This window comes from Mixophyes fleayi, chromosome 11 (genome assembly GCF_038048845.1).
Source record: "Mixophyes fleayi isolate aMixFle1 chromosome 11, aMixFle1.hap1, whole genome shotgun sequence".
NCBI classification, from domain to species: domain Eukaryota; kingdom Metazoa; phylum Chordata; class Amphibia; order Anura; family Limnodynastidae; genus Mixophyes; species Mixophyes fleayi.
In genome coordinates, this window is record NC_134412.1 from 5029053 (window position 1) to 5101141 (window position 72089).

The window sequence follows — 72089 nt, forward strand, 5'->3', positions numbered from 1 at the left end:
CCCCAGATACTCACTCAATCCCGAGTTACTGCTATGGAGCACACCGTACCCTTTGCCTCCGCAACCAGGATTCTCCTAATCACCCGTCTTCGGTCGTCCAGGTCCACTGGCACTCTGTCACTATGCAGGGCTCTGGCCACAGCCCGAGCCCCTGGCTGTTAAGCCGACCCTGTCCTGGGGCTCAGGACTTTAGGTGCCCTTCCAGACAGATGGAGGGGTTCTGTAAACCGTCCAGTACTTTACCACTTACCTACCAAGGGAACAAGTGTCCCCTGCACTACTGTGGGACCTAGTGTCCTGCTAGACCTGAGCCTACTGCCCCGCTAACCATCAGGGACCTTCTGTCCCTCTAACCACAAGGACCCAATGTCCTTGTACACTACAGTGCAGAGAGTAGACAACTATGATTGTATGGAGAGAAAAAAAAATGTAATTTTATTTTTACTTTTTAATGTTTTGTCATTAATAACTATACTAGGTGACAGTAATAACTATACTAGGTGACATTAATAACTATACTAGGTGACAGTAATAACTATACCAGGTGACAGTAATAACTATACTAGGTGACAGTAATAACTATACTAGGTGACATTAATAACTATACTAGGTGACAGTAATAACTATACTAGGTGACATTATTAACTATAACAGGTGACATTAATAATTATACTAGGTGACATTAATAATTATACCAGGTGACATTTATTTAAAAAAAAATTCACTGCATCGCTTTATATCCCACACATGTGTTGGACGTATCCTGCAGTGTTTTGTCTGATAGAGCAGAGCGGACCTAGACCCGTATTCATCAACATATACAGGGTCAGATTAAGGGCCACATGGGCCTGGGGCTGAAAACTATAAAGGGCCTATTGCTAATCCAGCCCTGAGGGGGCAAAGTGTAAGGAGAGGAGGGCACAGTAAGATGAGGAGGGGGCACAGTGTGATGAGGAGGGGCCACAGGGAGATGAGGAGGGGCCACAGTGAGATGAGGAGGGGGCACAGTGTGATGAGGAGGGGGCACAGTGTGATGAGGAAGGGGCACAGTGTGATGAGGAGGGGGCACAGTGAGATGAGGGGGGACACCGCGTGATGAGGAGGGGACACAGTGTGATGAGAAGAGGGCACAGTGTGAGGAGAGGGGGCACAGTGTGAAGAGACGAGGGCACAGTGTGATAAGGAGGCGGCACAGTGAAGGAGGGGGACACAGTGGGATGAGTGGGCACAGTGTGAAGAGAGGAGGGCACAGTAAGTTGAGGAGGGGGCCCAGTGTGTTGAGAAGAGGGCACAGTGAGATGAGGAGGGGGCACAGTGTGATGAGGAGGGGGCACAGTGTGATGAGGAAGTGGCACAGTGTGATGAGGAGGGGGCACAGTGAGATGAGGGGGGACACCGCGTGATGAGGAGGGGACACAGTGTGATGAGAAGAGGGCACAGTGTGAGGAGAGGGGGCACAGTGTGAAGAGACGAGGGCACAGTGTGATAAGGAGGCGGCACAGTGAAGGTGGGGGACACAGTGGGATGAGAGGAGGGCACAGTAAGTTGAGGACGGGGCCCAGTGTGATGAGAAGAGGGCACAGTGTGATAAGGAGGGGGCACAATGATATGAGCAGAGGGCACAGTGAGATGAGGAGATGGCACAGTGTGATGAGAAGGGGGCACAGTGTGATGAGGAGGGGGCACAGTAAGATGAGGAGGGGGCACAGTGTGATGAGGAGGGGGCACAGTGTGATGACGAGGGGGCACAGTGAGATGAGGAGGGGGCACAGTGTGATGAGGAGGGGGCACAGTGTGATGAGGAAGGGGCACAGTGTGATGAGGAGGGGGCACAGTGAGATGAGGGGGGACACCGCGTGATGAGGAGGGGACACAGTGTGATGAGAAGAGGGCACAGTGTGAGGAGAGGGGGCACAGTGTGAAGAGACGAGGGCACAGTGTGATAAGGAGGCGGCACAGTGAAGGAGGGGGACACAGTGGGATGAGCGGGCACAGTGTGAAGAGAGGAGGGCACAGTAAGTTGAGGACGGGGCCCAGTGTGATGAGAAGAGGACACAGTGTGATAAGGAGGGGGCACAATGATATGAGCAGAGGGCACAGTGAGATGAGGAGATGGCACAGTGTGATGAGAAGGGGGCACAGTGTGATGAGAAGAGGGCACAGTGAGATGAGGAGGGGGCACATTGAAGGAGGAGGCACAGGGAGATGAGGAGGGGGCACAGTGAAGGAGGGGGCACAGTGCGATGATGAAGGGGCAGTGTGATAAAGGTGACGCCATGGCACAGTGTGATGAGGAGGGGGCACAGTGTGATGAGGAAGGCAATACAGAGGTAAGTAAAAGAGTGGAGGAACGCAGAGAGGCACAGGGGGATGAAGAAAGGGGGGAGATAAAAGGCACAGGGGGGTAAAGAAGGGGAGGGATAAAAGGCACAGGGTGATGGAGACGGGGGGAGGAGGGAGATAAAAGGCACAGGGTGATGAAGAAAGAGGAGGGGAGATTAAAGCCACAGGGGGATAAAGAAAGGGGGGGAGTGCGATATGCCTGGCGAAATAGAAAGAGGTGGGGAGAAGAGACACAGGGGGCACAAAGATTAAGGTTGTGGGATGATAAGGAGGAGGGGCATAGCAAGTGGACATACAATGGAAAAGGCTATGAGACAAGTGGTGGGGGGCAAATAATGAGCATGGATAATGAGGACTCCCCTCTTTCAAATAAGGGTTCCCCTGAGTCTGTATGTCAGTAAGTCTGTAGGCCAACAAACACATGATTGGTTGCTATGGACAACACCAACTTTTACCTTTGCACCACTTAATGTCCCCAGTGTTTTTAAATTCTAAGCTAAATCTTCTCATCTCTGCCTTTTTATTGGTTGTTCAAATTCTTCCAAAAGTCACTTAAGGTCACATTGACTTGCCGATCATTAATGGGTGCATAGTCGGAGACCATGACTGTGCCATAACTCTCCCCTACAGAACATGGCACATGCAACTGTTAGACTGGGCAAAGGCACCATGTGGCACTTCAGGTGGTGTGGAACTACAAGTTCCAGCATACCAGTAGTCCTCAACAGCTGGAGCGGCACAAGCTGCTTGCCTTTGGTCTGGAATCAACCCCAAATTTTATTTTCACAAACTAGGGAAAATAATAATAGATTAAAACACTAAATTAATATGGTGGGGTCGAGATATGTTCTTCTATTCTTGCCTAGTCCAGCTTGGGAAAATGGTTGTGCTGTTTTTTCCAGTCCAGTCATCTTTATCCTGTGGTATCAGTGTCCAAGGATGAGTCCTCGCTCCAGAGTACCTTGTGTCCTTAGGTTCTCATTCTTGTAGATAGTGGCCCAATTTAAATCCTTAAAATTAGATGACGATAGCAGAAACGCATTTCGCTGCTAACCTGCAGTTTCCTCATTTCATTGGAGAGGAATAAGGAGATTATGAAGCAATGCTCTCTGATGAACCCGGTGTATGATCAGATAACCAGAAGGTGAACCAAGTGTCATGACCTCTACAGGTGAAATCACCTGGGATGGTGGAATACAGTAGGTTGAGGCTGGGAAACAGAACAAGGCACAGGATCTACAATAGGATAAGGAGCCAGGATAGTCTAAACAAAGCAGACATAGTCCATTGTCTCTAAAGTAGACGAGTCACTGATGTATAATCCAATTAGCAGGATCTAGGGCAAGTACACAAACCGGACATATAACTGGATGCCTAGGCTCAGGATACTAAGGACATAAAATATACTCAGGATATGGATAAGTTGTCTAAGCAGCTGCAGACAATGCAATGTACTAATCCTGCATGAGGCAGGGAGTATAAACACCTGGGAACAGGAGCAAAGAAACATTAAATTGATATACAAAATAATGAATTCCAGACACTCTGTCTCCACCTACTGGCCAGATGATAGACTGCAAGCTCTCAATATCAAAGTGCTGCCACCTAGAGGCAGCCACAAAAAAAACAAAGCACCCAGTGGCCAATACCTGAAACGTAATGTTCGGGGAAACACAAACAAACATGAACAAGAATGCTCCGCCAAACGCCCTGGTTTCACTTCCTGCTAATAGCAGCTATGGCTGCTATATGAGGGATCAGTAGACCACAGGAGGGGGGTCAATACAGGATGTATCTCTTGCATTCGTGTAATATTCCTCTACCACCCCTTGACCTCCCTAGGTTACCCTATTACCACCCTCTACACAGCTAACACAAGACAACAACCCTCTGACATCTCAGTCACACAACATAGTTGTGTGACTGATCACACAGCCCACTAAATACTCACAGAGTTAGGAGTCAATAAATGCAGTTTGTGGACTGTTCCTGGTTTGAGTGACACACACATATATATATATATATACACACACACTATAAGGACAAAAGTATTCGGACGCTTGACCATCACACCAACAGGGACTGTAATGACATTGTATTCACATACACATATTTTAATATGGAGTTGGTCCCCCTTTTGCAGTGATAACAGCTTCCACTCTTCTTGGAAGGCTTTCCACAAGATGTTGGGGTGTATCTGTGGGAATTTGTGCCCATTCATCCTGTAGAGCATTTATGAGGTCAGGCACTGATGTTGGACGAGAAGTTCTGGCTCACAATCTGCGTTCCAGTTCATCCGAAAGGTGTTTGATGGGGTTGAGGTCAGGGCTCTGTGCGGGCCAGTCAAGTTCTTCCACACCGAACTCATCAAACCAGGTCTTTGTAGTCCTTGCTTTGTGCACTGGGGCACAGTCATGTTGGAATTGAAAAGGGCCCCAAACTGTTGCCACAAAGTTGGAAGCATAGAATTGTCCAAAATGACTTGTTATGCTGAAGCATTAAGATTGCCCTTCACTGGAGATAAGGGGCCTAGTCCAAACCCTGAAAAACTGCCCTATACCATGTCACTCACCGGACCGTGAGTGCCTCTTCCCGGACATTTAGGAACCGTGGCCGTCCACCATCCTGAGGGTCTGCGCATGCGCAGCCCTTTTCTATACTTCAGTGTATACCCCTTTAACTTAATTGGCAGATCAGGCAACCTCCCTATATTAAGCACCTGTGGTCACTACCACGTGGCCTGATCTTGGAGTCTCATTCCCCATGAGTCTCTGAAGGTGTTCCTGTGTTTCCTTGTTTATTCAGCCCTGCTGATTCCTGTGGTTTCCAAACCACTTCTACCTCTGTGGTTTCCAAACCACTTCTGCTACTGTGGTTCCCATACCACTTCTACCATCTACTGTATCATCGTGACTGTGAGCTGATTCCTATCCGCTGCCTCCGTGCACTACAGTCTTCTAATCACTTCAACTCTACCATGTATCATTGGGACTGTTAGCTGATGCCTATCCGCTGCCTCCGTGCATTACAGGCTTCAACCACATCCACTCACCTGTTCATGATTGTGACTGCCAGCTGATTCCTATCCGCTGCCTCCGTGCACTACAGTCTTCAACCTGCAACTCGTCTGTGTTTCATCATCGTGACTGCTAGCTGATTCCTACCCGCTGCCTCCGTGCACTACAGTCTTCAACCTGCAACCCGTCTGTGTTTCATCGTGACTGTTTAGCTGATTCCTATCCGCTGCCTCTGTGCGCTTCAGTCTTTAGTCCTTGTCTACTCTACCGTGTTTCCTTGAGTCTGCTGCCACTATTGCTACCCGCTACTCTCCGTGATCATCTGTTCCAGTTCAACTCTGCTCCGGTGTCCCATCGTTACTGCACCTGCTGGTTGCTATTGGTTACCTCCGTGTTCCCGCAGAGACCCGCTGCTGTTACTTCTCAGCGCTACTCATCCATCTACTGCTGATCCGCTCTCCACGCCTTCCTGTGTTCCCTGCTGGTCTACCTACCTGTGCGCTGCACCTGCTAGACCCCTGCTTCACCCATCCAGGGACTTGTATCCTGCTGGCCTCCTGCCCTTCAGGTATCTCTGCACTCCTGTCTGACTGCCTTCTCCTGAACCACGGTATGCATACTTCCCATTGACTGTGCTGTGTATTGCATACCTTGCTGGACTGTGTTGGTTCTCCTCTGGAGTGTACTATCCGCTGAGTCTATTGCCATCATTGACTGTGTTGGTTCTCCTCTGGAGTGTACTATCTGCTGACTCTACTGCCATCATTGACTGTGTTATCTCATGCCGGATTACTTCAAGAGACTTTCTATATTGGCAGTGTTGTTCAGTCATTTATACATTTATATTGTGCATATTACTGTGGATCAAAGTCAAGGTGCCCGTGTATATATTGTGTTGCAGTCTCTCCCCGTGCACCTCCTCACATATATATTCAGTAGTACAACTTGCTAGTAGCAGACCACTGACTCCTGTTTACAGTTTCACCTGTTCCAGTATCCTCTCACATAGCAGTGGTACAACTTGCTACCGCAGACCACTGACTACCTGGATACCTCCTCTTGGATTCCATTCCTTCACTCAGACAGCGGTACAACTTGCTACCCGCAGACCGCTGACGCTCATCACCTCCTTGTTTCTGTTGGACATTCCTCCTCACTATAGCAGTGGTACAACTTGCTATCGCAGACCACTGACTACCTTCACGTGTCCTTGTCCATACAGTTCCTTGTGTATCATTACCTCATTATTACCAGTGTTGCTAGTCATAGACTTTCCTGAGCATCTCATCGGTCATCATTTCATGTTCCGTGATCACCCAGCTACCAGAGTACCCTATTACCATCTACATTGCTCTGGTAAGCCTACCATCTGGTGATCCCTGGGTAAAGACTCCTAGTGCCCGTGACAGTAAGATCAGGCCATGACAGACCCAGATGTGGAACCTACCGCCAAAGAGATGTTGCAATATCTGGTTACCCGTATGGAACAACAAGATGTTCGTCAACAACAGTTGCTGCAATGTTATCAGACTTTAGTCGCCCAAGTAACTTCTGTGCCAAAGGTAGCAGCCACTGTTGATCCTTCCGTGTCCTCATCTTCTTCCCCTGTGCCATCCCAGGTGTCTACGGCTTCCACGCTACACCTGCCTACTCCGTCAAAATATGATGGAGACCCCAAAACCTGTAGGGGTTTTCTTACTCAATGCTCAGTTCATTTTGAGCTCCAACCTCAAAATTTTTCTACCCATCGTTCCAGAGTGGCCTATCTTATTTCATTGTTTTCAGGACAAGCCCTGGCTTGGGCTTCCCCTCTGTGGGAAAGAAACGATCCATTGTTACAGGATAGTGCCGAATTTATTTCCACGTTCCGAAGTGTATTCGATGAACCAGGTCGTGTTATTTCCGCTGCATCCAGCATTCTCCGTCTTCGCCAAGGATCTCGCACGGTGGCTCAGTACGTCATTCAATTTAGGATCTTAGCCTCTGAACTTCAGTGGAACACTGAAGCATTAATTGCCGCCTTCTGGCAGGGGCTTTCCGATAAAATTAAAAACGCACTGACTTCACAAGAACTACCCTCCTCTTTAGAAGATTTGATCTCTCTTTGCCATCGTGTAGACCTGAGGTTTCGTGAAAGAGAACCTGAGAAATCAACTTCGGTTAAAACACCTCTTCTCTCAAATCCTCAATTTCACCCAGCTTCATCTCCGGTGATACCCATGGAGATAGGTCGCTCCAAATTAACTTTAGAGGAGAGGGACCGAAGAATAAAGAATAGACTTTGTATCTATTGTGCCGATTCTACGCATATGCTCAATTCTTGTCCCAGGAAATGCCGGGCTCTAACCAATACTGGGGAGATAAGGTTAGGGTTCCTGGAGTCCTCTCCATCTTCCATGAAATCTAAAGTCTGCGCCTTTGATGTTACGATTTCCTGTGCTACCAAAGCCTTTGAGTCACAGGCATTGATTGATTCCGGAGCAGCAGGAAATTTCATTTCCAAATCATTAGTGAATCAATGGTCCCTACCAGTGATTACTTTGAAAACACCGATTACTGTGACTGCTATGGATGGATCACGTCTCATCAATGGTCTCATCACCCAGAGTACGTCTCCAGTAACGCTTCAGATTGGTGGGCTACACCATGAAGAGATTTCGTTTTTAATTCTTCCTGTTACGACATGTCCGATTGTCTTAGGCCTTCCATGGCTTCAGTGTCACTCTCCCCAGATTGACTGGCGCACTTCTCAAGTTACATCTTGGGGAGCTGAATGTCATCATCGTTGTCTCTCTCAAGTGGGTTCATTCAAAAGACAGCATTCGTCTATTCCACCAGGTCCTCCTCCACAGGATCCTTCATCTACGGATCTCTGTGATAAGGTTCAGTCTGAACGCCTTCCTCCTCATCGGGCGTTCGTGACGTCATCGGACGTTGAAGATGGATCTCAGGAGTCATCTTCAAAAAGTCAAGTGCTGGTGGTTCACGGTCACCATCCGTCTTTTCCAGAATTTCCTGCCCTCCCGCCCACCCAAGTTCCTGCGGTGGAGACTGCTTGTCAGACCTTTAAAAATATCGGGTCTCAGGTCAAAACCTGTTTAAAGAAGACATCTATCAAATATAAATCTTTCGCAGATAAGAAGAGGCGGGCTATTCCACCACAAAAAATTGGAGATCGTGTCTGGTTATCCACAAAAAATATTCGTTTGAAGGTCCCATCTATGAAATTCGCCCCTCGTTTTATTGGTCCATATAGGATCATTCAAGTTATCAATCCAGTATGTGTGAAACTCCTTCTTCCTAAGAGTCTTCGGATTTCTAATGCCTTCCATGTATCTTTGCTCAAACCTCTTATTATCAACCGTTTTTCAACTCCTCCCTCAGCTCCGCAGCCAGTTCAAGTTCATCAGGAGGAGGATTTTGAGATTACCGAGGTACTAGATGCAAAAATTTCGCGAGGAGTCCTCCACTTCCTCGTTCATTGGAAGGGCTTTGGTCCTGAGGAGCGCTCTTGGATCAAAGCTGAAGATCTTAATGCTCCTGCCCTTTTGAAGAAGTTTTACTCCAAAAATCCGGACAAGCCCGGTTCCAGGCGTTCTGTGCCCACCTTTAAAAGGGGGGGTACTGTCACTCACCGGACCGTGAGTGCCTCTTCCCGGACATTTAGGAACCGTGGCCGTCCACCATCCTGAGGGTCTGCGCATGCGCAGCCCTTTTCTATACTTCAGTGTATACCCCTTTAACTTAATTGGCAGATCAGGCAACCTCCCTATATTAAGCACCTGTGGTCACTACCACGTGGCCTGATCTTGGAGTCTCATTCCCCATGAGTCTCTGAAGGTGTTCCTGTGTTTCCTTGTTTATTCAGCCCTGCTGATTCCTGTGGTTTCCAAACCACTTCTACCTCTGTGGTTTCCAAACCACTTCTGCTACTGTGGTTCCCATACCACTTCTACCATCTACTGTATCATCGTGACTGTGAGCTGATTCCTATCCGCTGCCTCCGTGCACTACAGTCTTCTAATCACTTCAACTCTACCATGTATCATTGGGACTGTTAGCTGATGCCTATCCGCTGCCTCCGTGCATTACAGGCTTCAACCACATCCACTCACCTGTTCATGATTGTGACTGCCAGCTGATTCCTATCCGCTGCCTCCGTGCACTACAGTCTTCAACCTGCAACTCGTCTGTGTTTCATCATCGTGACTGCTAGCTGATTCCTACCCGCTGCCTCCGTGCACTACAGTCTTCAACCTGCAACCCGTCTGTGTTTCATCGTGACTGTTTAGCTGATTCCTATCCGCTGCCTCTGTGCGCTTCAGTCTTTAGTCCTTGTCTACTCTACCGTGTTTCCTTGAGTCTGCTGCCACTATTGCTACCCGCTACTCTCCGTGATCATCTGTTCCAGTTCAACTCTGCTCCGGTGTCCCATCGTTACTGCACCTGCTGGTTGCTATTGGTTACCTCCGTGTTCCCGCAGAGACCCGCTGCTGTTACTTCTCAGCGCTACTCATCCATCTACTGCTGATCCGCTCTCCACGCCTTCCTGTGTTCCCTGCTGGTCTACCTACCTGTGCGCTGCACCTGCTAGACCCCTGCTTCACCCATCCAGGGACTTGTATCCTGCTGGCCTCCTGCCCTTCAGGTATCTCTGCACTCCTGTCTGACTGCCTTCTCCTGAACCACGGTATGCATACTTCCCATTGACTGTGCTGTGTATTGCATACCTTGCTGGACTGTGTTGGTTCTCCTCTGGAGTGTACTATCCGCTGAGTCTATTGCCATCATTGACTGTGTTGGTTCTCCTCTGGAGTGTACTATCTGCTGACTCTACTGCCATCATTGACTGTGTTATCTCATGCCGGATTACTTCAAGAGACTTTCTATATTGGCAGTGTTGTTCAGTCATTTATACATTTATATTGTGCATATTACTGTGGATCAAAGTCAAGGTGCCCGTGTATATATTGTGTTGCAGTCTCTCCCCGTGCACCTCCTCACATATATATTCAGTAGTACAACTTGCTAGTAGCAGACCACTGACTCCTGTTTACAGTTTCACCTGTTCCAGTATCCTCTCACATAGCAGTGGTACAACTTGCTACCGCAGACCACTGACTACCTGGATACCTCCTCTTGGATTCCATTCCTTCACTCAGACAGCGGTACAACTTGCTACCCGCAGACCGCTGACGCTCATCACCTCCTTGTTTCTGTTGGACATTCCTCCTCACTATAGCAGTGGTACAACTTGCTATCGCAGACCACTGACTACCTTCACGTGTCCTTGTCCATACAGTTCCTTGTGTATCATTACCTCATTATTACCAGTGTTGCTAGTCATAGACTTTCCTGAGCATCTCATCGGTCATCATTTCATGTTCCGTGATCACCCAGCTACCAGAGTACCCTATTACCATCTACATTGCTCTGGTAAGCCTACCATCTGGTGATCCCTGGGTAAAGACTCCTAGTGCCCGTGACATACCATTATCCCTCCTCCACCAAACTTCACAGTTGGCATAATGCAGTCAGGCAGGTAACGTTCTCCTGGCATCCACCAAACCGAGACTCGCCCATCTGACTGCCAGACAAGCGTGATTCTCACTCCACAGAACACGTTTCCACTGTTCCACAGACCAGTGTTAGTGTGCTTTACACCACTCCATCCGACGCTTGGCATTGGTCTTGGTGATGTGAGGCTTGCATGCAGCTGCTCGCCCATGGAAACCCATCCATTAAGCTCCTGCCGCACAGTTTTTGTGCTTACATTAATGCTGGTGGAAGTTCGGAACTCTTCAGCGATGGAATCAGCAGAGGGTTGGCGACTTTTACGCACCATGCGCCTTAGCAGTCATTGGCTGAGTTGCTGATGTAGAGGCAGGAGATTATATAAAGCAGGATATTGCCTGTAAATGTTCAAGCACACCAGCACATGGAACAGAAAACAAAATATTTATTGCAAATTAGTCCATGTGACAAGAATAAGTGGAAAAGGCCTACAGCAGCCGCTTTCTATCCACGTAAGGTCTTCATCAATCCCTCTTTGTGTAATTGGGACTGCATCTACTTGCAGCATCTGTTCACTTGAAACATTGTTTTGTAACAAGCAGAGTTTAAATGTCAATCTTATATTTATTAAACATTGTCAAGGAATGCAGTGATAGCTAGAAAGGTTTATATTTTCTTTTCATTCCTCCAGATTTGGTCTCATAGGAATCCATGTGAATAAAGACACAAGAAGCCAGTATCAGTACATGTGACAAAACAACAGTCTAAGAGGTAACCTCCTACGTACGGGATCTGTGTCAGCTTTACAAAGAGAGGTCTCTCCAGCTTGTACCACTCCTGTACTAGGTAGAGATGGTCTCCTTTTGGCTCCCGCTGTTGTACAATATGAAAACCTGTGTTTGTACCGTTTTCCCACATTCCCTCTGAACCTCTATCTAGTGGGACTTGTAACCAACGCGTTTCGTCTAAATCTAGTAGACTTCATCAGGAATATGTTTAAAGTGCACACTTATAAATTTGTTGTTAATTATATTAAGTTATCATTTATAAACATCTATTATACACATTGCAAACAATGTCTACATTTCCATTTACATAAATTGTAACAATTGCAAAATCAATTATAACATTATATCATTTGCAATTAATTGTATACATTACACACAATAAGTATATAATATACAATACAGCTGAGAAAGAGGGGGGTGATTCCAATATTAAGGTGTAATGTTGGCTGTGGGATATAGATGAATTGAATACATTATATCAAATCTATTTCTGTAGGTTATAGATGAAATAGTAAAATAAATGAAAGTAAATATCTTGGTGGTAAAAAATTTAAATCAGTCATTTAAAAAAAGATCCCAGATGAAGTCTATATGAAGACCACTAGATGATAATAATTATACCTGACATTTTGTCTTCTCTTTGGAAATTCTAAATGTACCGTCACCCCCTCGCCAGTGATATTTAAGTAATTTTACAGATGGGTCTTTATTGTGTTTCTTTAAAAAGTAACTATTGACCCTGTAGGTGTCTTCTTGTTTTTGATATGTTCTGTAATTCTTGTTTTCAATGTTCTTGTGGTCTGACCGATATCTTATTACCCAGATGGACATTACAGATGGTAAATCACCTGGTCTGTGTCACAGGCTATTCTGCCAGTAATCAATAATAAGTATTTTGCAGGTTTTCGACTACTTACATGTGTATAACCTACTGATTGTCAGATGTAGGTGTACAGTGAGTTTCCACAGCAAATTGCCAATATGTTCTCAGCCTTCTAATCCATTCCTTTCACTGTGGTATCTCTACCACAGTAAGCCCTCCCTACCATTTAAGCTAAAGAGAACCAATGGAGAGCAACCATGAACAGTGACCCCACCCCGTGCAGCGATAGCTAATTGCGGTCATGTGACCACTAATTACTGAAGCACCTGCCTGCCAAGCTGCCGGGACGGAAGAGGAAGTATCAGCTGCCACACACGGAGGACGCAGCGTCACGGCTTCAAGCAACAGCTGCGATGAAGAATCAGTGTGAGCCATTGTGAGCAGAGTGGGGTCTCATAAAACGTACAAATTGATTAAAATCTATGTAATTGATGTTTATGAATAATCAACTAATATAATTAACAGCAGATTTATAATCAGCTTGCAGGCCATGCACTTTAAACATATCCCTTATGAAGTGTACTAGTTTTAGACGAAACGCGTTGAGTGAAAAGACCCACATTGATACAGAGAATGAGAGAAAACCATTACAAACATAGGGGCACATTTATCAATATTCACATAAAGTGAAAAGTAGTTTTCAATCCTTATCGCAATGATAAGGATTGAACTACTTCTCACATTTATGTACAGTCCTGCACAGAAACAGCAGTTCCGAAAAACTGCTGTTTCAGTGATAAAAAAAATCATACTTACCCCCCTCTTCGGAAGCGCTGTCTCCGGGTCTTCTCTTCACTCTTCAATTGCGCATGTCCAGTGCCAAGAACTGGACATGCGCACACAGATCCCCTCTCTGTCTCTGCAACGATAGTTGCAGAGTGAGAGCGCTGAGTGACAGGGAGGGATCATGTGATCCCTCCACACATGCGCTGTCCAGCTCTGCTCTTCGGAGCAGAGCTGACAGCATTAGATTTCTTCCATTCCGATGATGTACGCCAGCTTCAGCTGCTGGTGTACATTAACATGACAAGTTCCCGAAAAAAATGTTTTTTCGGGACTTGTTAGATTGCGGCCAGGAGCAGTCACCATTCTGTTGAATGGTGACTGCTGCCAAAAACGAAGAGGAATGCAAAGCAGCAGATATCCATGATATCTGCTGCGATGCACCCTTAATAAATTTGCGGAGGACAGGAGAACACCTTAATGACCCGTTAAAAACACTATCGTGCTTTATTAAATATGCCCCATAGACTTTCAGATTGTGCAACAGTGGGACATGAAGGAAAACCATCTCTCCCTATCACAGGAGTGGTACAAGCCGCGGACACTGCTGCCACAAAACTCACACAGATATCGGAGCCCACGCGTACGTAATTTTCAGCTTAATCTTCGCCTGGTGTTCTCCGCATGCACCGATACTGGTTCCTTCTGTCTTTCCTCACATGCATTCCTAGGAGAAAAATTCTGCAGGAAAATATGAGGATTTAATTCCTTCTTTGCCTACAACAGACTTCACTACAAACGTGTCCTTTAGCTGTGGATACATTCATTTAGGATGATCCATGAAACATAAGGTTGACATTTAAACTCTGTTTGTTACAAGTGATGTTGCAAGTAAAGTGATACAGCGAGAGGTAGTCACCGTGACACAAGGATATGATTGGATAGACGCAGCGGTATTCAAGAATAACATTGTCTCAATTGACACAGGACGGTAACATGAGACTGTGACTTCTGCACAATTACTTGATTATATATTTATAGAAACAAACCAGTCTTTCATGGAGTATATTTTTTAATTATGTCATATTTGTTTTATTATACTAGTGTGCTGCAGACACATTTATTGGTATCTTTTTTCTCAAATAGCTTTTCCCTGATTATTTTTAATGTACTTTAATATATGAATTATACATATATTGCACAATAGTCTAGATTCTGGTCTGCAGCATTAATTTATACCCCAAACACTTTAAACACTTTGCGCCTCATTTAGACTCGGATGCGTTCTGAGACCGAAACGTACATGTAAAAAATTCTGTGACACAAATTGTGGACTAACGTGTGTATGTTCAGGTATTTAAAGCGCGATGTGAAATTTAATATGCAGCAGTGTTTCTGCGTCGGGCGTACGAATGCGCACACTTACGCTAAACGATATATACCAGATATCACATTACCATATCCGCACACAATATAATGTACCGAAGTGTCAGATATAATTCAGGTGACTATAGATATAAGTGAGTCACATTTTCCTTATTAAGTATAAGGAGACAAAAACACACTGCATCCACATCTGGCATCTGGCATCTGGCATTTTTCCCTTTATAAATGAAATTGAAATTTTGTTTATTGCAGCAGTTCAAACAGAAATGACAAATAGACTAGATAGTGTTGCTTTGATCATTATCATCATCATCATCATTATCATCATCATCGAGTATCTTTACGCAAGGTCTCCAGTACCTACAAAAGACAAAGCTCCGAAGAAGCTTGATATATCTGAATGTCTCTGTAAAGAAACGGGCATGGTGTATGGAACCAGTGTTACAACCCCTTAATCTACTCCATACCTGAACTGCACTTTTTAGCCATGTTGTTATCAGGAAGTATTAGTGATGCAACTATAACATCTCCTTGGAAAAGTACTTCCGGAGTTGAGTGAATTAAGCTACCATTGTTATTTCCTGTTTGCTCCCTATTATCCACTAGTGAGCTCTACAGACAGCCAGGAGCCAGACCCAGCAGGGGTCACCTGAGGGAGGACACCTGGGGAGGTAGCTGGATAGTGTAAGCAGCCCACCAATCGAGACCTTTTGCAACTCCCCTGGACAGGCAGATCCCAAGGTGGGATTAGGATGTGATAAAAGAGGCTACCCTGGGAAGCTGGACGTGTGACTGACTTTGGCCCAGAGGTGACGCTCTGCCAGAGATGTGCTGTGGAACCTATTTCACTAGATTTATTTGAACTGATTTCCTCACTTGTTAGACCTGCTATCGTTAAGGGACCGTGCTGTATTTAATCCTGTTCTGCAGAATAAATCATCCTTCCATTTTTCCTCTAATACCGTTTCTGAGTGATTTGGGAACCACGTATCTTCACAGTCCCGCTTTCCCTTCTCTGCTCCCAACTATACATCTTAAGATCTTTTAGTCTTTCCGGGTAAGTTTTGTGCTGTAGGCCATGCACCATTGTACTTGCCCTTCTTTGTACAGTCTGTAATGTATTTATACCCTTCTGGAGATATGGCCTCCAGAACAGAACACAGTATTCTAGATGAGGCCGTACCAATGACCTATACAGTGGCATTATTACTTCTTTCTTTCTGCTACTGATTCCTCTCCCTATGCAACCAGCATCTGACTTGTCTTCCTCATTGCTTTGTTACATTACTTACCTGGCTTTATGTCACCAGAAATAGTGACTCCTAGATCCCTTTCCTCCTCAGTAGTTTCCATGATAGTGCCGTTAACACTATATTTATTTATTAGATTATTTTTTAGATCCGTGTTTATGCCATAAAAGGCCATAATCTCACTAAATAAGTCCCTTTGAGTCTGAGAAGAACTGAAGTTTAGTTTAAAGAGACTAAAGTGGCAGGAAGTGACTACACTGTAGTGAGCAGGGGTAACTCATAAAGAAGCTTGTAAGGTTGTCTGTACAGCCTATCCCTGGAATTAATCGCTGTTGATTAAAGCTATCAGCACATGACCTATTTCCAGTGCTACAGTATCAAACAATTCTGCATACACATTATTTTTTATTGCAATGTATATTTTTGTATCTTTCTCCTAATTAAAGCCTCTCACCAGATCCATCCCCACAGTCTACTTGCTTATGAGTAAATAAGAGTCATCGTTCGGTGGGAGCTCAGTGATCGCTGATGATTGTAGATATGGGTCTGGGGTAGACACATGGCTTGTGTTGGATGGTGCATTTGAGTGGGTGGAGGCTGTTAGATCCCTGATTGACGTCACTAGCCTGAGGTCATCGAGGACTGATGTACACACGGTAATGGTCCATCGTTTACTAGGTAAATCAGAGCATAGTGGAGGTAACGGGTCTCTGAGGATGGTGGAGGAGAATTTGAATACACCGGAATTCAGATTAAAGGTTCATCTGTAGAATTTGGTCTCCAGGAGGTTTGGTTTGGATGCCCCCTCTATCATCATCATCACCTTTTATTTATATAATGTCACTAATCCCGCAGCGCTCATTCACATCAGTCCCTGCCCCATTGGGGCTTACAGTCTAAATCCCCTACAACATACACACAGACAGAGAGAGATACTAGGGTCAATTTCATAGCAGCCAATTAAACTACCAGTATGTTTTTGGAGTGTGGGAGGAAACCGGAGCACCCGGAGGAAACCCACGCAAACACGGGGAGATCATACAAACTCCACACAGATAAGGCCAATCTTCAAGCTCGGTTAATCCTTATACAATAAAGCTGGTCATTGAAGTGAGTTGACTTCCACATAACATGTTAAAGTGACAGATACGTAATTTGTGATCTGCTTCCTAAGCTTTCCGATTGGCTTTTTCACAAACCAAAAGGAAAATACGGGTGGTCGTGGAACGTGTCCTCTAGTCCCTTTGGCGATACCCCATTCTGCTCACGTAGGAGGTAATTAACACAACACATCGGAGTGGATGAGGTTTGTGTGGGCATTTTGCGGAATAAGATTATTGAAATGAGATAATAGGGTGCACAGGGGTATTTTTAGGGGTGTCCTTTGCTGTACGGACCGGGCACTGCCATTTGCACGCCAGAAAGACTCTTGATTTGTGCACCAGCCCTTGAGCTCATCTGATGTAACACTGAAGTGTTGCAAATGACGAGCGCTGTCTACCATGGTGATATGTTAAGAAGAAATCTACCCTACAGGTCCATGTTTGTGCAGTTGTGTAAGAGTTGGGGAATTATTTTTATGGATTCCTTTGCTTCAAAGCCAAAATCTGCCACGCCCATATGTCTCAAACTCTGTGGCTTCCTTAAAAGTCACCCATTGCTTCCCCTGGTGCCAACTGTGTGCAACGGGTAATAACGGCTGATGCCCACAAGATCTCTTACCATAATGATGGACAGACAGAAGACGGCACCGGAGAGCGTCTTCCTGGCACTAGACAAGGCCCAGTTTTGCAATTAGGGTACGTTGCCAACTGTCGATAAATTTACTAACAATCAATAATAATGTAGTGAAATTTTGCACTATCATTAAGAAAAAAACTATTTAAAAAAAAAAAATCAGCTGTCTTATATACTGTGTACTGAAAATCCTGCTTCTTTTCTATGTGTTGACTATAGTCACCATTAGAGTATTTGCATATAACATAACAATGTATCACTAAAAATACCATCATGTCATGTCTAAGGAATATAATTCATTTTCTAACTTAAAATAATTTGGTGTCTACAGAAAAATAAAACTTCTACAGTCAAATTGTTTAATAACAAACATTAGAAATACAGAGATCGCAGCTTTGGATGAATTTATCTTTTACAAAACATATGAATCACAGAGTTATAATTGGATATAGAGCAATAAGAGGTTTTGCAGATCGTGGAATGTGATGGGATCTCAGACGGAAGAATACAGGGAGGTGTTTGGGTATTATAAATCATCCATTATAATAATGTGTCTGAACAGCAACTCCGAATAAAGCTAATGTGATGATGACGTACAGGATCCAGATAAGATGCCCAGCGATACCCAGCCCCAGAGCCACCATGTTCAGCGTGAACGCCATGTGGGAGTCACTCGCTGCCGCTGTCATGTCGCCGCGCCTCGTGGATTCCTGCGTCTAAGGTGAAATCAAATTATAGAGATGTCATTGACCAATCAGAAAAGTTTCTGAAGACAAATCTGTAACAATAGAACATTAAATTCTGACCAGATTCAATAGTCGAGCTGTCTCAGCACCTAGATCAGAGATCTGTCTAAGCCAAGGTGCCAAGGTTCACTCAACAGGTCATGTATTCAGGATTTCCACTGTGTGCCATAACCATGATTGAAGACAAAATCTGATCTATGTTGGTACAGGCTGTATTAACGTTGTTATATGTTTGATCGAACTATCCTGTGTAGATTGTAAGCTTTGTGTACACGAGGATATAAACTCAGGTGTAGTCAGTATTATTTTTGTTTTAGTGTTGTTTTTTTTAGATAAGGGGTACACAAACATCTTTTGTTCTTTTTCCAGCACCAACTCCATCCATAGGAGGAGATAGAAGCCATTTGAAGGGGCAGCAATAAAACTTAACTTGCTTAAACAATTATATACATACAATTTACTACAGGAATGGACCAACTTATTTGCAGATAAGCCCTACTGCTCATCGTTGTTAAAAGTGCGCAGAGCCTCTTAGAGGCGATACATCCGCCTTGTAGTAGGTGTGGTCAAATCACATAGGACGTACGCCATGCCCCTCCCCTGAAACACATTGCTCCTGATTCATCCAGACACGTACCCGCCGAGTTTGAGCATATTGTTTGCAAAATCTAAGTGCGCATACCCAGAACCGGAACATATACGCCAGTAAGCGCAGCCATGTCTCCTCTATCTTCGTACACAAAGGACACTTACTACAGCTAACGATTTTGGGAAAAGAACGGGGCAGGAAGAAGCTTTTTGCTGTAGTCAATGTACAGTAAGGATGTGCCAAGCTTGAGTGCACATAGCAGCGTCCGAATCCAGATCTGATCGTCTCAAAGTTACTTGTTTTTCTGCCGTATCTCTTGCTCCAGCTACAGGGTTAGTCTAAGTCCTGATTACTAGTGATGACGGCTGTGTGTGCAGCTATAACATGTGTTTGCAATCACAAGCAACTGTAACAATGTATTTTATATGCTTCCTTGTGTCATCCTTATTGAGTATTCTAGCCCTGCATGGAAATAAAGCACTATAATACTGATATGCAGCCTTTCTATTATGTCGCTGTGCTGAATACTGTTAAATTATAGATATGTTGATTTTACAAATAGGCAAGAAATTTTCCCTTTTAAAAACAAGTGACTTTTGTTTGCTTATAATTTGTATGTCTTATTGTATAAACAAGTTCTCACGGCCTGAGTATGTCATATCAGATGCGCTATGTTTAGTTGGTTAGATTAAAAAAGTACATATTGTATTGTTTTTAAATAATAAAAATACTTTATAAAAACAAATACATTTTATGTTCAGTAGACATTAAGAACAACCTAATAAATGTATTTGATGAACCCCCCCCCCCCCTCCACACTTTTTAACTGTTTTATCATTAATGACAATATTATTAACAGGTGACATTAATTCAATATTTTTTTTGGTGCGTTCTTTTGCAAATGTATAATCCACATAGGTATTGGGGGCCTGATTCATTAAGAAAAGTTAAGCAAAAAATTGAGTGATTTTCTTACATAAGTTTTCTGGACAAAACCATGTTGCAATGCAAGGGGTGCAAATTAGTTTATTATTTTGCACATAAGTAAAATACTGACTAATTTTTTCATGTAGCACACAAATACTTGATAGCTTATTTATACACTGAAATTTAAAGTTGATCTAGGACATGCCCGACCCCAACTATAAATCTGTCATCACATTTTAAATTTATTTCCCCCTCCAATGCCTTTGCCTTACTTTCTTACTTATGCTTAACTTTCCTTAGTGAATCAGGACTTGGACGTATCCTGCGGTGTGTTGGGTACTAGAGCAGATCTACACCCGAATTAATCAGCGCACGTATCTTGAGAACCGCTCCTTGCTGAATTCGGAGTACGCAGAGCCGATTTACGCGCGTTTTAAAACAAAAGCAGATTGAGCTCGGAATGTAACAGCAGAAACCGGTAACAAACATTAAACATTAAACAAGAGGCTGTGGTTTGAGAGACGCTGGTATTTGTTCATGAATGTACTAGTGTGCCCTCTTAAATCCCTATTTGTACACTACTCTACAGACCGAGTATAGATTATTACAGTTGCTCCTGATTACAAACACATGTTCTAGCTGTATACACAGCCGTCACCACTAGTAATCAGCACTTACACCCGACCTGTAGCTGGTACAAGTGGTACAACTGAAAATGATGTACCTTAGAGATGCCCAAAGCTTGGATCAGAAGCTGCTGCCTGCGCTCCAGCTTGGCACGCCCTTACTGTACATTGACTACGGGCATACGCCCAGTCCCCTCTACATTTCCCCCATGAAATCGTAGGCTGTAGTAGGGTCCTTTGCACTCGAAGATGAATTGGACGTTGCTGCGCTCACCAGCAAAATACAGCACATATCAGCATTAGATTCCTTAATGAACCATGACCTCTGACATTGAATCCATTAGCCTGCACATTTCTAAATGTTCCCCTCACGCCCCCCCCCCCATCCTCCTTACCTTACAAGAGAAGATAGTCGCAGCAATCCCAATGGGGAGGCAGCAGAAAATCATGGTAGCAATGGAGCACCCCAAATAATCTTTGTACTGCGGCTGAGGTACCATGATCACATTGGTCATTACGGTTGAGGTGGTCGGTTGAGAGGTGAAGATTGCTGGAGGGGGACCATAGTTGTATGGAGGATTTTCACCATGATATCCCCCCTGAACATCTTTGGTATTCGGCTGACCGGATGGATTCATCCTTCTGTCTCCTCGTTCTCGTTGCACGGACTGCGATCCCTGTGAATCTCTTCTCTCACAATGAAGAACTAACTTCCCAATGTGCAGAGATTTATATGCTGTTGGAACTATTGTTTTCATGCATTGTGAAATAGTGATTATAATATGAATACAACAGAAACAGTTTTTGATTCTCACCAGGAAATAAAGTCATTAAATAAAGAAGAAATGGAAGCTCACAGTTTATGTGTCATGTTGTAGCTTGTCCATGTATGGCTTCGGATCAATGCTTGTATTGTATATAGTCATTGTCTTATATATAAAGAATAAGCAAAATTCTTCCTGTAAATCCACAGCACAAACACTTTGTCTCACTATGCAAATTAATCTCTATGTTTGATTTGGAGAGATTCGTAGCTGGGAATTTGATACGTTACATTTTGGCCTATTCATTGTAGGATACAAAGTAATTCTTTATTTGTTTGTGATCACCTAGCGACTGTAATTAGCCTGGGAAGTAGGGGTATATTTACGAAACTGCCTATAGCAACCAATCAGATTGTAGCTGTCATTTTGTAGAATGTACTAAATAAATGACAACTAGAATCTGATTGGTTGCTGTAGGCAACATCTCCACTTTTTCAAACCCGCAGTTTAGCAAATATACCCCTTAGAGTTTTGTGAATAAAGGATTTTTCTATAATTTGGAAAACTAGGCATTAAAATGTTTAGCAGTGCTCCTTACAGTGAAGAAAATAGCAGTCATGCCTCTATGCACGGCATTCCTTTCCTCCTTAACTTAACAGTGCTCCTCAAAGTGACTGTATGAAGAGGCGCTCATTGGTAATGTCTGTATGCATGACACTCCCTGCTTCATTACCTTGTATAGTAGCGCTCTTCACGGTGACTGGAGGAAATGGTGCTCATTGATCATGCCTGTATATAACATTCACCTATACTACTTTGTGTAACAGTGCTCCTCACAGTGACTATAAGAGCTGGTGCTCAATGATCTTCTCTGTGTATATGATATTATCCCTATCTGTTGTGGTCTTCATTCATTTCTGGATAACAGTCCCAAATAACAGATCCTTATTGTCCTTTATATGCTGTTTCTAAACTCACTTTTAGACACATTTTGTTATAGCATAACAATGTGTCAGTAAGAACGCAGTTTGTTAGTAAATTGTTCTATATTTGTCAGTAATAAATGTTTAGAATACTTGGTAATCCTGTATACTGGGTGCACTTATTTAGGCAATCTCTCTTGGAAGTATATTGGGGTTGGAAATGGGAAATTGATCAATCACCCACAGGTAAACCCCCCCCCCCACCAGACTGGTCTCAGATTATCTTTCAGTTGTGGACAATTGAATTAAAAGAGAGTCAGCGAACGGACCATGACTACAGCGGGTATCGCATCCCACGGCTGCACTATGGTAGGTTTCTGAGGTCTGGGGGGTCTGGGAATTGGGACTTCCAGTGATTATATTAGGGGTGTGACTAGAAATAGAGGCAGGTTATTAGTAGCTGGTCCTGGGGGAGGAGCCAGCCACACTAAAAGCTAATAATAGTTGATTATAAAATCTCTTTTCTTTGTCACCAATTTTTTTTTGTCAGGGATTATATAGCCACTAGGAGTTCTGACGTTTCAGGATTGGTTATATACCCCCTCGTACTGTGTTTGTGAAAAACACACAGATATATAAGTTTTGATGAATTATTCTGAACTACACTATTGATATCTGTCTGAGAGATGTGTACAGGATGCAGTTCTCATGCTTATACCCTTCTATTTTTGAATAGAGTTGTCTTATGGTTTTTAATGCTGTTTGATTACTAAAATATTTATTCTTATATAAATTTGTATTGTACTTGAGACATTTCTTTGCTTATGAATTCTGCCAGAAATGATATGGACTCCCAAGTTTTACTTTAATGCTTTAACATTGTAACATTTGGATCTAGAATTAGTTTATCTTAGTATCTTTTGCAAACATTATACCAATAGGCGCTGTCCTGTTTTGTTTGTTACATTCCATTCGTGGACTGTTCAGAAAGTGAAATATCTTATCTTGCTTCCTTAGGCAGCTCTCCCCTCCTTTGTGAACGTACAAGAGATGTTTCACACGCCAAACTCAGGCCTTTGCCAGTATCTGCAAATTAGACATCTACACCACGCGTTTTGCATATTTCCCCAGAGAATCACTGTAGCATCACTATGCTTTCGTAGATCATCTAGTAAACGGTGGATCTCAGCTATCAAGCATGATAGCTTGATGGAGCAAAGATCCACATGACATTTAATGGGAGCTGGACATTTGGGGGGACACAGAGGATCCAGAGGGCTGGGTGACCTTTAGAATAAACACAACTAAAAGATTTTTAGAAAAAAGTTGGAAAAATGTAAGTCAGTTTGCTGCCTATGGGAAATAGATATTGGGGGGGGGGGGGGGGGGGTCCCAATCCCTATATATAGACACACAGAACACAGGTTCCTAGGCGCAATGTTGTTATAAGTTGTATATAAATGGTAAATTGTATGCTGTATACAAATAAATGTGATTACACTATAGGGATTCCCCAGGATTTCCGGTACTAGTTTCTTGTCTTTGATGTTTGGCTGCATTCAGGTGCTGCCTTCAGATGTGTCTGTCTGTACGTGGAAAAATTAATGTATTTATTCACCTTGATTTTATTTTAAGAGTGTCATATTAACTTTGATAACCAATATATAAGTCAGAGCTCATTATAGTTTATTTGCTATTCTAGTCGTTTGAATCATTGCTTACATTATACAGAGTTTGATACAGTTATATACCATTTGCGAAGATACCTCGTTTCCTGGCCCAATGCTACCCACTGCACAATGGCTGGCCACCCACGGGTGCCTCACTATGCCAGGGAAGTCTATCCAGTACCTTCTAGGGTTCTCAGTCATTCAGGCAAATGCAGTTAGAAAAGTACAACAGTACATTTATTGTCATACAAAACAACACTATAATATTATGTACACACAGTAAATAAACACCAGGCAGGTTTACCACATCATCTGTCCCTTACCCCACTAGCTTAAGGAGTTACAGTCACCTGGCTGTCCGGACTTGATGACCCGTGGATGTGACGATGTATTCCACTGGTAGAGAACGGCAACTCTAAAACCAGCCACCCTGCAGCTTCCAGTCCCAGAATGAATATCTCCTCCCCTCTGGAGTGGCTCCTTATATGTAGAGTCTAATTTACACAGAGATTTCCCCTCTCTCAGCAAACCCCTGGGTCTATCCTTGTTAAACATTGGTCAGTGCTGGACTAGGGGGGAGGGGAGTGAAGATGAGCTGTCCTTCCACAGAACCTCCCCTGCTAGATGGCCCATCTGGACTAGTCTTGTGAGAACAATGGATACTAATTAGTTTCCCCCCTCCAGTATCTTGCAGCCTGATCCCTACCCATAACCCCCCTGGCTTCACTTTAAGGACAATGAATAACAACCTCACTGCCACATCACCAATATACAATATTCATATTTACACTGAGCTACAATGTCCCCTTATCCACATGTAATTAGACAATGCAGTTGTAGTCTGGTGAGCTGGGGAACAAAAGCATGGGCTATAAAAAGTACTATAATCCACATTATGTGAGAAACGAGGAACAGGATGGTTACAGTGTTATCACACTCATTTCTCCACCTCTTACTTCTGCTTGTTCAATAAGGAACAAGGAGAAGTAAAATCTCCATTATTTGGATACAGCTGAAAGCTTGATATGCTCCATATGAAAGAAAACACTCTGAAAATATTTTACAGATTACATAAAATCTGTTCTAACTCCTCCAACCTTTGCTGGAGGGGGTGTGGACAATACTGACCTACATATGGACATCTATGGTGGGTGCTGGACCCCTGGGGCAAAATACACACCGATGATGGTGGGGATTGGCAGCTGCTTCTGATTGGCTGGTTGTGTCTAGATCCTTCCCACTGTTAGGATATTTTGCTGCTAAACTATTATTTTTAATAATGTCTTATGTTAAGTGCTGACATATTACACAGCGCTGTACACTACGGGGATCATGATATACGCAAATTACACGCAATGACATGAAACAAAAGGAAACAATGGCCCTACCTAAAGGAGCTTACGATCTATGAACTTTGGGGAATAACAGCTGTAGCAGCCGGCAGAGGAGATCACCAAGGAGGCAGCACAGATCATCAAGGAGGCAGCGGAGATCACCAAGTAGGCAGCGGAGATCACCAAGGAGGCAGAGGAGATCACCAAGGAGGCAGCACAGATCACCAAGGAGGCAGCGGAGATCACCAAGGAGGCAGCACAGATCACCAAGGAGGCAGCGGAGATCACCAAGTAGGCAGCGGAGATCACCAAGGAGACAGCGGAGATCACCAAGTAGGCAGCAGAGATCACCAAGTAGGCAGCGGAGATCACCAAGTAGGCAGCGGAGATCACCAAGGAGGCAGCGGAGATCACCAAGGAGGCAGCGCAGATCACCAAGGAGGCAGCGGAGATCACCAAGGAGACAGCGGAGATCACAAAGGAGGCAGCGGAGATCACCAAGGAGGCAGAGGAGATCACAAAGGAGGCAGCGGAGATCACCAAGGAGGCAGCGGAGATCACCAAGGAGACAGCGGAGATCACCAAGGAAACAGCAGAGATCACCAAGGGGTCAGCGGAGATCACCAAGGAGGCAGCGGAGATCACAAAGGAGGCAGCGGAGATCACAAAGGAAACAGCAGAGATCACCAAGGAGGCAGCGGAGATCACCAAGGAGGCAGCGGAGATCACCAAGGAGGCAGCACAGATCACCAAGGAGACAGCGGAGATCACAAAGGAAACAGCAGAGATCACCAAGGAGGCAGAGGAGATTACCAAGGAGGCAGCGGAGATCAGCAAGGAGGCAGCGGAGATCACCAAGGAGGCAGCGGAGATCACAAAGGAAACAGCAGAGATCACCAAGGAGGCAGAGGAGATTACCAAGGAGGCAGCGGAGATCACCAAGGAGGCAACGGAGATCACCAAGGAGGCAGCGGAGATCACCAAGGAGGCAGCGAAGATCACCAAGGAGGCAGCGCAGATCACCAAGGAGGCAGCGCAGATCACCAAGGAGACAGCGGAGATCACCAAGGAGGCAGCAGAGATCAGCAAGGAGGCAGCGCAGATCACCAAGGAGGCAGCGGAGATCACCAAGTAGGCAGCAGAGATCAGCAAGGAGGCAGCGCAGATCACCAAGTAGGCAGCGGAGATCACCAAGGAGGCAGCATAGATCACCAAGGAGGCAGCGGAGATCACCAAGGAGGAAGCGCAGATCACCAAGGAGACAGCGGAGATCACCAAGGAGGCAGCGGAGATCACCAAGGAGGCAGCGGAGATCACCAAGGAGGCAGCGGAGATCACCAAGGAGGCAGCGGAGATCACCAAGGAGGCAGCGGAGATCACCAAGGAGGCAGCGGAGATCAACAAGGAGGCAGCGGAGATCACAAAGGAAACAGCAGAGATCACCAAGGAGGCAGCGGAGATCACCAAGGAGGCAGCGGAGATCACCAAGGAGGCAGCAGAGATCACCAAGGGGTCAGCGAAGATCAGCAAGGAGGCAGCGGAGATCACCAAGGAGGCAGCGGAGATCACCAAGGAGGCAGCGGAGATCACCAAGGAGGCAGCGGAGATCAACAAGGAGGCAGCGGAGATCACAAAGGAAACAGCAGAGATCACCAAGGAGGCAGCGGAGATCACCAAGGAGGCAGCGGAGATCACCAAGGAGGCAGCAGAGATCACCAAGGGGTCAGCGAAGATCAGCAAGGAGGCAGCGGAGATCACCAAGGAGGCAGCGGAGATCACCAAGGAGGCAGCGGAGATCACAAAGGAGGCAGCGGAGATCACAAAGGAGGCAGCGGAGATCACAAAGGAAACAGCAGAGATCACCAAGGAGGCAGCGGAGATCACCAAGGAGGCAGCGGAGATCACCAAGGAGGCAGCACAGATCACCAAGGAGACAGCGGAGATCACAAAGGAAACAGCAGAGATCACCAAGGAGGCAGAGGAGATTACCAAGGAGGCAGCGGAGATCAGCAAGGAGGCAGCGGAGATCACCAAGGAGGCAGCGGAGATCACAAAGGAAACAGCAGAGATCACCAAGGAGGCAGCAGAGATCACCAAGGAGGCAGCGGAGATCACCAAGGAGGCAAAGGAGATCACCAAGGAGGCAAAGGAGATCACCAAGGAGGCAGCGAAGATCACCAAGGAGGCAGCGCAGATCACCAAGGAGGCAGCGCAGATCACCAAGGAGACAGCGGAGATCACCAAGGAGGCAGCAGAGATCAGCAAGGAGGCAGCGCAGATCACCAAGGAGGCAGCGGAGATCACCAAGGAGGCAGCGAAGATCACCAAGGAGACAGCGGAGATCACCAAGGAGGCAGCATAGATCACCAAGGAGGCAGCGGAGATCACCAAGGAGGAAGCGCAGATCACCAAGGAGACAGCGGAGATCACCAAGGAGGCAGCGGAGATCACCAAGGAGGCAGCGGAGATCACCAAGGAGGCAGCGGAGATCACCAAGGAGGCAGCGGAGATCACCAAGGAGGCAGCGGAGATCAACAAGGAGGCAGCGGAGATCACAAAGGAAACAGCAGAGATCACCAAGGAGGCAGCGGAGATCACCAAGGAGGCAGCGGAGATCACCAAGGAGGCAGCAGAGATCACCAAGGGGTCAGCGAAGATCAGCAAGGAGGCAGCGGAGATTACCAAGGAGGCAGCGAAGATCACCAAGGAGGCAGCGGAGATCACCAAGGAGGCAGCGGAGATCACCAAGGAGGCAGCGGAGATCACCAAGGAGGCAGCGGAGATTACCAAGGAGGCAGCGAAGATCACCAAGGAGGCAGCGGAGATCACCAAGGAGGCAGCGGAGATCACCAAGGAGGCAGCGCAGATCACAAGGAGGAACTGAAATGGCAATAAGCAATGGCCGGTGAACTCACTCGGTTCAGCATCTGAACTGAGATGGTTCCAGTAGATCAGTCATTCCCAACTCCAGTCCTCATGGACCCCTAACAGAGCATGTTTTCCATATCTCTTTGCTGGAGCACAGGTGTATTCATTACTGACTGATACATTTTGAAAGATCCACAGGTGATACTACTTATTTTACTTGTGACATAGAAAGCCGGCACTGTTAGGGGTCCCTGAGGACTGGGGTTGGGAAACAGTGCAGTAGATTTTCTGTCCTTGGTATGATGACTCCTCTCACCCCTTTGTAATCTCCCTCCGCCCTCATAAACCTTAACTGATTTATACTGATGAGAAGGCGATTATGTGGGATATAGGGCACAGAGCTGATCTAAACTGCTGCCATCTCTAACTGCCGCCATCTCTAACTGCCGCCATCTCTAACTGCCGCCATCTCTAACTGCCGCCATCTCTAACTGCCACCCGCATGCCACCATGCTGACGACGTGACGGCCACCTCTCTGCGTTACTCAATCAATGTTTGCATTTCGGCAGTTAATAATATTTCCATTGGATTTCTAAAGTGGAAGACAACAGATATTTCTATTTCATTTAATTTAATATGTACTTTAATTTGTATTTCTGTCGTATTTAATTCTATGGCAAAATTTACATGGTATAGGCGACTTCCGCATTTATTAATAATGCCGTCCGGACACTATTCCCTATTGGTTATGACAGATGAAGAGCACAGACCTGACGTTAAATCGTGTAATACGTGTATAGTGTGTACGCAGGAATCGGCTGCTGATCGGGACTTTCAGTCGTTGGTAAAATCGTTAAAGATGTCGCATGGGGAGAAATTTTCTGTAGTGTGTACCCAGCCTAACCCAGAGAAATACAAGTGCAAAAATAATGAGGTGCACGTGGGATCCTAAGTTTAATAATATTACTTAGATCTTTAATATGGTTGCGAGAGTCTGCGGTTAATGACTGACTGAGAGCGGATTACTGCGCAATGAATACGTCTGTGGATAAATCATACATTGATCTCTTTTTAATGTATAATCAAAAGGAGACAAGCTAACGAGTCGCTCTATAATATTACACTTTAGATAGATATCAGGATGAAAAGTCCCCGACTGCGCAGCTACCTGAGAGCACCTCCGCTATAAGTAACAATTAGTTGTGATATTGATATAGTGAGGATATAAAGATATATGTGAATAAATTATAATTAATCATAATTTATCAGGGTGATCAATTTATTTAATGAAAGAATAGGCATTAGAGCTAGTAACCAGTATAGCGGCTCACATTAGCTGTCTATAGGATTTGAATGTTATTCTTCGTGTGACTCTGATCACTAGAGAGCACCATATGGTCCTTTATCCATAAAGGAATTAATTTTCTCTATATAATAACTTTAGCTAATTCCTATCTTTACACTGGACCTGGCCACTGATGACAATATGTATTTTAACTGGATAGAAATTGAGTTAATTGAACCTATTCCTGCTAGAAAGTTACAATTAGGAAGTTTCCGACCATCATGAATCCAGCAATTGTGACCCGCGCACCATTGTCCTGGGCTTATATATAAAGCAGCTGTTGGTGACTGAAGCTTTGATAGGTAGAAAAAGGAGCAAGATGAGTATTATTGAGGAGCAAGTTGAAGAGGAAGAGAGATTGAGGCTATCGGTAGTTGACCCGGCATGGGAGACCATGGATCCCACCCCAAATATTGAGGAACTTCTTTCCGAGTTCAACAATACCTTCTTTTGGGGCAAACTGGAAGGAGTCCAAGTGAGTTGGAGTTCGCGGATGACCCAGTGAGTTCGTTTTATGTATTCCTGCGAATAAATACACTGTTTATTAACTTTTTTAAAACTTTATTACGTATTGAACATTTTTACACTTACTTAGAAGAAACTTTGAAGAGAAGGACCCCCATTTAGTTTTCCTAGGTTTAGGTGTCTGATAGCACTTATCGTTTTTTTGTCTTAGTTGGTTTAACCTCTTGCGCTCGTGGTATTTGATGTGTCTGGGGCCCCATTGGCGGAACAGTATACTGCCAGGGGCCCATTGTAACATTCTTCTTACTGAGGGCGGAAAAATTGCATTTAGAATTTTCAGGAGAGTTTTCCGAGAAGTGTTTCTCCTTCTTCTACCTTTGGGTCAGTCACATCTATTTAGGTTGCTTTTAATGGGCATGTTTACGTGTCACCTTCTCTTATGTAATTGCATCAAACTATGAATATCCTTCAAATGTGATTTGTGTTTTTCCTCCAGAAGCGCAGGTCTGTGCTACCATCCAAAAGACAGCGGAGGGTCGTGTAGAATTAAATTAAGCAGACCTATTTTAAGCCAGTTGCCCAGGAAAGATCTGGTAGAAGTAAGTATTATAAGCTGTCTTTTGCCAGAAGAATGTCGTGATCGAGATGATTGCTTCTGCACCAAAACAAGCATTATTTGCAGCAATATTTGTAAAAGTATATATATGTCACTAAAACCTAATATTTAGGTATAGGTGAGGTGAGGGGGGATTTAGGAAGCTGGGAGAGAGCTGTGAAAGAGGTAGCATCATAATGTTTAATATTATTCCCATGCATGCGATGCCTTGCTCCACCCTGACTCCTCCCACCACGCCGTCATCTGCGTAAACTGGCCGTCTGAAGGCAAAGATGGAGGAAAGAGTGGAGTATGCTGCTCTTTCCTCCATATTTGCCTTGTAACATAAACCTCAATATTTTTAACAAATAGATTGTGTTTTATATCTGTGTCATTATTACTATACCAGGATGATCATTGTTCTGTATTGCAGAGTCTGTTGCATGAGATGATACATGCCTACTTGTACATAACAAATACAAGGGATAATGTATCACATGGACCAGAATTTTTAAGGCACATGCACCGAATTAATTCGATAACTGGTGCTAACATCTCTGTAAGTATGTAATCAGTCATTTGGGGTCCATTGATGTGAAATGAGAGGGGAGGGTGAGATACCAGACAGCAATAAGTGGAGAGAGATGTTGGTGGAATTCCTGATGAATAATGGGCTTAAATAGTTAAATACATAAATTTCCCTTAAATTTGCCACATAAGGTTATATACCATGTAGAATTTTTTTCACCATACTGTAGCTCTGCAAGGCAAACCTTAGGGAATATTCCAAGTGGGTGATACATTGAGTGGGTAAAGGATTGAGTGGGTGATACATTGAGTGGGTAAAGGATTGAGTGGATGATGCATTTAGCGAATGATGCATTGAGTGGGTGATACATTGAGTGGGTGATACATTGAGTTTGTGATGCACTGAGTGGGTGTTGCATTAAGCGGAGGATGCATTGAGTGGGTGAAGCGTTGAGTGGTTGGTGTATTGAGTGGATAGTGGGTCGGTGATGGGTTGACTGGGTGATGGGTTGAGTGCGTGTTGCGTTGAATGGGTGATGCATTGAGTGGGTGATGGGTTGAGTGGGTGTTGCATTGAGTGGGTGATGCATTGATTGGGCAATGGGTTGAGTGGGTGTTGCATTGAGTGGGTGATCGGTTGAGTGGGTGTTGCATTGAGTGGGTGATGCATTGATTGGGTGATGCATTGAGTGGGTGATGCATTGAGTGGGTGATACATTGAGTGCGTGATGCACTGAGTTGTGGCACATTGGTTGGGTGATGTACTGAGTGGGTGTTGCATTGAGTGGGTGATGGGTTGAGTGGGTGTTGCATTGAGTGGGTGATGCATTGATTGGGTGATGCATTGAGTGGGTGATACATTGAGTGCGTGATGCACTGAGTTGTGGCACATTGGGTGGGTGATGTACTGAGTGGGTGAAGCAGTCGGAGAAGCAATGACTGAAAGGATATTACTCAGATGTTTGTACCCATTAACAGTTAATTAGCCTGTTCTTAGGTTAACATTGCAAAATAGAGTGTTGATGGGATAACATGTTGTTATTATCATGCATATCCATATAATGTATGTGCACAATAGTAAATTTTAGAGATAGTTTTATTCTGCAATCAGAAACTAAAACACTCACTACCGTTTGTATATTTCATGTTCATTAATTGCTCCTTACTGAGAATAATGTCTTTAATATTTGTTTCGACTATTTGATTAGGTCTATCACACCTTTGAGAAGGAGGTAGAGGCCTGCTTAACGCACTGGTGGAGGTGCGACGGTCTATGCCGGATGGTCCCTCCATATTACGGGTACATAAAGAAGGCCACAAACCGGCCGCCGTGCTCCAAGAACCAATGGTGGTCACTTCACCAAACTCATTGTGGCGGCACCTTTATTAAGATCAAGGAGCCACAGAAAGGTAGCCAGGATTTGATGATTAATATACATGTTTAGGACTTCATTGTGACTAGCGGATTGTTACATAAATAAGTATAACTGTCAGTAACACCCCTGTATATGTGATCATCTTGTACAAGCAGCTTTGCTTTTTTTCTAATTGACACTTGTGCATTATAGGAAAAAGACAGAGCAGGGAGGGAAGACCTGGCACAGCTTGTAAGAGACCAAGGCTGGAGGGACCAAGTGTTGTCTCAGAATAAAGTAAGTGACATTTAGACTGTTTTATAGAAATAATAAATGTTCTGTTTTTGTATATAAAGTTTTTTTTATGCATAATAAAGTAAATACCAACATACCAGCCATACAAAACCCCAACTAATAGCCGAGGTACAATGTTGCAATGTGTTATTATGTGTAACATTAACAGTGTAACAGTAACACAATACCAGGAGAGTGGAGCATAGAATGGAAGTGTAACAGGTAACAAAGTATTTATTAATTATATCTAAAATCTCTAGAGGTCTTTACAGAAATAATTGTAAAACAATAACAAGAGTTAAAATGTTAAAATATCGAATTTCCCCCTTTACTCCGTCTAGAGAGACATTTACTGGTTCTTTTCATTCAATATTGTATTTAAAACCACTGACTCTGGGGTAAACTCCAAAATTATGTCATTCAAAATCATTTAATCACATTACTATGTATATCTTTTGTTTTATATATAATTGTCGATTCTTGCAAAGAATTGTTTCTATTTTTATTTATTACAATGTAGTATTATGTTGTCCGTTATTTTATTCTCTATCTATTGTTCTATATTATTATACCTTTAATAATCTCTTTAATGTTGTTTATATATGTCAGGATCTGACTACGGCTGCCCTGCGGCATCTACCATGGGATTGCTGTGTACCTCCTGCCGCTCCTGTCTGCTAAGAATTATGGTTGGACTTTGGCCATTATGTGAACCTGGCCTGCAGTACCCCTCTACCACCAGAGGTGCTGCTGTCCTACCATTGTCCATTCTACCTCATTAGCAGGAATTACCTCCTTCCCTAATCAGCACCCGCACCTGTTCCACTCCCTTTATAAGACTGCCTCTCCCAGTAATCTGTGGCAGTTCATGTCTTGCCTGCTGCTGCTGACTTCCCAGTATTGACCCCTGTTTGTTCCTCGGCTACGCTGCTTATCTTCTGACCCAGACCCAGGCTCCGTGCTTGACTATGCTCCAGCTCATTCCCTGTTACCTTCGTGGCTCTCCTGGCATTTGACCCTTTAGCTTGTTTGACCCTCCTCTATTCTGACAATCATGGATCAATCCAGTGCCTCATGCCTCCTGGCAAGACCTCGAGTCCTGTCTACCATGGTTCATCCAGTACCTCATGCCTTGTGCCTCCTGAGCAAACCAGGTATCCTGCCAACTGTGGCTCATCCAGTGCCTTTTATTCATCCGCAGGAGTTCTCATCGTCAATTGAAAACAGAAAGATTAAGAAACAAATAAAAGTATATTTTTGTAATGATATGAAGGGTATTCACCTGTGTTTCATTCTGTTTAATTTTATGTCCTTATTTTCATTTGTCCAAATATTGAATCAAATAGTGATGCACATTCCAAACCCAATTTTTATATAATCCCATAATAAAGTAATTTAAATCAATTTCATATCCAAAGGACCTACAAGATACATTGCTATCCAAAAGGTGTACTTATGCCTAGTCCAGTGTTTCCCAAAACCAGTCCTCGGAGACCCCTAACAGTGCAGGTTTTCCGGATCACAGGGGAAATAATTAGAACCACCTGTGGATCTGTTACATTGTGTCTGTCAGTAATGACTGCACCTGGGCTCTAACAAGGAGATACAGAAAACATGCTCTGTTAGGGGTCCTTGGGGAAACACTGCCCCAGTCAATTCTATTATGCTCCTGTACAGTGTTGCTCATACACCATATAGATTGAGACGTCGGAGGGGCACTGGCTTAGTGCATTGTTGTATCTTCGCTGGACAGAATAGATATAATTAGGACAATAAGATCCGTCTCCCTAATACATCATTACATCACATTCACCCTCCGTAGTATCTCCGCTTCTGCTTCCAAACAGTAATAAAAAACACACACAACCTCCTAATGGACCACAGTAGGTCTCAATATATAAAACTAAATAATATATAAAACTAAATATAAGCATAAAACATTCAATATTAAGTGATTGGATGGGCGATCCTCATTGCTATACAAGGCAGATGTGAACTCACCAATAACAGTGACATTTAAAAAAACAGCGCTGGGAGTTGTCACCGACCTTTATCACAAAAGTACCGCTAACACAGATTACCATAAATATACAAATGTCTTAATATCTTACAATAATAAGAACATGTAGTGCCACAATAAATGCTGGATCAACAGATATTCACTCTTAACTGTAATTACTTTATTTCATGTGAGGAATATTGTGGATCTCTTGGCAGTCTAATAAATAAACAGAGATTTATTCAGCCTTTCACTGGCACACACAGACTGTGTTGTACTTTTTTGGGACCAAGCAAGTGATTAGCTCTGCTGCCAAACTCATCTCTGTGTGAGTACTACTTATTGTCTGTGGAACGTGACAGATGGTGACACTTCTACCTCCGGCACCTCTACCTCTGGCACCTCTACCTCCGGTACCTCTACCTCTGGTACCTCTACCTCCGGCACCGCTACCTCCGGCACCTCTACCTCCGGCACCGCTACCTCCGGCACCTCTACCTCTGGCACCTCTACCTCCGACACTTCTACCTCCTGCACCTCTATCTCTGGCACCTCTACCTCCGGCACTTCTACCTCCTGCACCTCTACCTCTGGCACTTATACCTCCGGCACCTCTACCTCTGGCACCTCTACCTCCTGCACCTCTACCTCCGACACCTCTACCTCCGACACCTCTACCTCCTGCACCTCTACCTCCGGCACCTCTACCTCCTGCACCTCTACTTTCGGCACCTCTACCTCCGGCACTTATACCTCCTACACTTCTATCTCCTGCACCTCTACCTTCGGCACCTCTATCTCCGGCACCTCTACCTCCGGTACCTCTACCTCCGGCACTTCTACCTCCGGCACCTCTACCTCTGGCACCTCTACCTCCTGCACCTCTATCTCCGGCACCTCTACCTCTGGCACCTCTACCTCCTACACCTCTACCTCCTGCACCTCTACCTCTGGTACCTCTACCTCCTGCACCTCTACCTCTGGCACCTCTACCTCCTGCACCTCTACCTCCTGAACCTCTACCTCCTGAACCTCTACCTCTGGCACCTCTACCTCTGGCACCTCTACCTCTGGCACTTATACCTCTGGCACTTATACCTCTGGCACTTATACCTCCGGCACCTCTACCTCCGGCACCGCTACCTCCGGCACCTCTACCTCCGGCACCTCTACCTCCGGCACCGCTACCTCCGGCACCTCTACCTCCGGCACCTCTACCTCCGGCACCGCTACCTCCGGCACCTCTACCTCCGACACTTCTAGTTCCGGCACCTCTACTTCCGGCACCTCTACCTCCGACACCTCTACCTCCGGCACCTCTACCTCCGGCACCTCTACCTCCTGCACCTCTACCTCTGGCACCTCTACCTCTGGCACCTCTACCTCCGACACCTCTACCTCCGGCACCTCTACCTCCGGCACCTCTACCTCTTGCACCTCTACCTCCTGCACCTCTACCTCTGGCACCTCTACCTCCTGCACCTCTACCTCTGGCACCTCTACCTCCTGCACCTCTACCTCTGGCACCTCTACCTCCTGCACCAAGTACCATAAAACCAAGACGACACAGGTTTAAAATGATAAAGGTCCAGTCTTTAATTTAAGTAGCAGGTCTTCTCCAATACTCCTTTCATAGCATATAACAGGACGACTACAATGCACAGATAGTAAGCTGACACTTCCCAAGAAGTAGGACTATATAGATATGTTTATGAACAGTTCATAGTCTTCATAATTTGATCAGTGAAAGAGCATCAGTATTTGGGTGTCTGGCAGCACATAACTTCATGTTAATACTGAATCAAACAGAATGTATCACACACATTTCTCAGGCCAGGGTTGAAATATTTCAATTTTACAAAAACCATTCAGGCTCTAATCTGATATACTACAGGGCAGGGATTGGGGAAGTCGACATTTTAAGGTCACTCAAAAATTGGAAAAACGGTTTCCAAAAAAACATGTGACTTATTTTTTTTTTTAGAGAATTTGTGTTAGTCCCGTGAGGTTTTAAGATTGTCCATAGCAAATTTTTGTTTTTAGCAATTTTCAAAAATGGTCATGTTGTGTATTTACCACTCCCTAGAACATACTTGCCTACACTCCCGAAATGTCCAGGAGACTCCTAAATTTTGGGAGAGCGGTCCTTTCTCCCAGATCCTACCCCTAGTGGGCAGAAAGAGGGCCTCAATGGCGCGTTTTGCCGCAGCATTTGACTCGCTGTGTAGTGCACAACACTTGGATATTAGAATAACCCTGTTCCAAAGGATACATTTAAAGACTTGTCTGGAGATCCTGGACGTGCAGCTTGTCCATGTGGTCTCCAATTGGATCCCAAACAGTAAAAACATTTCTAGGAATGGACTCAGCAGCCATACAATGCAGTGTAAATTATATATGTGAAACAAAATTCTCTAAAACCGCAACAAGATTTATTAATACATCTGTGATATAAAAAAAACGTACATAAGTAAAATATTACATTTTAGCTTTAATCAGTCTTAAAAAATTACCCATATTTCTGCTGTAACTAGGGATTGTCGAAGTCAGCAAATTGGATAAAGTCATTTCAATTAAAGTCGAGCAAACTTGGTTGTCTTTGTCTGAAAAGATGCGTACGGTACGCTACGATGTACAAGGGCACGCTACGGCGTGAAAGGGCGTACGCATCCACTACACGTGGCAGCAACAGTAATTGGTCTTTTACCATACATTCGCACAAACACGCATACTTATAAAATAGTACACATTAATGGTAGTTGCAACACATAGTCATTTATGTTGAAATATAGTAGTATTTATATGTTATATTAAAGTTACATGCATATTAGTGAAATATACGGAACAGGTTGAAGGAATCATATCATGAGTGGTATCATAATAAACCTCTTTACTTGTCCTACTGTTTGGTTCACTCTGCGAAGGAATCACAGAGTGCATACGCAAGTTATGAATGATAGGGAATTATGGACTACTTAAGACTAAGGAATCTTGGCGGGAAAAGCCGAGCATACCCCCTGGAGAGATGACCCCCTCCTTTGGATTCCTTAGGATGAACCAGCCAATGATTGACAACCCCTTGGACCTTCCTGAGACCTGGACCAATAGATGCAAGCTATACCATCTTCATTGTATTACTGTATTTCATTGTGTATATAAGCAGCAGCTTCACATCTAGTGTTCAGACATCTTGTCCTCAGACTTCAGGATTGAATGACTGCACTGGATCCAGAGCGCCTGCGATAAATAACGGCTGTATTTAATATCACTTCGCTTGAGCATATTATTCTACTTGTTGCGAATAAATCTTTGTGCGTTGGAAACACAAATCGAGGTTCGACAATCGTTATTGGTTAGCGACAATACGCACTTAACAGGATATACACTAACAGGATTCTAGAGTGTTAGCAGTTCGACCAGCCTGGAACTCAGATAATGGGTATAGGGAAACTCCTCCCCAACATGTTTCAACCAATGAGAATTCCTCAGGGGGATGTTCAACATCAGTGGTGAAATAATTAAATCAGTGCCAGTTTCTGACCTTTAAATTAAGGGCTAAATTGCTTTGAAATCCTAATACTTTCTTTGTTTTTTTCTGTTTGCACAGTGTGAACATCGTAGACGACGTTCACCAATATAACTATTAGGAGAAAAGCCTAAAGGCAACACATAGAGGAAGGTTAATTGTGTGCTCCCCGGTACGTGTGCATTGTATAGGACCTTACCGTAGCCATTAATAAGGGAGAAATGTCTCCAGTTATAGATATATGAATCTGATACGTAATTTCTATACTGTTCAATATATCTGAGTGTCCGGACCAAGTCACTTATGGAGTTACACCCTCGACGTTCAAGTTCAATTATAATACAATTCAGTGGTGTTATATAGACATATAGCACACATTTAGATGGTATTATTTAGATACAAATCCTAAAGAGATATTTCTAAAGTAACACAGGTTATGTAAAGTGTGTAAATGATACAGAGGGAGGTATCCTGAACCTGATGTTATGGTGGTCCTGAAGGGTTTTTCCGCCAGTGGGTCATTAACCCCCCCAATGGTTGACCACTGAGACTTAACATTGGATGGTATTGGAGCTGGGTACAGGATCTGTAACCCTGTGTGCAATGCTTCACTGGTGTATCCTTTTCCTTAAAATGTTGCTGGTTACTTACTGACCCCCCCCCCCAGCCGATCATACCTAATCCATTAACGTCACGGTTATATTAATCAAATCTCGGCCATCTATACCCATTACTTACGTGACATTTCCATTTGGTCTATTACAGGAAGGAAGATTCCCATTGGATTTTCAAAGGTCTAAACGACAGATGTAGGAGTGTTTGTATCTAATTATATTTTCATGGGAAAATGCAACTTTCGTACTTATTAATAACAGCGAAGACACTGTTCTGTCTTGTGCATATGACGTGGAGGAACTAGTTTTTTTTATATTTCATTTTTTTAACCCCTCCTGAAAGTCAAGGTAGCTCACAAAGCTTTGCGATATCTCAGCTTCACAAACATCTCTTCTTTGTAGCCCTAGAGCGCTGATCCCCAATGCAGCTTAAAATAACCGTCACTTGATAAATAGGACGGTTTGTTTACCGGCAATTCCTTCAAACTGCAAATGCGGTTTGAGACCATGGGGCTATTTGACCTGCAGACCACCCAAACACAATTAAAAGTTAAATATATAAACGAGAACAAGTTAATGTGAATACAAAACCAATGAATTGATCTGTGATTATATGGCACGATTATAAAACGTGTTTAGGAAATGAGAAGGGAATCCTCTTACAAGTATCTAGGTATCGCTTGTGCTGATTTTATTACAGTAGAAAGAATAATCAGACAGGATTATATTATAACAATACAGGGTCAGTAGGTTATAATTATAGATGCATGTCATATAGGTGAAAATCATTCTACATGTTACTCCGGATACCTCCTGTTGGCATCTGTACCAAAGCTCACACGGGTACACATGCACACCTCGTAGCACGGGTAACCCACGGGTAACCAAATCCTGCGCTGTAGCTGAATTATTACTGCTTTCATGTTAACAAGTCAAATTTACATTTTAAATATTTGCCAGTGAATAGCAGACTCCAATGTGTGAGATTTAGAGAGATCCAACAGATCTGGATTTTGGGTTAGCGAGTGGAAACGAGTGATGACTCAGTTCCTCACGCCAACTTCAGATCTGAAAGTGCTGCAAAATTTTGGATCGATATCTTGTATTATATAGCCCACCACACTGGTCTAAGCAGCCGTTTGAGAGGTGTTAGCATGTGGGTAGGACGTTTGTTGTAATTCGCTGCTCCGAAAATCTCTTACAGAGGGTCGGACAGGGTGAAAGAGGCATTTTATATCGCAATAGCTGTGATTTTACAGCACAAATCTTGAGATCAGTTTGCTGACACATTGAGCTGATCAACTGAGTGTGAGTGAAGAGTTGACAAGCAGCGGGCTACTGGCTGTAATCGTATATTATAGTGTATATAGTACAGACATCTGAACTAGTTAGTGGAGAAAAAACAGGGGGCTGTATGACTCCGAGCAGCACACCCCTAAAAAAATATTTCTTGTTTTTAAAAAATCCCAAGTGTTTCAATCTGAAAGCAATTGTGTGAGGGGCAGAATATCAGTGATATCTGAACTATTCAGTGGACAAAAATCAGAGTACTGTGGTTGACCTGGTCCTAGCTCTACTATGCTGAAAGGATGAGGAGGATGATGAGGATGGTACAGACGCTGCTGCTGTTGATGGCGATACATCTACCCAGTGGGCTGCCGTGGTCATGTGGTCTATTGTTTGACCAGAACCGCTTGTACATATCCGTAATTAAGTGGATAGTCGGTGCAATGGTTTTTTTTAGGGATTGAAGGATAATTGGTTCGAAGTAACATAAACGCCAAGGTTGGTTACATTGAAATAAAATTATGGAGCTTAGTAATTATCAGCCAGTTGGTGACAGGGCTTAGGGAGGTCCTACGCTAGGGAAGGTTTATAAGGGTGGTGAGTGGCAGTTGGCTTTCTCTTGCCTTCTAGAAAGTTCCCCGCCCACCCAGACCCTTTGCTCGTTCTGTTTTTGTCTTGTCTGTTATGTTCGTTGCTCTGCTTTATCTTCCTAAAAGGTCCAGTTGGCGGAAAGCAGTCCAATGAGCGGCCATAATGACACATTCGAGTGGCGTGGTGGGCACTCTCTCCTACCAGGGATGGGCAATTAGTTTTACTACCCTCGGGTAGTTGGGGGGCACCACTTGGTCGGGTAGGCCTTAAGTAATGAGCCAACATGGGGTAGAGTTGGGCTCCACCGCCCAGAAGTGTCCCAATATTTAGTTAAAAATTTACGGATTATGGTTATGGCTGAAGGCTGATTGGTCTTGCTTATAATTTAATTAAATTTAATCTTTCCATGAAATTTGCAACTTTTCATTCGCCAAACAAGTGTCTTGTGTGTCTTTATTTTATAGTGGTAAACTAAACTCTTGGTAAGTGAAATAATATTAAAGGTAAAAGTTATCAAACGCTGGGCGGATTATGACTTTGTGTCTAACCTCCAGGTAAAGCTTAGAAAATGCTGCTTGGGAAAAATGGAATCGAGGTGGAATTTGGTAAAATTAGGTATGAAGACATGATCCTAACTAATCTGCTAAATCCTGATGCGGAAATTGGACTCACGTCCAATGCTAACATCGCTGTCATCGCTTGAGTGGTCCGCTGTGTTACTGTCTGCATATACTGTATACATTTGAATTGTCGACCAATAATAATATCGATGTCATTATTGTCAACTTCCCAACCCTGTCTATATTATGGTGTCGACCATATAAATGCTGATCATGTGACTGTCGAACATATTATCACACCCAGCGAGAGGTAGTAACGAGGTGAACTCCACACTTTATATGCTTCAGCAATTTTCCCCAAACCGTTTCACTTGTGGATTGACAGTTATAAAGAGATTAATAGAAAATAGACTTTAAATGACTTATGCAATAAATAATAATGTAGGAACAAAAACATCTCAATATCACGTGATTTTACCTATTTTTCACAATGTTTAATTAAATCCAGATCCAAAACCAAAACACGTGAAGATTTGTGGCCAAAACAAAAACAAAACTCGGGGTCTGTGCACATCTCTAACAATAACAGGTCGGAGATCATCCGTTCTGGTCTGAGCACCAGGTGCAGGGTTGAGGGGTAAACATACCATACAAATTGTTATAATAGCTATATGAATATCTATATGTAACAGATGCATAGATGACCCAGACAATCCATGCGATGTGTGTCAGGATTCCCAGAACAAGAGCAATTACGTTCACGGTGAATGCTGTGTGTGAATAGCTGGAGGCTGGAGCTGCTTCTCCACGTCTGGAAGAGTCCCGAGTCTAGAGAGAGAGAGAGAGAGAGAGATATGTATCCATCATACGGTGATCAGTGTGAATATCAATCATACTGCAATCCATACAATAATAATCTGATCTAGCGTCTATCTCTCCCCCTACATAGTGCACCCTGCTGTTCATTATCAGAATTCATACATAGACTTTTACACCCAATGGCGGACAGGTTGCATCTGGAGATTTCAGCATCACTGGTAACTACAATGTTGTCTCAACTTTTAACATCAGAACTTTATGTAATCAGGGGCAAATGCTGGATAAGGAGAGGGGGGTTTCCACACCACGCCGCCAGTGGGCGTGACCAGCTTGCATAGGGGCGTGGCTATAATATTAGACAGTGCTTGGCTGCTCTCCAACTCTTCCTATCCCCATAATATACATGGGCAATGCAGGGTGCACTACTGTTAGGTGCACGCAGCTATCCCTTTTCAAGCAGAGCCGGGTGAAGCGGGAGCAGGGTCCAGCCACCTCAATTATACAGTGCCCCAGGCTTGGAGGGGGATTTCCAGGCACTAGAAACCCCCCCCCCCCTCGGTTTGCCTATGGTAATGTCTGAGCAGCGTTGCTGTGGACACAGCCCCATAGCCGAGAAGATTGGGGGAATACAACCAGGGGTGTAGCACCAAATCGCTGGTCACTATAGCAAAATTTGAGGGGAGCTCTGAAATATGTGTCGGTGTACTGACAGAAAACCCAGTTTTGCATGCGTTGGAGATCAGTGTGGAGGGGCACGGTATACAGATGGTCTAGCATAGGTTCAGCTTCAAGTAGACTAACATCCTACGCTATCTGAGCTTTGGGGAGTCTGTTCAAGCCTGTTAGTGGGTGAGAATGTGAGAACAGGGAGTTTGAGCATAAGGTACCTGTGTGTGATGCCTCATGTCTAATGAAGGGAGTTAGAAAGTGATTATCCCCAAAATGTGGAGTATGAACTCTTGAGCATAATCTGAGAAACAGTCAACTAATGACTGTACTGTCAACTTCTAAGCATGACGGAGGTACTCAATAAAAGAGGGTATTTTATGACCGATAGTCTTGTGCTTGTCTATTACAACAACTGTGATGTGAGCTGTACTTTATACCGGTGCCATCAATACATAGACAAAGGCAACAAAACGTCTCATCCACCCCCAGAGCCCGGGGATAACGAGAGATTGAGCTAAGCTGGAGATACCTGGGGCAGGAGGTAGGTACTTGTGGCGTGAAGTGACATCACATATCAGTGAGACACACTTCAATATAAAGAGAGAAGAGACATTTGTGTGCTAATCACTGCACATTAAGTACGTTGAATTATTGACCATTTGAAAAACTGAGATAAATGAACTAAAATTTTAATCATCCTAAAAATTTTAATTGATATTGTTTGGATATATTTTATTTCTACATCAAACCAATGAGTGTCAGGTACCAGGATGATGTCAGCAGATCGGGCGGGGCTGTGATGTGTATACCGACAAGTGGGTGTTAGGAAGACCTGGGACCCCTCCCATCTCACCCCAAAAATAATACCCACCACATGCAGCAACACCCCACAGATTACACCCACCCGCTTCAGAGATGTATCCCCCCGTACTAACAGTCTCTCTGGGGAATCTAAACTCTGCCCCTTGCTCTCTGCCCATATCATGCCTGTACCCCCTGTCTCTTGTCCGGATCCCCAATGCCTGTCTCTCCTTAGCCCTGTCCCTGTCCTTCTCATGCCTGATCCGAGCCGTGAGGTATAACGGAGTCACAGTTTTGTGCCTGGTAGAGGTTACTGCTACACTTATCACTACGTCAGCAGCTGTGATCTATGTGAAACAGACTTTTGCAAAAATATGGCAGTGTGTAGTGTGCAACCTTTATTCACGTAACAAAGCTGTGCTGACATTCAAGGGAGAGATAAGAAAGGGCAGTTACCCTCCAACATTTCAGCTCCATTTTAATGGAAAAAAAAGCATGCTACATAGCAGTGAAGAGAATGTGATGATGGAATAGAGGAAATTCATAGTGTGTGAAAGATTTAGAGCTTGATTGCAGTGGAAAAGTAAACTCAACTGTAATCACCAACTGCCCAGAGCCAGGAACTAGCACAGTGTCTGTAATCACCAACTGCCCAGAGCCAGGAACTAGCACAGTGCCTGTAATCACCAACTGCCCAGAGCCAGGAACTAGCACAGTGTCTGTAATCACCAACTGCCCAGAGCCAGGAACTAGCACAGTGCCTGTAATCACCAACTGCCCAGAGCCAGGAACTAGCACAGTGCCTGTAATCACCAACTGCCCAGAGCCAGGAACTAGCACAGAGCCTGTAATCACCAACTGCCCAGAGCCAGGAACTAGCACAGAGCCTGTATCTACCAACTGCCCAGAGCCAGGAACTAGCACAGAGCCCGTAATCACCAACTGCCCAGAGCCAGGAACTAGCACAGAACCTGTAATCACCAACTGCCCAGAGCCAGGAACTAGCACAGAGTCTGTAATCACCAACTCCCCAGAGCCAGGAACTAGCACAGAGTCCGTAATCACCAACTCCCCAGAGCCAGGAACTAGCACAGAGCCTGTATCTACCAACTGCCCAGAGCCAGGAACTAGCACAGAGCCCGTAATCACCAACTGCCCAGAGCCAGGAACTAGCACAGTGCCTGTAATCACCAACTGCCCAGAGCCAGGAACTAGCACAGAGCCCGTAATCACCAACTGCCCAGAGCCAGGAACTAGCACAGTGCCTGTAATCACCAACTGCCCAGAGCCAGGAACTAGCACAGAGCCCGTAATCACCAACTGCCCAGAGCCAGGAACTAGCACAGAGCCTGTAATCACTAACTACCCAGAGCCAGGAACTAGCACAGTGCCTGTAATCACCAACTGCCCAGAGCCAGGAACTAGCACAGTGCCTGTAATCACCAACTGCCCAGAGCCAGGAACTAGCACAGAGCCTGAAATCACCAACTGCCCAGAGCCAGGAACTAGCACAGTGCCTGTAATCACCAACTGCCCAGAGCCAGGAACTAGCACAGAGCCTGTAATCACCAACTGCCCAGAGCCAGGAACTAGCACAGAGCCCGTGATCACCAACTGCCCAGAGCCAGGAACTAGCACAGTGACTGTAATCACCAACTGCCCAGAGCCAGGAACTAGCACAGTGCCTGTAATCACCAACTGCCCAGAGCCTTGAACTTGACCTGCAACTGTAATTACCAACTGCTGGGTACTGGCTCTTTGTCTGTTGCTATCAACTGACTCCCCACTTTGTGTCTCCTGTGAGTCTGCCCCCTCCCTTTAGATTGCAAGCTCCCGTGAGCAGGGCCCTCTAACCCTCATGTCCTCCTTCTCCTGTTTACCGCTGCCTTCGGCTCCCCAGCCTCATTTTGCACCTTGACTCTAGTCCCCGCCTTCGGTTCTCCTCCTCTTCCCTGCCGTCCCATCACCATCATACTTTAGTTCACCCCCCTCCTCTCCTGCCTCCCCTCCTAGTTTCTCAATGTTCCTGATGCACTTTTACCTCATTGACCTACGTACCAGTAATCAGCTGTAATCATTTTATTGCTCTTTGTTTCTGTTACGCCGTGCCCTGTTTTGTCCCATGCTGTATGTACAGTGCTGTGGACCTTTTGCGGCACCATATAAATAAAAGATTATAATAATAATAATAATAGCTGCCGGGAGCCAGGATTGAGCACAGTGACTGCTTCCATGAACTTATACTTCACCAGCAGATACACTTGTTATTCCGCTACCTTACATATCAAGTGCTTCTCACGTCTCTTATGTTGTAAGCTCGTTTCGGCAGTGTCATCATTACCTTTTCTTTTATGTCATTGTATGTAATTTGTATCACAATCCCATCCATCTACAGCAGTGAATTCTGTGTTGGTGCTTTACAATTATGAGATAATAATAATAATATTAACTGGGTCTACGCCAACTGCAAATTAATGGCTAATATAATTGGGTGCGGTTCCGAGTTTTCGGTCACAATATATAGAGGTAACTAATCCCTTGATGTAATCCCTGTACAGTTTGTTTTTCCATTGTAAGAATGAGCAAGTGAACCCCCTGTATCTCCTGGGGGACTCCTTCTAAAGGTATTTTGTTTTATTAGCGAAGGCTTGACCAACTTGTAGTCCTCCAGGTGGCCCCCAGCCAAAGGCAGCCTATGTCTGCTAAAGCTCATTCTCACCTCACTAGGGACCCTTTTTATTGGGCATAGGGGCTCTGTAGCCAGCTCAGTTTACAATGCATATTACATTTCTCAAGTGTGAACCAACCCTACTCGATCTCTTGATGACTGTCCGCCACCTGCTTACCTTGCTGGAGTATATAACAGCCACAATACCAAGGATCAGGTTACAGCACAATAGATTCACTATGGACCAAGCCATGTAGTCCCTACAGGCTGGTTGAGGGAGGACCATCACATTGGTGGGTTGACTCGTCACAACAAATGCCGGTGGAGGTGGGCATCCATATGGGTATGGTGGAGGGCCATTGTTATAGACCACGTTAGGAGAGTACGCTGATTGACCACTGGATTGAAGAGGATATCCTGGCGGATTTGTTGAATTAGGAGGATATCCTGGCGGAATTGTTGAATTAGGAGGATATCCTGGTGGATTTGTTGTATAAGGGGTAGATCCTGGTTGATTGGTTGAATTAGAAGGATATCCTGGTGGATTTGGAGAATAAGGAGGATATCCTGGTGGATTTGGAGAATAAGGAGGATCGCTTGCTAAACGCATCTGATTAGTCTCTTGTTTTTCCATATCTCGGTTCGGATACATTTCCCCTTTTCTCTCTTCTTCAGCTGGGGCTGTTTTTTGGGAAATCGAGTCACCGATGACTTCAGAAGAGCCGACACTGCTCCCGTGGCATCCTCTGGTAGACAATGTGCCGATCTGTTACGTGCACTATGTATTATATACAGAGACGACAACGCCACACCCGTATCATTTCCAGTGGATGAAGTGTCAATATTGTCTTAAGGTTGCTGTATAGTTGGCTGACCTGGTGACTTTTCCAGGAAATACGATGCATATTACAAAATTGCAGCACTAAGCCAAAGGATGCAAAAGGATATAATAAAGTTTCTCAAGGCTGGGCGAGCCCTTGATCTATTGATGATTTTTTTTGTCTGGATGCTTAACTTTGCTGGAGAATAGACAAGTCATAGTGCCCAGGATCTGATTACAGCATATCAGGTTCACTATGAAGCAGCCGTAGAGTCCTTAAAGGACAGGTGACAGAAATTCAAGTTAAAAAGAAAAAAGCAACTTGTGGGATTCTTACAGAAAACTGATGCACCGTAGAAATTTGCTTAAGAGTAACACAAGTATAGTAGTAATATGTCCTGGTGTATGATACATATAATGCAGTATAGGGATTAATGAATTCATTTAATGTTAATATATCCATAAAATATAAACCTTACGGGGGTGTTTCATTGCAGAACGTAACTTACAACAGACTGGCAGATTTGTGTCGCGTCCGTCCCGCAGATCTAAATCTAGTAAATCTAAACTATTATGCATTATTATCTCGTTATAATTTGCATAAGTATAAACAAATAAAATTTAATAAAATAAAAGGCATAAGTGTCTTAGGATATTGCACACAAAATAATTATTTTCATATACTCTGTTGCATGAAGTCCAACAGTGTTAGAAATTCACAGAAAATTCCCCCAGCACACTGCTACAGCCAACAACAGATCTGACATTTCTACTGTAGATAAAAATGCAAAAATCTCAGTTACACACATTTGCAAATGTATGTAAAAGATTATCCGCCACTCCACAGCGCTTTTGCTAATAGGGTGGTCCTACTCTAAACAGTGAGAGTGCCATATATTTGGGCCATACATATGTGTTTTTAAATTGAGAGCTAACTTACCAAGAGGTACCGCAGAAACCTCCAAACAGCAATCTAATGTCAGTACCCCCTCTCAGCTACTGACGCCAACATGCCTCTCAGACAAATACAGAAGTGAAATGTTCTGTGTGTTTGTTCCTTTTAGGATAACCCCACCCTTCCAAGCACCTGCTATAGCCTATAAATGGATTGAGCAACTTTCACTTCAGTGTTAGAAATTCACTAAAATAAACCACAAAATTAGGTCTTATGAAATTTCCCTATGTCTGCCGGCAGCCTGGGTGGCAGAACTGTCACTGTTACCAAGTCAAAATCCCATTTTCCTTAAAATGATTTGTATTATGAATTCTCACTCATTCACATGCATGTTTTGTTTTTAATCTATTAGAGATGAGCGGGCTCGGATATCTGAAATCCGAGCCCATCCGAATGTTGCCGATCCGAGCCGGATCCGAGACAGATCCAGGTATTCCCGCCAATTGCAAAACTGAAACCGAGGCTCTGAGTCATAATCCCGCTGTCGGATCTCGCGATACTCGTATTCTATAAATTCCCCGCTAGCCGCCGCCATCTTCACTCGGGCATTGATCAGGGTAGAGGGAGGTTGTGTTAGGTGGTCCTCTGTCCTGCTATATCTCGTGCTGTGCTGTGCTGTGCTGTTCAGTTCTGTGCTGTGCTGTGCTGTGCTGTGCTGTTCAGTTCTGTGCTGTGCTGTGTCCTGTTCAGTCCAGTGGTGCTGTGTCCTGTGCTCTGTCCTTCTAAGGGCATTGTTATTTCCCCATTATTCCCAAGTTATAAAAATTTTTAAAAAAGTTATAAAAAAAAATAATTTTTTTTTATAAAAAAAAGAAATTAAAAAAAAATATCCAAAAACAATCCTGCAGTATAAGTCCATTGGTACTGCAATATTACAAAATTCACTGATTCTGCCGTATAAGTCCATTGGTACTGCTATATTACAAAGTTCACTGATTCAGCAGTATAATTCCAGTGGTACTGCTATTACAAAGTTCACTGATTCAGCAGTATAAGTCCAGTGGTACTCTCCTGTGCCGCATATAATTTATAAAGGCTTTGCCAAGTGTGTGTGGCTTAGGGGTACGCTCTCTTGTGCTACATATAATGGAAAACAAAAATTTGAAGGATAAAGTAGGGAAAGATCAAGACCCACTTCCTCCTAATGCTGAAGCTGCTGCCACTAGTCATGACATAGACGATGAAATGCCATCAACGTCGTCTGGCAAGCCCGATGCCCAATCTCCTAGTACAGGGCATGTAAAATCCAAAAAGCCCAAGTTCTCAAAAAGTAGCAAAAAGAGAAACTTAAAATCATCTGTGTCACTCACCGGACTGTGAGTGCTTCTTCCCGGACATTTAGGAACCGTGGCCGTCCTCCATCCTGAGGGACTGCGCATGCGCAGCCCTTTCTATACCTCCAGTGTATGTTCCTTTAACTTAATTGGCAGATCAGGCAACCTCCCTATATTAAGCACCTGTGGTCAACACCACGTTGCCTGATCTTGGAGTCTCATTCCCCATGAGTCTCTGAAGGTGTTCCTGTGTTTCCTTGTTTATTCAGCCCTGCTGATTCCTGTGGTTTCCAAACCACTTCTACCTCTGTGGTTTCCAAACCACTTCTGCTACTGTGGTTCCCATACCACTTCTACCATCTACTGTATCATCGTGACTGTGAGCTGATTCCTATCCGCTGCCTCCGTGCACTACAGTCTTCTAATCACTTCAACTCTACCACGTATCATTGGGACTGTTAGCTGATGCCTATCCGCTGCCTCCGTGCATTACAGGCTTCAACCACATCCACTCACCTGTTCATGATTGTGACTGCCAGCTGATTCCTATCCGCTGCCTCCGTGCACTACAGGCGTCAACCTGCAACTCGTCTGTGTTTCATCATCGTGACTGTTTGGCTGATTCCTATCCGCTGCCTCCGTGCACTACAGTCTTCAACCTGCAACCCGTCTGTGTTTTATCGTGACTGTTTAGCTGATTCCTATCCGCTGCCTCTGTGCGCTTCAGTCTTCAGTCCTTGTCTACTCTACCGTGTTTCCTTGAGTCTGCTGCCACTATTGCTACCCGCTACTCTCCGTGATCATCTGTTCCAGTTCAACTCTGCTCCGGTGTCCCATCGTTACTGCACCTGCTGGTTGCTATTGGTTACCTCCGTGTTCCCGCAGAGACCCGCTGCTGTTACTTCTCAGCGCTACTCATCCATCTACTGCTGATCCGCTCTCCACGCCTTCCTGTGTTATCCTGCTGGCCTCCTGCCCTTCAGGTATCTCTGCACTCCTGTCTGACTGCCTTCTCCTGAACCACGGTATGCATACTTCCCATTGACTGTGCTGTGTATTGCATACCTTGCTGGACTGTGTTGGTTCTCCTCTGGAGTGTACTATCCGCTGAGTCTATTGCCATCATTGACTGTGTTGGTTCTCCTCTGGAGTGTACTATCTGCTGACTCTACTGCCATCATTGACTGTGTTATCTTATGCCGGATTACTTCAAGAGACTTTCTATATTGGCAGTGTTGTTCAGTCATTTATACATTTATATTGTGCATATTACTGTGGATCAAAGTCAAGGTGCCCGTGTATATATTGTGTTGCAGTCTCTCCCCGTGCACCTCCTCACATATATATTCAGTAGTACAACTTGCTAGTGGCAGACCACTGACTCCTGTTTACAGTTTCACCTGTTCCAGTATCCTCTCACATAGCAGTGGTACAACTTGCTAACGCAGACCACTGACTCCCCGGATACCTCCACTTGGATTCCATTCCTTCACTCAGACAGCGGTACAACTTGCTATCCGCAGACCGCTGACTCTCATCACCTCCTCGTTTCTGTTGGACATTCCTCCTCACTATAGCAGTGGTACAACTTGCTACCGCAGACCACTGACTACCTTCACGTGTCCTTTGTCCATACAGTTCCTCGTGTATTACTACCTCCATATTGCCAGTGCTGCTAGTCATAGACTTTCCTGAGCATCTCATCATCTGCTTTTCCTGTTCCGTGATCACCCTGCTACCAGAGTACCATATTACCACCTATACTGCTCTGGTAAGCCTATCACCTGGTGATCCCTGGGTAAAGACTCCTAGTGCCCGTGACAGTAAGATCAGGCCATGACAGACCCAGATACGGAACCTACTGCTAAAGAGATGCTGCAGCATCTGGTCAGCCGTGTGGAGCAACAGGATGCTCGCCAACAGCTGTTACTTCAATGTTACCAATCGTTAACCTCCCAAGGAACATCTGGACAGACTGTTACAGCTAGTATTGAAGCTCCTGTGCTTTCCTCCGTTTCCCCAGTGCCATCCCAGGTGTCTACAGCTCCTACGCTTCACCTGCCTACTCCGTCAAAATATGACGGGGACCCCAAAACTTGTAGAGGTTTCCTTAACCAATGTTCAGTCCATTTTGAACTCCAACCTCAAAATTTTTCTACCCATCGTTCCAGAGTGGCCTATCTTATCTCATTGTTTTCTGGACAAGCCCTGGCTTGGGCCTCCCCTCTGTGGGAAAGAAACGATCCAATTCTACAAGATAGTGCCAAATTCATTTCCACGTTCCGAAGTGTGTTCGATGAACCAGGTCGTGTGACCTCCGCTGCTTCCAGCATTCTTCGTTTGCGACAAGGCTCCCATACAGTAGGACAGTATGTCATTCAATTTAGGATCTTAGCCTCTGAACTTCAGTGGAACACTGAAGCATTAGTTGCCGCCTTCTGGCAGGGGCTCTCCGATAAAATTAAAGATGCACTGACTACCCAAGAGCTTCCTTCGTCACTAGAAGATTTGATCTCTCTTTGCCATCGTGTAGACATGAGATTTCGTGAAAGAGAATCTGAGAAAACAACTTCTGCTAAAGCACCTCTTCGTTTAAACCCTCAATTTCGTCCAGTTTCACCTTCTGTGATTCCCATGGAGATAGGACGTTCCAAATTATCTTTAGAAGAGAGGAAACGAAGAGTAAAGAATAGACTCTGTATCTATTGTGCTGATTCCACACATATGCTCAGTTCTTGCCCTAAGAAATCGGGAAATGCCAGGCCCTAACTAGTTCTGGAGAGGTGAAGTTAGGGTCCCTGGAGTCCTCTCCATTGTCTATGAAATCTAAAGTCTGCGCTTTCGATGTTACGATTTCCTTTGCTACTAAATCCTTTGAGTCACAGGCATTGATTGATTCCGGAGCAGCAGGAAATTTCATTTCTAAATCACTAGTGAATCAATGGTCCCTACCAGTGATCACTTTAAAAACACCCATTACTGTGACGGCTATAGATGGATCACGTCTCATCAATGGTCTCATCACCCAGAGTACGTCTCCAGTAACCCTTCAGATTGGTGTACTACACCATGAAGAAATTTCGTTTTTAATTCTTCCTGTTACGACAAGTCCGATTGTCTTAGGCCTTCCATGGCTTCAATGTCACTCTCCCCAGATTGACTGGCGCACCCCTCAAGTTACGTCTTGGGGGCCTGAATGTCACCATCGTTGTCTCTCTCAAGTTATTCCTCTTAAAGTACAGCAATCTTCCATCTCATCTTCCTCCCCGGGACTCCCTCCTCAGTATGCTTCATTTGCCGATGTGTTTGATAAAGCTCAGTCTGAACGTCTTCCTCCTCATCGTTCTTGGGATTGTCCGATCGACCTTCTACCTGGCAAGACTCCTCCCAGGGGTCGGGTCTATCCTCTCTCGTTACCTGAAACTCAAGCCACATCTGAGTACATACAGGAGAATCCCCAGCGTGGGTTCATTCGACCTTCCACCTCTCCCGCTGGAGCTGGGTTCTTCTTCGTCAAAAAGAAGGATGGATCATTACGCCCTTGTATAGATTTTCGTGGACTCAACGCCATTACTATCAAGAATCGGTATCCCATTCCGCTGATCACTGAGCTATTTGATCGCATCAAGGGAGCTCGGATATTTACTAAGTTGGATCTTCGTGGTGCCTACAATTTAATTAGAATCCGTTCCGGTGACGAATGGAAGACCGCGTTTAACACCAGAGATGGGCATTACGAATATTTAGTAATGCCCTTCGGGCTGTGTAATGCCCCCGCGGTTTTCCAGGGTTTCATCAATGAGATCTTTCGGGACTTATTATATGTATGTGTCGTTGTCTACCTGGACGACATATTGATCTTCTCACAGGACCTGCCTTCTCATCACCAACATGTGGCAGAGGTCCTCTCCAGACTACGGAAAAACTCGTTGTTCTGTAAATTGGAAAAATGTTCATTCGAGTTACCCCAGATTCCATTCTTGGGGTATATAGTTTCCGGAGTTGGCCTGAAGATGGATCCAGACAAAGTAAATGCTGTACTACATTGGCCTCAGCCAACTACTCTTCGTGCCATCCAGCGTTTTTTAGGTTTTGCCAATTACTATAGACGCTTCATTCAAGACTTCTCATCCATTGCATCTCCCATTGTGGCCTTAACTCGGAAAGGGGCTAATGCTAAGCAATGGTCATCTGAGGCTCTCCAAGCCTTTCAAATCCTCAAAGAGTCCTTTTCGTCTGCTCCCATTCTGCGACAACCTGATGTGACACTCCCCTTCTTCCTAGAAGTAGATGCCTCTAATGTGGGCTTAGGAGCTATTCTCTCCCAACGCTCAGAGCAACAAAAATTACATCCTTGTGCCTTCTACTCTCGGGGTCTTCTGCCCGCAGAGAAAAACTATACTATCGGGGACAAGGAGTTGCTGGCCATCAAAGCTGCATTAGAGGAATGGAGATACTTGTTGGAAGGAGCTCGCCATCCGGTGACGATCTTCACGGATCATAAGAACTTGTCATATTTGCAATCTGCTCAATGCTTGAACCCTCGTCAAGCAAGATGGTCTCTTTTCTTTTCCCGTTTTGAATTAATTATAACCTTCAAACCAGCTGCTAAGAACAAGAAAGCTGACGCTCTATCTCGAGCTTTTGTGACGTCCTCTGATGTAGAAGAGGTTCCCAACCATGCTATTCTAGATCCCAAATGTATTTCTCTGGCTGCTTCATCCACCAAAATGCTACCATTTGGGAAGACCCTCGTGCCTCCTACTCTGAGGAGGAAAATCCTTTCGTGGTTCCATGCCTCTCGTTTTTCTGGACACGCCGGTGAACATAAGACCTTTGAGATTCTCTCTCGTAGTTACTGGTGGCCTTCAATGAGGAGAGACGTCAAAGAGTTTGTTGCTTCCTGTGATTTATGTTCTCAGTTCAAATCCTCCCGCAGAACTCCAGCAGGGTTGCTGCGACCACTACCCATTCCGTCCAAGCCTTGGACCCATATTAGTATGGATTTCGTTACTGATTTGCCACCAAGTAAGAATCACAATACTATTTGGGTAGTGGTAGACAGATTTTCGAAGATGGCTCATTTCGTCCCTCTGTCCGGTTTACCTTCCTCGTCTACTCTGGCTGAACATTTCATTAAAGAAATCTTCCGCATCCATGGATGTCCGTCTGAGATTGTGTCAGATAGAGGAGTACAATTCGTTTCCAGATTCTGGCGGGCCCTTTGTAAAACCTTGGGCATACGATTAGCACTCTCATCGTCTTACCATCCGCAATCTAACGGACAAACGGAACGAGTCAATCAAGATCTTGAGACTTTTATTAGGATGTTCTCTTCAGCCAACCAAGACAACTGGGTAGAATTGCTCCCTTGGGCTGAATTCGCCCATAACAACATGTACCATGAGTCATCATCCAAAACTCCATTCTTTGTGGTCTACGGTCACCATCCGTCTTTTCCGGAATTTCCTGCCCTCCCGCCCACCCAAGTTCCTGCTGTGGAGACTGCTTGTCAGACCTTCAAAAATATCTGGTCTCAGGTCAAAACCTGTTTAAAGAAGACATCTAACAAATATAAGTCTTTCGCAGATAAGAAGAGGCGGGCTATTCCACCACTAAAAATTGGAGATCGTGTCTGGTTATCTACCAAAAATATTCGTTTGAAGGTTCCATCTATGAAATTCGCCCCTCGTTTTATTGGTCCATATAGGATCATTCAAGTTATCAATCCAGTATGTGTTAAACTTCTTCTTCCTAAGAATCTTCGGATCTCCAATGCCTTCCATGTGTCCTTGCTCAAACCTCTCATCATCAACCGTTTCTCGACTCCTTCCTCAGCACCGCAGCCAGTTCAAGTTCATCAGGAGGAGGATTTCGAGATTACTGAGGTATTGGATGCAAAAATTTCGCGAGGAGTCCTCCGTTTCCTCGTTCATTGGAAGGGCTTTGGTCCTGAAGAGCGTTCATGGATCAAAGCTGAAGATCTTAATGCTCCTGCCCTTCTGAAGAAGTTTTATTCCAAAAATCCGGACAAGCCCGGTTCCAGGCGTTCTGTGCCCACCTTTAAAAGGGGGGGTACTGTCACTCACCGGACTGTGAGTGCTTCTTCCCGGACATTTAGGAACCGTGGCCGTCCTCCATCCTGAGGGACTGCGCATGCGCAGCCCTTTCTATACCTCCAGTGTATGTTCCTTTAACTTAATTGGCAGATCAGGCAACCTCCCTATATTAAGCACCTGTGGTCAACACCACGTTGCCTGATCTTGGAGTCTCATTCCCCATGAGTCTCTGAAGGTGTTCCTGTGTTTCCTTGTTTATTCAGCCCTGCTGATTCCTGTGGTTTCCAAACCACTTCTACCTCTGTGGTTTCCAAACCACTTCTGCTACTGTGGTTCCCATACCACTTCTACCATCTACTGTATCATCGTGACTGTGAGCTGATTCCTATCCGCTGCCTCCGTGCACTACAGTCTTCTAATCACTTCAACTCTACCACGTATCATTGGGACTGTTAGCTGATGCCTATCCGCTGCCTCCGTGCATTACAGGCTTCAACCACATCCACTCACCTGTTCATGATTGTGACTGCCAGCTGATTCCTATCCGCTGCCTCCGTGCACTACAGGCGTCAACCTGCAACTCGTCTGTGTTTCATCATCGTGACTGTTTGGCTGATTCCTATCCGCTGCCTCCGTGCACTACAGTCTTCAACCTGCAACCCGTCTGTGTTTTATCGTGACTGTTTAGCTGATTCCTATCCGCTGCCTCTGTGCGCTTCAGTCTTCAGTCCTTGTCTACTCTACCGTGTTTCCTTGAGTCTGCTGCCACTATTGCTACCCGCTACTCTCCGTGATCATCTGTTCCAGTTCAACTCTGCTCCGGTGTCCCATCGTTACTGCACCTGCTGGTTGCTATTGGTTACCTCCGTGTTCCCGCAGAGACCCGCTGCTGTTACTTCTCAGCGCTACTCATCCATCTACTGCTGATCCGCTCTCCACGCCTTCCTGTGTTATCCTGCTGGCCTCCTGCCCTTCAGGTATCTCTGCACTCCTGTCTGACTGCCTTCTCCTGAACCACGGTATGCATACTTCCCATTGACTGTGCTGTGTATTGCATACCTTGCTGGACTGTGTTGGTTCTCCTCTGGAGTGTACTATCCGCTGAGTCTATTGCCATCATTGACTGTGTTGGTTCTCCTCTGGAGTGTACTATCTGCTGACTCTACTGCCATCATTGACTGTGTTATCTTATGCCGGATTACTTCAAGAGACTTTCTATATTGGCAGTGTTGTTCAGTCATTTATACATTTATATTGTGCATATTACTGTGGATCAAAGTCAAGGTGCCCGTGTATATATTGTGTTGCAGTCTCTCCCCGTGCACCTCCTCACATATATATTCAGTAGTACAACTTGCTAGTGGCAGACCACTGACTCCTGTTTACAGTTTCACCTGTTCCAGTATCCTCTCACATAGCAGTGGTACAACTTGCTAACGCAGACCACTGACTCCCCGGATACCTCCACTTGGATTCCATTCCTTCACTCAGACAGCGGTACAACTTGCTATCCGCAGACCGCTGACTCTCATCACCTCCTCGTTTCTGTTGGACATTCCTCCTCACTATAGCAGTGGTACAACTTGCTACCGCAGACCACTGACTACCTTCACGTGTCCTTTGTCCATACAGTTCCTCGTGTATTACTACCTCCATATTGCCAGTGCTGCTAGTCATAGACTTTCCTGAGCATCTCATCATCTGCTTTTCCTGTTCCGTGATCACCCTGCTACCAGAGTACCATATTACCACCTATACTGCTCTGGTAAGCCTATCACCTGGTGATCCCTGGGTAAAGACTCCTAGTGCCCGTGACAATCTGAGGAGAAACGTAAAGTTGGCAATATGCCATCTACGACACGGAGTGGCAAGGAACGGCTTAGGCCCTGGCCCGTGTTCATGACTAGTGGTCCAGCTTCACCCAAGGATCTAAGCCCTTCTCCCCCCCCCTACAAAAAAATTAAGAGAGTTATGCTGTCAGCAACAACAACAAAACACCAAAGAACTCTGCCTTCTAAACAGATGACATCACAAATCCCCAAGGCGAGTCCAAGGGTGTTGGTGGTTGATAAGCCTGACCTTCCCCTCACTGTATGGGAAGAGGTGGCTCCATCCAGCATTTACAGCACACCCTCTGCATATGTTGGAAGGATCACCCACAGTGTAGATCCAGATTTGGATAATCAAGGTGTCAATGTTGTACACCAGGAGGAGGCTATTGATGTAGCTGGCGCTGTGGAGGAACTTGATGATGAGGATGGTGATGTGGTTATTGTAAATGAGGCACCAGGAGGGAAAACAGCTGATGTCCATGGGATGAAAAAACCCATCGTCATGCCTGGTCAGAAGACCAAAAAATGCACCTCTTCGGTCTGGAGTTATTTTTATCCAAATCCGGACAACAAATGTATGGCCATATGTAGCTTATGTAAAGCTCAAATAAGCAGGGGTAAGGATCTTGCCCACCTAGGGACATCCTCCCTTATACGTCACCTGAATAACCTTCATAGTTCAGTGGTTAGTTCAGAAACTGGGCCTAGGACCGTCATCAGTCCAGGGACACCTAAATCCCTTGGTCCTGTTGGATACACACCACCAACACCCTCCTCGTCAACTTCCTCCACGATCTCCATCAGATTTAGTCCTGCAGCCCAAGTCAGCAGCCAGACTGAGTCCTCTTCAATACGGGATTCATCCGAGGAATCCTGCAGCGGTACGCCGACTACTGCCGCTGCTGCTGTTGCTGCTGTTAGTCTGTCATCTTCCCAGAGGGGAAGTCCTAAGACCGCTACGTCTGTCACCAAACAATTGACCGTTCAACAGTCGTTTGCCATGACCACAAAATACGATAGTAGTCACCCTATTGACAATTTTTTGGTTAACAAAGTCAACAAATAACACTTCGACGCTGTCTGTCTTTCACATACTTGATGGGATCTCAATGATGAATGCTCTGTACCATGGTCGTCTAAAACAAGAGTTATTGACGTGCTATAACTACTGTAGTTTTTATAAATTATAAACACTACACTTGAAAGTTGGAGGAGGTATTGTGGTCCCGGTACCAAATTGGGTACCGTGGCCACTCCACTACGCAGTCCAGATAGAGGCGCATCAGATATTAAACAACGTTGACTGTTGCTGCCAAATCATAAATTAATGAAAATGACCTGTCATCGTCTAAAACAAGAGGTATTGACACGCTCAAACTACACCTTGTATATACTGCAGAGGATGTAGGAGCAGGCAGCTGTGCAGTGGAATTCAGACCATTTGAAGGCGGAGGTATTGTGGCCCCGGTACCAAATTGTGTACCGGGACCACTGCACTATGCAGTCCAGAAAGCTACCTCAGTGAAACGTTTTGGACTAAAAACAATATTGTGAGGTGTGAGGTGTTCAGAATAGACTGGGAATTAGTGGAAATGATTGTTATTGAATGTTATTGCGGTTAATAATAGCATAGGAGTGAAAATAAACCAAAAAACTTGATTTTAACACTTTTTATTCTAAAATAAATCTGAATCCAAAACCTTAAATCCGAACCAAAACCTTTCTTCGGGTGTTTTGCGAAACAAATCCGAACCCAAAACCTTTCTTCGGGTGTTTTGCGAAACAAATCCGAACCCAAAACCTCAAGCAAATCCGAATCCAAAACACAAAACATGACACACCAAAAGTGGCCGGTGCACATCCCTATAATCTATATATGTCTATCTATCTATCTGTATATCTATCTATCTGTATATATATATATATATATATATATATATATATATATATATATATATATATACATACACACATACACACACACACACACACACGTATATATATATATACATACACACATACACACACACACACACACACACGTATATATATATATACATACACACATACACACACACACACACACACACACGTATATATATATATATATATATAAGAAATATGAGAATTGTTAGGGTTATAGTTAGTATGGGAATAAGTACCTATATCCCAAATGATTTTATATCATAGTCTCTTTCACCTCTCACTGATCCCAATAACCCTGTAGAGAGACCTGGGATTGAGAACGCCGTCAATGAACTATTTGGCTTGTTGAGAACGTGCATCAAGACTACTGAAACGAGTAATAGTTGCTGGACTTATAGCACCACCTGCTGTTAAAAACAGTGAATTACAGCCCTGTGAAAAAAAAAATGAAAAATTGGTCCCTTAACTACCCGGTGGATCAATGCTTACTACCCCGACAAGACTTACCCTGATGTCTTCACAGCGAACAGCTCCTTCCCAACCAGGGTGACTGATGTGATAACCGACTGCAAGGCTCTGCGATGAATGAAGAAGCCGGCGAGACTTGATGACGTCACTGGCGCCCGCGACGCTGTTATCGGTGCTGTTAAGGGGGTAATGTAGGTATGCGGGTATGGACAATGTACAACGCTTTGCAAAGTAAAAAAAAAATGCGGACAACTGTGGACAATGCGCCTGCTCACACAGCACTTTCTGTGAAGTAGTTTTTGACCAACAAACATTAGGGATGTGCACCGGCCACTTTTGGTGTCTCGTGTTTTGGATTCGGATTTGCTTGAGGTTTTGGGTTCGGATTTGTTTCGCAAAAGACCTGACGAAAGATTTTGGTTCGGATTTAAGGTTTTGGATTCGGATTTATTTTGAAAAAAACATAAAAAGTGTTAAAATCAAGTTTTTGGGTTTATTTTCACTCCTACGCTATTATTAACCTCAATAACATTCAATAACAATCATTTCCACTAATTCCCAGTCTATTCTGCAGAATCAGTGAACTTTGTAATATTGCAGTACCAATGGACTTATACTGCAGGATTGTTTTTGGATATTTGTTTTTAATTTCTTTTTTTTATAATTTTTATTTTTTTATTTTTTTTTATAACTTTTTTTAAAATTTTTCGTGCTGTGCTGTGCTGTGCTGTGTCCTTCTAAGGGCATTGTTATTTCCCCAGCACAGCACAGCACGAGATATAGCAGGACAGAGGACCACCTAACACAACCTCCCTCTACCCTGATCAATGCCCGAGTGAAGATGGCGGCGGCTAGTGGGGAATTTATAGAATACGAGTATCGCAAGATCCGACAGCGGGATTATGACTCAGAGCCTCGGTTTCAGTTTTGCAATTGGCGGGAATACCCGGATCTGTCTCGGATCCGGCTCGGATCGGCAACGTTCGGGTGGGCTCGGATTTCAGATATCCGAGCTCGCTCATCTCTAACAAACATATTACTACACTTGAACATCCTCCATATTCGCCCGATTTAGCGATTTTTATCTTTTCCCAAAAGTTAAATCAGTGTTTAAAGGGGACACATTTTGAGTCAGTTGATGCTGTAGAGAAGAATATGTTGAAATAAGAGACAGATATTGATTTGCTCCGTGCCTTCCACCAGTGGAAAACAAGACTACAGCGATGTATCAGTGCAAATGGGGAGTATATTGAAGGGGACAAACATTAAATTTGCAATACCCATAAACAAAGGTGAGTTAATTAATCAGTCTCGTTATTTAATAGACATACCTCGTATATTCTAAGGCTATCATTGATATGACTGGCATTGAAAGACTTTGCTAGTTCTTGAAAAACAGGTTAGGTCACATACAGTTTACACACAATGCAGGATTGTTTCTCCCTGAGTTTACATAAATGTTATGCAACAGTTATTGTTTAATTTATGTCTGGTGCGCTCCTGTTTAACAGCCGGAGCTGGACAAGACTTGTTTGGAAGGGAAAATTAGAAGATGGAAATCATAGACACGTTCACTTATTTGTTTTATGTTTACAGCACGTTATGTGGGACAACTAGAGAACGTAGATCTGTCCCTTATCAAAACAAAACTAGAAGTTAGCTACTGTCTATAGAACTGTACAGAAATATGTCCTACACAGTACGTCCTAAATACACTCCTAGACCCAAATGGCTGTTATGTACCTTTTTTTTTTAAATCAAGTAATGTTTATTGTAGAGTTTAGACAAAAGACATAATATAATGAAATAAAACAAATTAAATTAAACGAAAAACAAAACAAAAAAAGATAAAACACGATAAAGCCGTACAGCGTAAATAGTTATATGATGTGGTGAGTTTGAGTCAAGCAGAACAGATGGATATATCATCAACATCAACATTTATTTATATAGCACCAGCAAATTCCGTAGTGCTTTACAATTGGGAACAAACATTAATAAGACAATACTGGGTAATACATACAGACAGAGAGGTAAGAGAACCCTGCTCACAAGCTTACAATCTATAGGACAATGGGAGTTAGAAACACAAGGGCATGTGCTACATCATATTGCACAATGGACCAGCTAGAATGCAAAGGTAAAAGTACTGAGTGGGCTATGTGTGTAGCAATGTTAGTCAGAAAGTTGTTGTCTTGTGTTAGCAGTGTAGAGGGTGGTAATAGGGTGATCTAGGGAAATTAAGATGATGGTTGAGGAATATCATAAGCTTGTCTGAAGAGGTGGGTTTTCAGTGAACGCTTGAAGGTTTGAATACTAGAGGAAAGTCTTACTGTACGAGGGAGGGAATTCCACAAAGTATATAATTAAACATATATATATATATAGATAAAATATACATAGATAGAGGACACTTTAAAAATGTGTCATCAGCTCTTATTATGAAGGAACGATTAGAAATATTTCAGACTTTTATAGAGCGGGTATTCAAAAATCGTTTACTTTTGGGCATTGCCCTAGCAAGTGCCAGAACTTGCAATCCGTTGACCCGCACTTTGGGCATTCAGAGTCATGTTTTCTCCCAATTTCAACCAGTGAACATGGAGTATGATAGACCCTATGTAATATGTATACATTAACTTGCTGATAGCGAATACATGACGTGGCTTTTTTCAGACTTTTTAGGATACGGGACCATTCTTCCTCTGACAACACCCCTACATTAAGTTCCCATTTTGCTGTTATGTACTTTAAGACATACAAATGTCTGATTCCAAATTCACTCTCACCAGATTGTCTAAATCTACCCCAATATCTGAGCTAACGTAAGTGAACTTTAACTATCCGGATGCCCTCGTTAGGGACTAGCGGTCTCTTCTATAACTCAGAACATTTCTAGCAACTTATGAAACACAAGTGGATGGAATTTCTGGATAACAACGTACAACCTTAGGATAATCCGATTTTATTTTTGGAATCTTCTAAAGCAGTGATAAGGGGGCATATTATTACTTTTGTAGCAAATAAGATCAAAGAAAATAATATAAAATGCCAATCTGTTTTTCAATCGGTGCAGAAAACTTGCAGTGCAGGTGTCTCGGAGGCGAGTGGGATATCTCTAAATTAATGGGCACAGGGTAAACAATTCTGACAAAGCTGCCACTTGAAATCCCACATCTTTCAGGGGAGGCCAAGAATCCTGAAATAGCAAAGCTACAAACTGTAAAAATGCATTTTATGTACAATAGACATTAAGAACATCCTATATATATTTTATGAAACAAAACGTTTTTAAAAAACGTTTTTTTATTTTTTAATGTTTTGTCATTAATATCTATATTAATAACAGGTGACGTTAATTGAATAGGTTTTTTTTCCCCCCAAGCGTTCTTTTGTGACTTTATATTCCAGGTCTGCATTGGACGTATCCTGCAGTGTCTAGAGTATTACAGACTTGGACCCGTATTATTCAACAAAAAACGTCACTATTATGTTCATTATGTTCGTTTTGCGCTTGTTAATGGACCAGGCCTGATATCTCTTTGCAAATAATTGCCACTATCTCTAATTTACAATTATATAAAGCCCCAGGGCCAAATGGCTTCACTGGGGAATAGTCTACACAATTGTGACATGAGTTCACTCCTATATTATTGGAATTATATCAAACCACTCGCAAATCACGGCTCACAAAACCTTGATCTTGAAACCTGGTTCCTACCATAGCATCCTCCTATCGATCAAAACATCCAAAATAGTGGACAGAAGGCTTCAAAATATTCTCCCAACGCTATTAACAAATCAACAATTGAGTTTTGCAAGTTGTTGGCATTCGATCGGCGATAGTTGATAATGTCGGCATTTCCGTCTCATCCAAACTCCCCCAAAAATACTCTCAACTTTAGATGCAAACAAAGAATTCAATATGGTGTCCTGGCCCTTTTTAACAGATGCACTAATGATGAGAGATTTGATGATTAACGCTCATTGGCACGATAATCAGGTGGAAAACCTGTAGTGTGTACCCAGCCTAACTGTACAATACAGCCGGCATATTGCCTCTGAATGCTCCTCACAGATAAGGCCGTGGTCGGGAAATAAACTCATGACCCCAGTGCTGTGAAGCAGAAGTGCTAACCACTGAGCCACCGTGCTGCCCACTTCTGTATTTAATACAACCAGCATGTTTAAAAAAGAAATAAGAAAAAAAAAATTAAATGCAAGTTAAACATTTTACTCTAGACTGAAAATATAACAAGCATGTTACCCCCAAGCCTCCTGCCAAACTGATCTATGAGCCAATGAGAGAAGGAGGTTTGTGAGAGGAGCTGGAGGTCAGTTGGGTGCGATATCCTGATGCTGGAGCCTGGCGCTTCATTGTGATGTCACCGCCGACAGTAATGTTTCACGAAGCTGCAGCCTAACCCTAACCCTAACCCCTAACCCCTAACCCCTAACCCTAACCCTAACCCTAACCCTAACCCCTAACCCCTAACCCTAACCCTAACCCTAACCCCTAACTCCAACCCCTAACCCTAACCCTAACCCTAACCCTAACCCTTCGGCCAGGGTTGCCTAACCCTAACCCTAACCATGGATCCCCCGGCCCGGGGGCTTCCGACGTGGAAGTACAAACCGGCAGCTTGGCAGCGGGTGGAAAACGACAGCTTGGCCTGGAGTGATATGTCCGGGACGGAGGCGCTCACCCTAACCCTAACCCTAACCCTAACCCTAACCCCTAACCATAATCCCTAACTCCTAAACTTTACCTTAACCCTAACCCCTAACCCTAACCTCTAACCCCAACCCCTAACCCCTAACACTAACCCCTAACCATAATCCCTAACTCCTAAACTTTACCTTAACCCTAACCCCTAACCCCTAACCCTAACCCTAACCCTAACCCCTAACCATAATCCCTAACTCCTAAACTTTACCTTAACCCTAACCCCTAACCCTAACCTCTAACCCCAACCCCTAACCCCTAACACTAATCCCTAACCATAATCCCTAACTCCTAAATTTTACCTTAACCCTAACCTCTAACCCCAACCCCTAACCCTAACCCCTAACCCCTAACCCCTAACCATAATCCCTAACTCCTAAACTTTACCTTAACCCTAACCCCTAACCCTAACCTCTAACCCCAAACCCTAACCCCTAACACTAAACCCTAACCATAATCCCTAACTCCTAAACTTTACCTTAACCCTAACCTCTAACCCCAACCCCTAACCCTAACCCCTAACCCCTAACCATAATCCCTAACTCCTAAACTTTACCTTAACCCTAACCCCTAACCCTAACCCTAACCCCTAACCATAATCCCTAACTCCTAAATTTTACCTTAACCCTAACCCCTAACCCTAACCTCTAACCCCAACCCCTAACCCCTAACACTAACCCCTAACCATAATCCCTAACTCCTAAACTTTACCTTAACCCTAACCTCTAACCCCAACCCCTAACCCTAACCCCTAACCCCTAACCATAATCCCTAACTCCTAAACTTTACCTTAAACCTAACCTCTAACCCCAACCCCTAACCCCTAACCCCTAACCATAATCCCTAACTCCTAAACTTTACCTTAACCCTAACCTCTAACCCCAACCCCTAACCCCTAACCCTAACCCCTAACCATAATCCCTAACTCTTAAACTTTACCTTAACCCTAACCCCTAACCCCAACCCCTAACCCCTAACCCTAACCCCTAACCATAATCCCTAACTCCTAAACTTTACCTTAACCCTAACCTCTAACCCCAACCCCTAACACTAACCCCTAACCATAATCCCTAACTCCTAAACTTTACCTTAACCCTAACCTCTAACCCCAACCCCTAACCCTAACCCATAACACTAACCCCTAACCATAATCCCTAACTTCTAAACTTTACCTTAACCCTAACCCCAACCTCTAACCCCAACCCCTAACCCTAACCCATAACCCTAACCCCTAACCATAATCCCTAACTCCTAACCTTTACCTTAACCATAACCATAACCCTTAACCCTAACCCCTAGCCCCAACCCCTAACCCCTAACACTAACCCCTAACTCCAACCCCTAACCCTTACCTTAACCGCTAACCCTAACCCAATGTTGGTCAAGGGGTAGTTGTCTTGTGTGAAATTGTGTAGCGGGTGGTAATAGGGTAATGTAGTGAGATTAAGATGATGGTTGAGGAATATTATAAGCTTGTTTGAAGAGGTGGGTTTTCAGAAAACGCTTAAAAGTTTGTAGACCAGAGGAGAGTCTTATTGTGCGAGGGAGAGAATTCCATAGAGTGGGTGCAGCCCGAAAAAAGTCCTGTAACCGGGAATGGGAGGATGTAATGAGTGTGGATGAGAGACGCACATCTTGTGCAGAACGGAGTTGCCGATTTGGGAGATATTTTGAGACAAGAGAGGAGATGTATGTTGGTGCAGCTTTGTTGATGGCCTTGTAGGTTAGTAAAAGTATTTTATATTGGTTAGTTATGTATTATGTGTGTAAGGAAATGTTAATACCTTGGGATATAAATATCACAGACTAAGTTTGGGGTGTATCTGATCATTATAACGTCATGAGTGATTCATAAACCGTTATTATATGTTATATGGGAAAGTAGTTAGAAAGTTAAATTGAATTCTCGTACATTTTATCTATCACTAGATGGAGACAAAACTCTGCTGGAATCTACAAACCTCGGACTCCAGAGATTAGATCCATAAGTTATCAGAAACATTCTTTGTTGTACTTTTCCTGCTCCAGGCTCAGAAACTGCCCCAAATTATTGGTGACCTACTGACATTATTTCACCTTTTTGTCTCATAACATCTTTATATGTTTACAACTGTGTCCTGTGTATACTTTGTTGTCTCCACAAGCTCTGTACCTCTCAGTATTAAAGCTAAAAACTTGAACTAGCCACGTCCTTGACGATCTAAAACAATCCACAAGACTCTCTTAGAGAATCACAGTCGCTTGACCGCGTTAACCCTTTGGATGCTGGATGTGAACAGTAAACGTTACCAGGATGGAAGTTTGGATTTTGCCATCCTCCATTCGTGTTTAAAAACAGTTAACATGTATCAATTTAAGCTCGGTTGTCTGTAAGAAACACAACTTATGAATAAAGAAACAATGAAATCATCAAGTCTGCAACATTCTAGCGAACACAGAAAAAGAGAAAAAGTATAAACACAAGGACAAGTAATGTTGTGACTCTGATAAATACCTGGATGGTAAAGTAAACTGAAATGTTTATTTAAAAGAAAAGAGCGTAGGATTTTGTTAGTTTCCCCCAGGCAGAATGGATCATGTTCAGTGAGGGTGGCTGGTGGGGGAGCTCTGTGATTCTCATAGGCTGCTCGACTAGAGGAGGAGATAGAGAATTGAGAAGTTTCATTTCTGGAACAAAGTCTCACTCCAGTTCCATGTGCCTGGCTGGGTAGCTGAGTGTCAGACGAAATCTACAGACATCAGGAGAAATGCAGGGAACGGGCAACTCGGGATTTCAGGAGGAGAAGTCGGAGGAAAGGGGTCTGCCTCCCCCCTACTATAACCCAATGCCCTCTGTACCCCCTCAACAGTACAACTACCCACCTTACCAACCGACTACAGCGGGGATTGGACCACAACAGCCCCTGATATGCCAGCCAACTACCAACGTTGTGGTGGTGAACACAGCAGCAGCACAGCCTACAATAATCGCCCCGCGGCCAATATACAAGGATTACATGTGCTGGTCCATCTTGAATATCATTTTTTGCTGTTTGCCCCTTGGGATCTGCGCCCTCATCTTCTCCTGCAAGGTAATAGGAGCTGCGTGGGTTATAAGAGAAACACGCTGGAGTCACGTTATTAAGAGGCACTAAACACATTGTACTTGCTTCATAGCAAGCACGGTATAGAGACAGGTTCCAGTAAGAAATTGTTTACTGGAATCATCATCATCACCATCAACATTTATTTATATAGCGCCAGCAAATTCCGTAGCGCTTCACAATTGGGAACAAACATTGATAAAACAATACTGAGTAATACATACAGACAGAGGTAAGAGAACCCTGCTCGTAAGCTTAGTTCTGTAGAGACCTGTGCTTGTCCACAGAGCTAGCATTCACCATAAATGCAGTTTACAGACTATTCCTGATTTTTGTGGCATTTTCAGTAAGTCTGTTAGTACTCAGAATCTATTTTACCCTGTAAATAATGTTCTGTTTTTCCTAGTTATTTTCCAGTTTCAGTTACCTATGCAGGATTAATTGATTAAATGTAGCTGTTTTTAAAATCCACCAAAGTGTGCATAATTTAATCACATGTAATTCTACAATAAAGCGTTTGTGAATTCTATGGAGAGTTCAGTCATCTGGTTAAACAGTTAGTACCAATTATTCAAATTTTGTTAAATTATATTTTGACTAAAATGAAGGCATATTGCTGTAGCTTATACGCACCATAACCTACCCACGTTTATTTAAACTCACATGTAGTCACCTGTGCAATACTGAATAACAGGATGTTATGGCCGACGTGTATCGTGTACTGTTTCCCTTGTGTGTTTTATTGTGTTATAATATAATATAATTCCTAATCCTAACCAATTTCAGTTATATGAAGATTTGAGAGAATAGTGACCTTTTTTTTACTTTGTATATTATGTATCACATGTTATAAGCGCTGGTTCCTCTAAACTAAATGATGTGGAAAAATGAAGCTTTTAGGAAAAATCTATTGTCCAGGGTTGCCCTTAAGAGCGGATTCTCAACCTGTCCTGGTATTGTGGTGTTGTCAGTAAATTAACAGTTCCTATTCGTTTCCAGGTGCGCCACAAAAAGTTCTGTCTTGGTGGATCTTTGGAGCGCTACAATCCTCATGTTGTTAAATTTACTTAGGTATAATGTAACTGTTTTGCATTGTAAATATTAAATATGTATATAGTCAGCGAGGATAGACCCCCCTCCCGTACGAATGAGGCGCTCTATGCACTATGTAAAGAGCATGTTTGATTAACGAGGTGTTGTACAAATGGTACGTTGCCTTTAACGTAGAAATCCTTGATCTAAAGAATAGGTAGTTCCAGTTACATTCAGAATACAATTATACCGTCAGTTTGCAGAAAACATGGGTGTAAAGAATATATATCAGTGTGTTTATTTAATTGCTAAAGAATGAACTTTGGATGACTCCGCCCTGCAGGGGCGGATCCAGACTATTGCTATACCCCGGGCGATTTTAGGGGGGGGGGGGGATTTAGGCCCCGCCCCCTTTCTAATTTCTAAGGCTGCCGGCGGCTGCACAGTATGTGCAGGTCCGCTCGGCAGTGACAGTGTGTTTAAAACACAATCAGAGCAGCCGGGCAGCACACTGTCACCGCTGAACGGACCTGCACAGTGTGCAGCCGCCGGCAGCAAGCCCCTGCTAGGGGGGGCGATCGGGGTGGATCCGCCACTGCCGACCTGACGGGTAGGTTTCGTTTCTTTACCACTTCCTGACAAAGCCCAACAAAAAATAGGTTGTTCAAATGAAGGCACTTGTAATACCTGCACCTGTATCTATTTCCTTCCTAACACATCACTTACTCTCATCGGTAACTTTGTTCCACTCCAACACTATCACCAATATATTTCTCTGACATTACGTTTTATGTGTTTTAAAAAAAATGCAAGATTAATGTGTGTTCCTGTGGGTAAGACGTGGTGTTTTGGTATTGCACGTCTGATAGTTTTGTTCATCTTGCTTATAGATCTCACTGGGATCCCCAGATTGCTGCCCTTAACTTATATGTTGGAGCCAGTACTATGTAAGGAAATATTAAGCGCTACAGCAGTGTTGGCTAACCTGTGACACTCCAGGTGTTGTGGAACTACAAGTCCCAACATACCCTTCCAGTAATAAGCTGCTATATATTGGCAAAGCATGCTGGGACTTGTAGTTTCACAACACCTGGAGTGTCACAGGTTAGCCAACAGTGTGCTACCACATGCCTTCCACCTGTCCCGATTTTGGTGGGACAGTCCTGATTTTAGAGATCTGTCCTGGTCTCCCACCCGGGGACATGTTTGTTCTGCGGGTGGGAACGTTGGGAGTTATCTTCCGTTCACAGCAGAGCAGAGGGGAACAGGTGCCGCGTACCAGCTACTGGTCCGTGCTGCCGTGTTTGGAGGGTAAGGGAGGTTTCCTAGTGTTTCACAGCGTTAAAGAGCCCCCTGGGGGAGTGACCATTGTCACATGGCCACGCCCCACGTCCCAATGTCGGGTACTCAGATGTTCGGAGATATGGTACAGTGATGTTTTCAGGCATGGCAGGTGAGGAGTGTCCTAGTGGAGGGTAGGACCAGGGCCAGGGCTATAGGTGAACCTAGGCAGTCTCCTAGGGCTCATTCATCGTCTTTCAGCTCACCCTCACTATGCATCGGCCGCTGACATGTATTGGCGGCATCAGCCGCAGCTTCTTACCTATGAAGTAGCCGGCAGCTGCTCCTCCATGTTGGTTATGGGCAGGGAGGGCGGCGATGGGCTATGATGTCACAATCCAGCGCCACACTTCCAAGAGGAGAAGATGCCCCACCACTCCTCACAAGGCAAGAAGCAGGGAGGGGGGGGGGGCGCGCACCAATGGGGGTGATTACAATATTGTCCACTCTTTTAGAAGGTGTTGAGCATCCTGTCCTTTGACCAGATAAGAGTCCCGTCCTATTACCAGTTTGTAGGGGGCCTACAGAACGATACAATACCAACGTCTGGCTTCTGCGTTATGTCTTACCCTCAAAATCACAGCCCTAGTTTGGAGCTCCCCAATGGAGCCCATCTTGGTCCACCAGTCGGCGTAACTTTGCTCAGCACGATGGCCCTTGATGCGACCAAACTAGTGGTGCCTCAATATTTACCATCGCAAGCCGAGCTGCCCCACCCTGCCCAGCGACCAGGTAAACACTAAAATCCCCCTTTTTCTTAAATGTAACCATGTAGTCATATTATTGGTCTTTATAAGTTGAAATGTATTACATTGGCATATTTAAAATGCAAAACACAGTAGTGGAATTGAGGAAACAATGTGATATATTTGAGGAAACATACAAAAAGCAGTCGTGAAACCGAGATAACGTGATCTGAAGCAGATTGTAGTACTGCGCGGTCCTCTGAGATACCGGTCCTCGTGACGCACTTAGATGCAGCGGCTCAACTGCGTTCCTGGAATATTTCCAATTATTGGCAACTATAATTCCTACGTGTATTTCTCTCACTACGATGGACAGTTTAGTAAACAGGGGTTTTCTTGAAGCTCACTGCAACATAATGATTGCAGGACTTAAATTCCATGTTTCATTTTCACCTCAAACATTGAATTGTGCCAATTTCTCTGATTAATACCTGTGTTTCTTTCACTGTTTTATTTCTTAAGGGCTCTATTTATGACCAATTGTTCATGTTAAGTATCATTTATTATCGCAATGATAAGAAATGGATTATTGTGTCAATTTATTACAACTGATTGGCTGGGATACCGGCGCCGATATTTCGATTCTATGGGTTGAGAAGTAAAAATAAGCTGATTTTTCAATAAGAATATACACACACACACACACACACACACACACACACACACACACACACACACACACACAGAGAGAGAGACAAGGGCCAACTTGATAGCAGCCAATTAACCTACTAGTATGTTTTTGGAGTGTGTTAGGAAACCGGAGCACCCGGAGGAAACCCACTCAAACACGGGTAGAACATACAAACTCCACACAGTTGGGAATCCAACTCATGAACCCAGTGCTGTGAGGCAGAAGTGCTACCCACTAAGCCACCATGCTGCCCAATGTTAGCAATGTCCGACATATGCAACGGATGGATTAACAAAGCTAACAATTTTGTTGACTCAAAGAATAGACAGCTCTTATAAAATGATATATTAGGGGTGATGGATCAGAATGCGCTAATTGCTTTCACTGTTGTAACCTGCATTAAATCGATTCAAACCGACCACTGATCCATTTCTGTCGGCTGCTGCACTTTTGCTCCTCTGCACTTATTAATAGCTCCCAATATTCTGAAAACAGTACTATATATATATATAACTCCGTTTCTATGCAATGGGAAAATCTTTTTTGTAAAAAAAAATAAAATAAATTATTTTTTCATGATATAATGACCAATGGGGGGCGCACTTCTATTGGGTTCTATGGTGGTCCTTCAAATTCACTTCTGCGTATTGAGCAGAACTGAAGTAAATGCAAGTTAACAAATATATGCAATTATACAGAGAAACTCTTATTTATGATTTTAGTTTATTGTTAAGAACATACATGCAGGTTATGTAGTCATTTGGGACGATATCTGTAATATATTACTGTCTCTTTCAGGTAAAAAGCGACATGGACGCCTACGACAACGCTGCCGCCGCCCGGAGCTCACGCACAGCGTATTATCTGAATCTGGCCTCCCTGCTGGTTGGAATAACTATATTCATTTTTGTTATTCTATTCTATGCTGGGGTATTCCAAAGTCGGTAAAAGAATAAAGAAAACAATAAGAGCTGCTGCTTCTAAACAATCT

At 44.1% G+C, this 72089-nt stretch overlaps 1 protein-coding gene and 2 long non-coding RNA genes across 3 annotated transcripts in view; 2 read left to right on the forward strand and 1 right to left on the reverse strand.

Annotated features, from left to right (window-relative positions):
- The first annotated feature begins 29653 nt into the window (after positions 1-29653).
- On the forward strand, positions 29654-32467 carry LOC142107436 (DNA-dependent metalloprotease SPRTN-like). Its single transcript, XM_075190868.1, has 4 exons — positions 29654-29935; positions 30396-30498; positions 30928-31053; positions 32231-32467. The coding sequence occupies exons 1-4, from the start codon at positions 29754-29756 to the stop codon at positions 32465-32467; spliced, it is 648 nt and encodes a 215-aa protein (XP_075046969.1). The 5' UTR covers positions 29654-29753.
- Positions 32468-39478: 7011 nt separating this feature from the next.
- Positions 39479-47032, reverse strand: LOC142107880 (uncharacterized). Its single transcript, XR_012680031.1, has 2 exons — positions 46384-47032; positions 39479-42076 (listed from the first exon to the last, which is right to left on the reverse strand). It is a non-coding gene; the product is annotated as an uncharacterized LOC142107880 (long non-coding RNA).
- Positions 47033-66224: 19192 nt separating this feature from the next.
- The window catches only part of LOC142108015 (uncharacterized), a 5951-nt gene continuing 86 nt past the window's right edge, over positions 66225-72089 (forward strand). Inside the window, exons 1-2 of the long non-coding RNA XR_012680072.1 lie at positions 66225-67336; positions 71897-72089. The exon at positions 71897-72089 is cut by the window's right edge and continues 86 nt beyond it. This is a non-coding gene — a long non-coding RNA (uncharacterized LOC142108015). The remainder of the gene's footprint in view (positions 67337-71896) is intronic.

Bases quoted from the DNA above. Each gene is read 5' to 3' on its own strand.
- LOC142107436 (XM_075190868.1), top strand. From the start codon at position 29,754: ATGAGTATTATTGAGGAGCAAGTTGAAGAGGAAGAGAGATTGAGGCTA. The intron at 29,936-30,395 runs GTGAGTTCGTTT...TTTTTCCTCCAG, and splicing joins TGGAGTTCGCGGATGACCCA to AAGCGCAGGTCTGTGCTACC. The intron at 31,054-32,230 runs GTAAGTATGTAA...CTATTTGATTAG, and splicing joins TAACTGGTGCTAACATCTCT to GTCTATCACACCTTTGAGAA.